Source organism: Macrosteles quadrilineatus, unplaced genomic scaffold (genome assembly GCF_028750875.1).
Source record: "Macrosteles quadrilineatus isolate MER2022 unplaced genomic scaffold, UCM_ALF_1.0 Scaffold_3__2_contigs__length_128488019, whole genome shotgun sequence".
NCBI classification, from domain to species: domain Eukaryota; kingdom Metazoa; phylum Arthropoda; class Insecta; order Hemiptera; family Cicadellidae; genus Macrosteles; species Macrosteles quadrilineatus.
Genome location: NW_026542596.1, coordinates 4,386,678 through 4,443,303, shown reverse-complemented (window position 1 = coordinate 4,443,303; position 56,626 = coordinate 4,386,678). Strand labels below are relative to the sequence as shown.

The 56,626-nt window shown below is 35.3% G+C and overlaps 2 protein-coding genes across 4 annotated transcripts; one reads left to right on the top strand and one right to left on the bottom strand.

The window, feature by feature from the left end:
• Positions 1–2,468: 2,468 nt before the first annotated feature.
• On the bottom strand, positions 2,469–44,400 carry LOC128988865 (uncharacterized). 3 transcript variants are annotated; one of them, XM_054410586.1, is made up of 2 exons: positions 43,897–44,400; positions 2,469–2,641 (listed from the first exon to the last, which is right to left on the bottom strand). In XM_054410586.1, the coding sequence occupies exons 1-2, from the start codon at positions 44,373–44,375 to the stop codon at positions 2,635–2,637; spliced, it is 486 nt and encodes a 161-aa protein (XP_054266561.1). In that variant the 5' UTR covers positions 44,376–44,400; the 3' UTR covers positions 2,469–2,634. The 3 variants fall into 3 exon arrangements, with proteins under 3 accessions (XP_054266561.1, XP_054266559.1, XP_054266560.1); XM_054410584.1 differs by lacking the exon at positions 43,897–44,400 and adding an exon at positions 12,918–13,545; XM_054410585.1 differs by lacking the exon at positions 43,897–44,400 and adding an exon at positions 5,420–6,062.
• Positions 44,401–49,521: 5,121 nt separating this feature from the next.
• LOC128988864 (collagen alpha-5(IV) chain-like) lies at positions 49,522–55,908 on the top strand. The gene is made up of 4 exons (XM_054410583.1): positions 49,522–49,838; positions 51,486–51,688; positions 53,103–53,136; positions 55,677–55,908. The coding sequence occupies exons 1-4, from the start codon at positions 49,559–49,561 to the stop codon at positions 55,853–55,855; spliced, it is 696 nt and encodes a 231-aa protein (XP_054266558.1). The 5' UTR covers positions 49,522–49,558; the 3' UTR covers positions 55,856–55,908.
• Positions 55,909–56,626: the final 718 nt, after the last annotated feature.

Sequence of the window (56,626 nt, the reverse complement as noted above, 5' to 3'; positions counted from 1 at the left end):
ACCATTAGATTAGCACTGTTATAATTGATTGTTATATGATTAAAATTAGTTTTTGATTGTTTTTTAATTTAAAGTTAGAATTAAATTCACATTTCACACAACTATGATAGAACTCTAGTTTTCCTGAACTCAGTGGTAGTAATATGTCAGTAAAGTTAAGTCAGCCCTTGCTAGCCATAGTATTAACAAGACATATTTTCAATCTGGTAAACCTTAAACTTTTAAAACAAATTATAAAACCTCAACATCTTAATGCGTGGGAATCTTATTTTTAGAAGAAAAAAAACAGACCAAAAATATTTGTTAAATAAGGAAGACGGCCCAATTATAAATTCGGAATTACTGAAAATAATTACATCAAGAACAACACTGTAATATATCCAAAATTCAAAAGATTAATTTTTCTAATATTATTTTTTATTTTTCCAATATCCTTTAAATCATCTGTTTTAACTTTGATAAAAATTAATTTATTAAGTAAATATTTACTTTTTGTACTAGTGTAAACACAGCCTGAAGATAGAAACCAAGTTTCTGAAAGCGCTAGTGAAAAAAAACAAATTATTATATATTGGCCTTGTTGAACATTTAAATTTAGATATACATTTCATCAGTGGTAGTATTTTTTTTCTTCAGTTTGTTACCGGGACATTACGGGACATTACAGGATATCCAGTGGATTTTGTAAATGTCTCGGGATGTCATGGGACATTCTGGGATATCCTATGGCATTCGTACATATCCCGGGACTTTACAGGATATCCTGAGGTTAACTTACAAATCCCGGGACATTACGGTATATTGTAGTATACCGTAATGAGTCCTGTGAAAAAGGAACGAAGTCCACCGTGAGTCCTGTGGATTTCGTACTTGTCCCGGGATTTTGCAGGATATCCTGAGGATAGCGTACATATCCCGAGACATTCTCAGGACATAGGGGACTACTATGGGATGTCCCTGGGATAAAGTGTGCTGTCTGGGTTTTACATTACCTGAGTCCCTTGTACACTTAACCACTTCTAACATTTACGACTGCCCACTCTGAAGGCTGCATTACTCACCTATACGAAGGAGAACATGTTCTACAAGAGTTGCTGAAGACGCCTTCAAAAACAAATAAGTCACAATACACACTCTCCAGTATCATTCGTAACATCTTCAAAATCATCATTGCACTTGGCCTGCGATGTGGAATGCTTTGAACTAGACAACCGATACCGACTCTAGAACTGACCTTATTATTTGCAAGACGGAGAGGCAATGTTCAAAGTTTTTACATGGAAGAAATTATTGATGATACACAAAATGAATTTTCAAATGTGAGCTCAACACTCCAATCCCATATTTATAGTACTATGAACTTATATATAGACGTTGGCCAACTAAAATGTTCTAAAAAGTTAATGCATGTTCTTAATTTTATTAATTATACTAAAGTGAAAATCTTTAATTTTTTATTTCTGTAATCAAGTTGTAATCTGTAATCAAACTTCTTGAACCTCTTAAATTATAAATTTCTTAACAAACAATTGTCTAATACATATCTACATAGTTTGTTTTTCATTTTAAGCCCCATCAGTTTGCCATATTTTTTGCTGAGCTGTTGCAGAACACACTCTTTGTTAGAAGGGAAGATAGACAGGTCTTATAATAATTCAGTGTTGCCACACACATGTATACTACGTATTTTGGTTTCTACTTGCTTAAGGTTTTTATTTTGTTTTACCGAATGTTGATAATTAATTGTATATTTTGTTTGCTGGTATTCAAATGTAAAACTGCATACTGATGGTTCAGAAACTGTCAAAGGTATTTTAGTATTTCTTCATAATACAATAATTTACTGTTCCCAGAGTCCTTTTTGTGACAATAGGACCTTTTTAGCAAAACCAGTGACCATTCCGAAGACGATGATTACGTAAACTTTAGTCATGAGAGACGGAAAGATCCTTTAGCTACAAAAATATTTATTCTGACATAGATCAATATCAACGACCCACACGTGTACCTTACAGGACACGACATTTTTACAAACAATGTGTAGTCCTATGTGTCATCTGAGGAATGATCTTAGAATACTAGTCCGTCGGTTTACAAGTAGTATTTGTGCAATTCACTCACAGGACTCATCAATTGCCAATACAAACAGTTGACTTCAGATTCCCATTTTAATGCATTATTGGTTTACAGTTACTTGTGCTTTTAAAGTAATCAATTTTATAAACTTCCAATGTTACCTCATTAAGATTATATTCTAATATACACTAACACGATTTATTTTACCACTTGTATGGTTTAAGACTGACAAAGTAGTTTTAATCATTTACTGACTCATTGTAAGAAAATACATAATATTTTATCTTATAAATGATTCATTTTATAACACTATCCATAGCAGTACTTGATGTCACATATTGAGAATCTAGAACAAATTTTGAGAAGAACGTTCTAGGTGAAATCAATAAACATTCAATGTACGTTGTTTTATATTTATGTTTAATAATTATAATTAACTGTTGTTATATTTTGTTGAAAGGTGAATGGAGCTATATGTAATATTAAATGACAGATTGGCAAGCTGTGCAGGCCTGGAGAGTTGTCGGAAGCTGGTCATGTTGACATGTCTCATCGTCCTCATTTCCTGAAACAGAGAATATTTGGTTAAAATTCACTTTCAGTACTTCAGTAACATTATAGACTCTTTAGTATTTTCCAAAGGAACGGTGACATCTGGAGCAGTTGCTCACAGATTGCAATGGTGTTTGCAGAAACAAAGACGACAACTGAGTCGTTTTCTCAGATACCTGTAAATTTGTGTTATAAAATTGAACTAAAACACACCCTAAACAGTGCAATCAAAGGTTAGTATGGCAACGGTGTCTTGACCAGCTCAACAGCTGAAGTGTGACGTGGACAAAACAGGACAAATAAAAAAAATGAATACCTTTGAATTTCCTGATAAAGAACTTTATTATTATGAATCAGGTGTTTTTTAAACATGCTTTTGTTGGTGTTTTCCCCGTAGGTAATGTTGAGGTAGGGAAGGAAGGTAGGGAAGGAAGGTAGGAAAGGAAGGTAGGGAAGGAAGGTAGGGAAGGAAGGTAGGGAAGGAAGGTAGGGAAGAAAGGTAGAGAAGGAAGGTAGGGAAGGAAGGTAGGAAAGGAAGGTAGGGAAGGAAGGTAGGAAAGGAAGGTAGGGAAGGAAGGTAGGGAAGGAAGGTAGGAAAGGAAGGTAGGGAAGGAAGGTAGGGAAGGAAGGTAGGAAAGGAAGGTAGGGAAGGAAGGTAGGGAAGGAAGGTAGGGAAGGAAGGTAGGGAAGGAAGGTAGGGAAAGAAGGTAGGGAAGGAAGGTAGGAAAGGAAGGTAGGGAAGGAAGGTAGGGAAGGAAGGTAGGGAAGGAAGGTAGGGAAGGAAGGTAGGGAAGGAAGGTAGGGAAGGAAGGTAGGGAAGGAAGGTAGGAAAGGAAGGTAGGAAAGGAAGGTAGGAAAGGAAGGTAGGAAAGGAAGGTAGGGAAGGAAGGTAGGGAAGGAAGGTAGGGAAGGAAGGTAGGAAAGGAAGGTAGGGAAGGAAGGTAGGAAAGGAAGGTAGGAAAGGAAGGTAGGGAAGGAAGGTAGGGAAGGAAGGTAGGAAAGGAAGGTAGTAGAAGTTTCGTGGAAATTCGCTTATCGTTGCATTTGGCACTTGTTAGTGCTGTAGGTAAAGAGGCCAAGAAGGCAAAGAATTTGTGCATAACATCTATATTTATGTGACTTCAAATGTATGGAAAGTAAATAAAAGAGACGTCTTATAACACTTAAAACATATATTTATGCTTATACTGTTACTCACAAGACGGTGAATATACAAACAAGGTGGTAAGTGGTGATCGATTTCGATTGGACACTCTAATCATTATCAGACCCAATAGGCGAATAACGTTCAAATGTATGTCGGAGTTTAAAAATAAGTACACATTTAAGCGTATATTTTCAAAATAAATCAGGTAGTCGTGGGAATATAGTGACTATAATGGTCAAGTTATTGTAAACAGGTATTGACACAGTATTTTAAAACACGCATCAGCGCCTCTTATACAACGTATTCGGTTGGTTTCACCATTTCACCGCTTATCTAAATATAAAAAAAAAACCCTAACCAAGTGGAAAAATTGAGTTATGAATTAAAAAGAAATTATGGATGTGTAATAATTGTATGCAGCATGTCTCTATCGAACCACAAACTATAACTGGGTTGGTTATTCACTTCCACGACCCTTCATATCGATGCACGGTTGTAACAACTAGTGCCTAAATTGCGAAACAAAATTGAATCACAGATTTTATTGACACTAAAAACTATGCAAATAAACCTAAATAAAAGCTAGCTTTTGGTTCTGAACTGTACAATATAGTCCCCGTGTTGTTTGTTAAAACGTTACACCAGGCCCCTTTTATTCACAGCGGGTACCCGCCGCGGGCGACCGCTGCATCAATGTGTCACCTGCGAACGACCGCTGTCACGTGGATAGTGTAACAGTGCTGCCAACTCTGTTTTTTTTTTATGTATACTCCTTCAATCTAACCACACAGTTATTTGGTTTACAGCTGAGAACTGTCATCGATTCACTTCAACGGCTGCTATTTAAGCCTGAAATCTAGCCTGAAATCCTCTGTAAAAGTTTCAAATAGTGCCAGAGTGGTGTTCAACCTAAATTTTATTTACTGTAAATAATTTCAGACAAAATCTTTCAGTATTTATGTCCGTAACATGACATGAAGTAACGATGAGAGGTTCAGCTATGTACACGACCTAACAACTATACATACTATAGACTATAGTAATATAGCCGAATGACTAGACCACTTGTAGTGAATGACACTGGTGACTTGGGTTGGCAGCAATGCAAGAGCGACGGTGGGCTCCCGCGTTGAATAAACGATCCCATATGACACAATGCATATACGAACCGCTACCCGCCGGCGGTTTCTAAGTGCAAGCGGGTGAATTTACAAACCTCCGCGGGTACCCGCAACTTCTGAGACCGCTCCTATTTGAATAAAAGCACCCATTTACGGCAATGCATTTATAAAACCGCGGCGTTATTTACAAAAATAGCATAAAACTAAGCTAACCACAGTTATTCTGAATTCTCGGAATTGTAGATTGTATAATTGTTATAAGAATATATAATAGGTGTTTCGCAACAAGTCTAACTAAAGCATATTAAATTGGTTTACATTAACTTAATTTTTTCATTAGAAAATTATTCGGCTGAAATGCCAAAGTTTTGTCGTAAGCCATATTCGTCGTTTGGCTAATTTATCATACTCAGACAATTGGCATGCAATCTACTCTAGTCAAGTCTGTGCAAGTCAGTTTTGAATAGGCCTATGTAAACAATTAATTATAAAAACAATGTACTGACAAATATATTTCACAAACCTTGCTATTTTTACGCAGATGCCACGAACTCTGTCGCGAGTTTCTCCAGGCTTACAGGTTTTGGAAGGAGCGTATATCATTCGCCTTGTATAGCCTAAGAAATCTATATTTGGTATTTTTGAGCTTATTCCATAATCGTCATATATTGATTCCTGTCCTTCGTTAGCTAGATTTTGAGAATCGGGAACACCCGTTGTTCCAGAGGATGAAGATGGTTCAGGAATATGTTTTTCGTTAGTACCAAAATAACTTGGTGTAGTTGGTGGTGAATCCTGAACACGAAACCCATTGACAACTGGCTCCTCTAGACCGTTTTTGTTCCAGACGCGTTCTTCTTGTTTGTAAGAAGGAAACATCGGTGCAATCGTCGTAGCTTCTGTTAGGGGAACTATGTTCCTTACATGTCTCACTAAATTAACCCCGTTACTTCCAGATATACACAACACTGCATTGCAAACAAACACGAAACTGTAACACTTCATTTTAACAAAAACTGTGGTAACAGGTAATAACCAATAACGTAACTATTATTAACTGGATTGACAGTTATTGACTGCCATAACCGCGACTAAATAACTTGTCTGGTTTTATTCGCAGTTAATATTTATTTTCAAAGAGGTTAAGTCAAAGATCAAGTTCCAACGATAATGCACAACCCAAGGAGAAACATTTTATACATATATTCTGTTGTTTATAGTTGGTTTAAATATTTATTAGGAGAGAACTCTGTCGTAGAAGAACGGGTTGGTTACAAAATCCATGTATTGTTCAAACTGTACTTTATAGTTTGTCACTAATAAATGAGGTACATACGATTCTTCATAATATTAAATTGACGCGATGATAATATAAACTGTATGCAGTAACGTATAAAACCTTTGTATGCAAATTTCAACATGGGCTTAAAACTACATCAGGCTTTTAGAAAACTACCCTTATATTTTTGGCTAAATTTTGTAATATTTTTGCTTTAAAAATTTCTTTAATTGCATTTCCGATTTTATTCGGAATCTAATTATCAAAATTAGGCCAAGGGGACACTCGCCTTTTGTGTACTTTTAGTACTTTTTTTTGAGTTGAGACTCGACATTTGAAATGCATGCATTGCTTCACTTTTGTCTCTCGTTTTTAATTAGTAGGCCTACTGTAAATAGTTTTTCGTGTTTAAATGTTTTGTAACTGTGTTTAAAACTGTGACGTGACATGATGAGTCAAAAAACTTCAAGTTTGTATATATGGATCTGATGATGGTATAACAAATACCGAAACGCGTAATCCTGTTGGATATTTAAGGACCACTAAAGGCAGTCTGCAGGTATTGTAACCTTCTTATTTTGAAATAAGTTTTAGTTTTTGAATGGACATGTTTTGTTGTTTGAGTTTATTAACGAACCACTAAAACAAATATTTCTCTTGTCATACAATCGTAAAAACTCTAAAATAATCTATTTTATCAGCGTATTGTAAATAATTTACATTCATGAATCAATATTGTAAAAATTAATACTTTTGTAAGACTTCTTTAAAGAATACTCATCCAACATACATTTTTTAAACACGATTAAAACTATACATAAATGAGGTAGAAGTTTGCATCACTAAACTCAAAATAGTGTGCGTTGTAAAATGACTTTAGCTACGATTCGGGGTTATCACCTGCCTAAACGTTATGATTGAAATACTAATCTCACTTCATTCTACACTTGTCTTTCACTCAGATCTTGGTTAAAATTCATACATTTGTGGTGTTCTCATCCAAAAATGTAATAGGGTAATATAGTTTCATAGATAAAACATACATGATACTACTTAACATTTTTGTTAGTGTAATTTCACACCATTAGGATGTGTAACAATGGCCTTTTAAATCAGTGGCAAATGGCATCTGGTTACAGAGTACTTGAAACCGATTCAGTCGGCACACAATAAGCAAAGTAATATATAATTGCCCAGTCAAGCAGTTTTGAGGAAGGTACATGGAATCGGCACTAATCTTTCGTCAAATAATGATATTTCATCATGATAACAGTTAAACTTTACTATTCAACACAGAAAGAAAATCTATAACTTTTCTCGATTACAATGTTCAGGGTTGTTATTGTGGTATCAATACGCGTACTATGTCCAATATAAAAAATCAAGTAAAAATGCTCACCCTTTTTTAAATGTTTTGTCCCGCAAGTCACTCTCGAGTCACCGGAACTTCTTCCTGCACTTCCCACTTCTGTCCTTCCCACTGCCCGCCCCACACCCCTTGGTCGGTGCTGATATGAACGCTCTCCCTCCGTCTTCTGGCACTGATTCTACAGGAGACGCCGTCGAAGACGTTGCTGAGTTATCCATTCTCATCCACTCTCTAGCATCACTTTCACCATCCTCCTCGAACTTGACCGTCGAAGTTGAAGTTCGAGACGATTTGAGGACATCTTCGATCACCTCGTCGTAGACCGGTAGCTCGGTTGTGGTTGTAGTGGTTGTTGTTCCCAGGATTATGTCCTTAACTCGCTGCAGAAGCTTGAGCCCGTCACTTCCACACAAGAGGGACACCACCAAAACCAACTGGAGACGAACGTGCATTTCTCTGTTGTAATAGTTAACACCACTCTGATAGTTGTCTCGCAATCTGGCCTACTTGGTCCGAGGTCACTTTTGTTTTCAGATGTAAAGTAGGGCGAGCGATAAGTCTTTTTTAAGCTTTAGATGAAACTTATTTGCACACGGCATTGTTGTGAAATGTCTAAAGGATTGTAGCCCCCTATAGATCCGTTTAGTAACGTATACAGGGCAATAGATTAGATTATTCTGTTAGAGGCTTTTCGACTTTTAACTGTAAATACCACTGCAAGGGGCCCTTAATCTCAAGAATCTGTTATATCTGTAATTATTGATGAGAAAATTTTGTTAAAACTCAATATTAAGTAATCATGGAGGTTACTATATTTTTAGTTCATCTTCACCATGTCATGTCAGCAATAGTGTGCTGATACAGTTTTCAATTTGTAATATATTTATTTGTGTAAGGATTATTTCTATGGAGGTGACCCACAACCCATTGCTTTCATCACCGTGTAAAAACATCATGATTTCGAAATTTGAATTTTAGATTTGTATAACGTGCGATGTAACATGTAAAGCCATATACTTAGAAATTGGTTATGTTACAATTTGTCTAATAAGTTTTAGAGTTGTATTTATTTAAACTTAACACTATTTATTAATTTAGCTTTATCATTAGAATCATTTTTGTCATGTTATGCCAGTGGCTATGTTTTAAAAGCAACGTTTCACTAAACGACAAACATCAAACTTGGATACGATGTTTTATTTTTAACCACTATACCTCAACTGACTGGAATTGTAATATTCTCAATCAGAGTACAATTATTGTCCTACAAACTCAAGATTTAGATACACTTTTTAATATACTTTGGAGATACTTCGGCGTACAGCGTGGGTAAATATTAAGGGAAATTTAAGTGCATTCTATCTTATATGGTAAAGTAAACATATATACTTTGCTAACCGTTCTGCAGGTATAAACAAAGCTCGAAATGTGCATTTTGAAAGTCAGAGCAAAATTCTAGAATCCTCCTAATTTTGATGTAGTTGACTTGTGTTTTTAAAGTGTAAAATTATCCAAACAAGAGAAGAAATAAGTACATTTTATCATGCTATTTATTCACTTAAATACCAGTATACTTGCCGGCAATATACTAATCTAGATTATTAATATCAAGCAAAATTCGGGCTTAAAGTTAACCACAAACTACAAGGAAGATTGCCTGGCGAAATCAATTTATACATTAGTCAAATCTCTTACCACCAAATTCTTGCTATAACAGGTTTCATATTAAGAATGCTTAGCAATTCCGATAGCATCAAAATCTCTGGGAGTCGGTGGTACTAGAAGTATTCTTCATTAAACGCGTTTGGAATTAAGTCGATATCGTTATTTTATATAAAACATTCCATCAACACAGCAATAATCTTCAAATGTTAAGAAATGTAAACAAAGTAAACAATGAAGAATGAAACAATGAATAAAAACAGCTACTCTGCTGTTCTATGAGATGAAGACTGAGATACATGTCAAGCAATGTCTCTGCATTCTCCGTCACTTCTCATCTGACCACTAGGACAGTCCCGGTCTGGGGCGTCCGCCACAACCTTGTCTTCGTCCTCCGTAGTTGCCTCTGAAGACGCGGGTGTCGTGGTCGTAGTTGTGACGTCACCAGTCGAGAGTTGCGTCATCACTTGACTATCAGATATAATTCCGGTGCTAGTCTCTGGTCTCTGAGTACTTTCGGTCAAAACACTTTCGTCACGGAAAAACTCGGAGTATTCCGGATATCCGGGAAACCTGAATTGATTTAAGAACCTCTGATTGAATTTCGGACCATACTTCAATTCATCGGCGATCGTGAACCTCCTCGGTAGTGGAGGGTATGCCTTTGGGCTCTGGAAGTGGCCGTGGCCGAAACTACCCGAGTGGTAACCGAAATGTCCTGAATGGTAACCGTAACCGGGGTAAAAGTATTGCGACACTGTGTCGGAAACTTGAAAAAGGAGCACTAACAGTAGAACTTTGCTCTTCATGGCACCCGCGAGAATGTCACTTTGCCGATTGGCGACGAAAGTAGGGTTTGATAATCGATAATTAGAACGGACAAGCCTTGGTCAACTTTCTGACGAGGTCGACCTGTCACAGAATACGGTAAAAGGGAATTAGTAGACCAGAGGTGGGAGAACAGCGCGGACATTAAACACTGATGTAAGTTAATCAGTCTTATATTTAATAAAACATAACTTGTACCCCCTAAAAAGTGTTGTAAAGGGTGAGGCAATGAGAACGCCACAATTTGTTTTAGCTGTCACATGTTAATTGTTGCAACAAAGAATGATCAGCTGGGCTTAAAACATCAATAAAACTATGCCATTTTAATAAATATTATGCCCGAGGCTATTAACACTGAGATTTTGATGTGCAAACCTATTTTTAAAATAGTGGTTCTTGTGCAAAAACCCAGAGATAGTTTGGACCACATTTCATCCTTGGTCAACATGGCACTGTTCCAGATTGGAAAACAATGGTGAACTGGGTAAAGTTATTTAGGATAAACGATTAAACCTTAAAAATAATCGGTGGGTACCGCAAAACTCTTTGTACACCAGCAAATGTTGAAAGAGTGCGAGTCGCAGTAACTCAAAGTCCAAAGGGATTTGCCAGGAAGCTTTGTTGTTGAAAGCTTTACGTTGGCTCCTTTTTTTGGAAGGGGGGGGGGGTTTCTAATAAGCTACTTGAAGTTCGAGGTTTTTCAAAGTCACCCCACAGATTTGCTTGAACCGAAACTAAGAATTGTCCAAAAACTAAAGTGATTCCTGAAGAAATGCTGGAGGAGTATTTGATGGAGTTTTCAAGTGCCTAATGTCAAGTAGGACAAGGAAGTCACTTGCAGGATTTCGTTCTCAAGAAATGGAAAAATGACTTTGTTAAGTTAAAATGGCAAAAGATAAGCTGTGTTTTGATGTGCTATTTATATCCATAGGGTGAATATTATTGAGTTTGTACTGCTTATAAATTGGGGCGCTTTCATTGCCCCACCCTGTATGTAATAAAACATAACTTGTAGGCCCTAAAACCTTTGTAGGTTGTTTGTTGTTTAGTGAGTCGGTGACTCAGTCGGTAGCGTAGCGGATTTCGGGCCCAAGGCAGCGATGTCGTGGGATTGGATCCTGGTCACTGCCACTAAAATTTATCAGTACAGTTCACCTTTGTACTGTACCGGCTCACTCCTTGCTTTGCTGTAAACGATCCACGCACGGGCGCTTGGTCTATGTGGACGGGCAAATGCAAGGTTAAGAGGCCGCAAACCTCTTAAAAATATTTCATTAAATAGTGTTACAGAATATAATACTCTTACGAATATACTGGACCGATGAAATGGATGTGTTGCATAAATGTGACCCTAACAAGCTATATAATAATTAGTTTTCTTCAATTACTCACTATTGTACTTTAAAAACTTAAATAAAATTAAAATTTACGTACACCATTATAACATGCATTTTGGATTCATGTGAGGACTCCCATTATTTCCCTATCAAAATGCTATTTCATTATTCATTCGCTGCTTTTATAGTTTCGCATACAACACTTTTATTAAAGGAACATTCAACTGGTCTTAGTGAGTTGTACTACTACTCAAGGGATCACAATCTATTTTACTCCCAAACTTATGTCACATTAAAAGGCGCTGAAAAAACATTACCTAAGAAAGACGAACCAAACTCTTCAATTTCAGTGAATATGTTAGGGGTTGGACCTGTACCTCTCGCAAATAAAGTCAGAGGCGCTTACCATTAAACAAGCAAGACCACACGTATTGATATGTTGAAGTAGGAACTAGGGTACCCTTGCCATTGTTTCTCATTTGCCCTTTCGGACAGTCCAGGACAGGAGCGTTAGCTAAGCCGTAAGATGTCGGAGATTACTTCATCGAGTCCAGATTCAACAAATGTAGGTGCATCAGTTGAAGCTGGTTCCTTTTTTGTTATGTTTGTCGCTTGTCCAATGCACACACACACCACTTTCAACACCAAAGCCGTCATTTTACCCTGCCTTCATCAAACTTCTGCGTAAACTTTGCGGGGAAACCCAGTTCCTCGACGTTCCTCCCCCCACTGTACTTGACCTTGCGTAGGTAAATTACATTTGTTTTACGAGAATGAGATATTCATTATTCTCCTAGATTGGTTAATTGATTAGCATGTATGTTATAAATATGTTCAAGCATCACTTGACTGAAACGTAGAATTGAAGGTCTTTGTTTAAGAGTTTGCTGATCTCAGTAAGTAATTGTCCTATACACTGCATCTGTTTGTTCATGTATTAATCTCTTATGTTACTTAACTCTATCTATCTAACTGAAAAACTGCATGCAATCACTCAAAACGTCTTTTTGTTTCAAGGGCTGTCCCCACATAAAAATTTAAAGGGGAAAGATAATCATTTTATCTAGTTATAAACATTCCAATATTAATATGGCAATACAGTTTAGTCAATCGGATTCGGCGAAACAAGTAACGGCAACGAAATAACTAAAAAGTAGGGAGTCAATTGGCGAATGGCAAATATTAAAGGTCACTGGATCGATTTAAACCAATACCGATTCCGAATTAAATTGCCATTTGTCATTAGGCCATAAATTGAATATCTTATTATTAAAGTTTGACATTAGATAGAAACAAAACCAGATGTGGTATCTTACACTTAGCTAACACTGAAAATAAAGACGGCATCGTTGAAACACTAATAAAATAAAGAGTTTGAGGCATTACAATATATTAAGAGGATTACTGATATAATTAAAACAAAGTTCTCTTATGTAAAAATCTGATTTCAATCGCCTTATTGGTTTAACCAGAAAATACAGACATTCAATAAGTAATGCAACAATAAGAACTGTATGGCTACTAAACGTATAATAGTAAGCAATACCTGTATATAAATCAATCCCTAGATTCTTCTGTTTTCTATTCGTCTTTTTTTGGTGGGTACGAATCCTCTTTAGCGGGATCTAAAGTTGCAAAAATCTCCTCTAATAGTTGATCAACTTCAGCATCACTGATAGTCGTTGCCTCTATTGAAGTAGGTTTTGTGACTGTTTTAGTTTGTTTGATTTTTTCTAAAGAATCATTTGCCTCTTGTTTATCCCAAGTTGGTTGGTAATCCTTTTCTCCGATCGCTTCTTCTTTCTCGCCAGTTTGACCATTCTCCTCCTGTGGCATTTCTTGGACTTTATCCGGCTTTGGCTTCACAAAATCCACTTCTGAATTCTCTTTGTTTCCTAGTAATGTCTGGATTCTCTTTTTGGTTTCATTCTTGATTTTCTCTCTGGTCTCCGCGAGGCCGGAGATGATTCCGCCCACGACTTTTTGTGCGGTTTGTTGGCCTTGAGTGAAGATTGCCAAAGGTCCCTTCGGTGGATTGTCACCCTGGGGAGACGACGTTGGGAGCAAACCAGCGAAGAAACCTTGTGGTATCGCTTGTACGATGCACGCACACCACAATAACACAACACTCAACGCCAAACACTTCATTTCGTCCCGCACTCTCCACACTTCTGTGCGGACGTTGCGGAAAGAACCAGTTTGGCGATCTTCCTCCCTCCACTGACCTTGACAAGGTCACACGATATGTTTGTTGCACGACATTGATTACCCTCTACAAATTCCACTTTGATTAGCTTATAGAAGGAGACATGATGTTTTCGCTTCCTGGTCTTTGAATAAATAAATCGTTTATATTTTCCGTATGTATTATGGCTGGTCGTTTTGTTACTCGCCTTCATAAGGTAAAAAGTGGATTCGTCGCGGTGAGATGTTTTCCATAATAAACACGTTACAGTTTGGATATAGCATCTTTGTTATTTTATTGTATATATAAGTAGAAGTTTGTTGTTGTTTCGAAATTATCAAGGGAATAAAGATTTGACTTTACCTAATGTAATAGCGTGTCTATAATAAAAACAGAAAATAAATTGTATATAAGCATATCTACGGATACATTGGGAAGACATGTGTCTTCAACCCAAAATGGTGATAAAACCCAAAACTACCTGCGGTGAATGGTCTAACCAGGATCGACTGGGACGGTGACTTCGTCCTGTAATCCAGCTACAAGGAGGTCACGAATTGTGGATATTTATAGGCATGCACTGTGGATGCGATACTCTCTGGTTATCGTGGATTAACGTCCGCACTAGTGAGCACTACGACCATCCGCAGTACCATCCTGATAATTAGACAATTTTTTTAATCACATGGAAAAAATGTGGTTCAGATTCCACCATAAACTGTAGATCCCTTAGTTGCCATTGGCTGTATGGGCTATTAATTAACAGCCGTGTCTAAGGAACATGTCGGCCTTAAACAAGACTACAAGATCACGGCACTCATACCACACATATGTCCATCCATACTTGGCTTAAAATACCTACATTGGTATGGTCACCATTTCATAAGAAAGTATTAAAGTATTAAAGTTGGTTGTCATTATTTAACACATATTTATTACTTTCATTTGCCTCGTCTTTGTTCATCTCCATCCAAAATACCTTGAAAGTTGATAAAATAAAGACAACGAAATATATACAGAAAATCAAAACAAATGGATACAATTCCAATAACATGTTTTATTTACAGCGTGGGGTAAAAAAATAGAGTTACTGTACATTATATACTTAGAAACATGGAAATTGTTTTTTATAGCTCATTTAAAACAGTTTTTTTTTTTTAATACAAAAAAGATTGCTGTAACAACATTTTATATCAAACTATCTTAACTATTTCCACGTGTTCTCCATGGTTTACACACCACGTTTGTAGTCTGATTTTGACCTCAGGCGATGTTTTTCTTAGCATTGCTGGGACGAGTTATACTTTCAATACAAAATAACCTCTCTAACTCTTATTTTAAGTTTCACAATGTCTTGAACCTACACTCTCTTCTTGACATAGCCTCAGAAAAACTTCCAAGTTTGTCATGTCTGGAGAATGTAGAGGCCAAAGAACTGGACCATCCCGTCCAATCCAACGACTAGGAAACTAGATTACTACTTACTTAACTTATGGCCAGTTTAATGTTAGATTATTAAAAATGCCATACACAGCTAACGTAGAAAGGCCGATTGTTGGCCAGCTGATAATAACACAATACAATTTATTGAGAAGAAAACAGAACTTACACTCACAGTTCACGTAATTTTTTACAGCCTTGTTATAACAATCTTTCATTAATACTAACATTTTTATACTCATTGTTTTGAAGTTACTGTATAAAACTGTTTTGAATTTCTATTTTATGAAACAATTTCCATGTTTCTAAGTTGCTTCGTTATTTGTTTATTTAATCTTAAAATGTGTCCAATAATTTATGATCACCCTGTATTTTATGTCTATTTTTTGACCACTGGACGAAATCTAGTCTATATTAGTATCTATATATTTTAATATTACCGCACTTTTTAATCAATTTGGGGCAGTTAAGTGTCATGTATACACTCAATGCCTGTGTATACTCAATGGGACTTATTCATTTCATAAATTAAAAACATAAAATCTAACAATGTAATATCAATTTTCTGTCTGTAAAAACTGGGTATTTAGACTTAAAACAAACACTTTCTAAAAAGATGCACGGTACGTTGTGTTATATACTTCGATGATGGTGCTACGTGCGGACTATAAAGTTAGTTACCGATTAAAATCGCATCTATTAATTTACCAAAGAGCATAATAAATTGCAATACCTGGTAAAAGGAAGTTAAAATTTCTCCCTGCATTTTCCCTCAGAATCTCTTTTATATCCCTCTTCACATTTTAAAGTGGGTGCGGTGAAAATTGACGTTATAGAACCTTGGACATTACAATCATCAGAGTTGCAGTCTGTTGAGGAATCAGTTGGATCTGGTTCTGAAGAGCCTTCATCATCTTGACATTCAACCACACACAGCAGCAAAAGAGGCAACAGAACAGTGACGAAAATGACTCCCTTCATAGCGAACACTGTATGAGAGAACTACCGTGAGGACGGAAGGGGCAAATAACCCAACAACAGGATGTAATGTAATTGTGGATGGCCTGATATGACATTAGGATAACATCCCAAAAATTTAATTTACTCATATCTAAAATATGACATTGTAGAATTAATTTCCATATTTGTATCTGTATCTGTTAATTCTTTAAGAGTGGTATAGCTATCTCTATTATGTTATGATTGGATTGGTTGTGATCAACACATACTAAATTATTCATGTCTTCTGGAATAATTTACATCGTGCTGTGCCTCGTGGTCGTCTAATTTTCTAGGCAGAGCATTTGTGGAAACAGATGTAGTTTAAGTTGGTTTTATTTACATTTTTTTGCTTACATTACGATAAAGTAAGTTACTTTATTTTTTCGATGGCTGCACATGTAATGACAAAAATAACTTTTTCCATTTAATTTCAAATAACAACACTGCACCTACCTGCTAACGAAATGAGAGTAATCAGATGTGTCTAGTTCAACGATCACTTAATGTGATCGATGGTCTAGTTACACTGCAGTTATCTGGAAAACTTAGAGGGGAACATCGATACCTTCTGCCTTCTCGCCCTAGACTTAAAATCATAGATTAGTTTGTTCCTCTAAGCCAGTCTCTAGCCAGTAAAAATGTTTCTAACATTCAATTTTTTTATTATTTAAAATTCAATTCCCGTATCGCCTATCTTGATGGATTCAAATAGTTCAAAGTATACCAAATAAACTTTAGGAGTAGTGGCGAACTAGCAAAGAGACATCACTTTAGGCACGTTTTCGCCATAAGAATAACATGGGGATCATTTTTTGGCCACCAAAACCAAAAATCCTGATCTTTGCCTAAATATCCCTATATAATTGTCAAACCTTATTCCTTACTTATTCCCCATAAATATATTTGATATTAAGCTAAAAAGCTATTTCTTATATTTATTGACCCTTACAAGTGTAAATTTAGAGTAGAGGCAATAGAAGAATATGACGTCACTTGGGGCGTTTTTCCCCATAAGAATAACATGGGGATCATTTTTTAGCCACTTTTTTCAAAAATCCTGATCTTTGCCTGTACACCCCCTATATAAATGTTCAATGCCATTGTACAACTTCATTACTATTTTAAATCCACATCTATTCACATGTATATTCTCAAAATCGAGCGAGGTTTGTATGCGAACTCGGGCGTGCTCCCGGCTCACGGCGTGGGCATGCTCCCGACTTATGGTCAGGCTTCTCGCTCCTGACCCATGGTCGGTCTTCTCGTCTCTAGTGGCAGCTCTTGATTAAGTCCTGGGTGGGTGACCTCCTGTTGAAGTAATTTCTAGTTAAATTGTTTAACAATTTTTAATTTCTAGTAAAAATATTTTTGAAATTTTAAAAAAATTTGAAATTTTCGAAAAGTCTATAAATAGAAGTGACATTCGGGTGATATTTCATTCTGGACCATGAGGCCCACCTGTCAACACTGCTCCGTGTCGCTCTCCACCAAAAGTAACCTGATTCGCCACTACAATTTGATACATCAAATCAAGGTAAAACTGTGCAAAGTTTGTAATTTAATCTGTGATAGTAACATAGCTCTAAAATCTCATATATTACAAAATCACAAGACTTGTAATTTCTGTAAAACGAATGTTGTTGGACATTTTAAAAGACACGCCAATTCTTGCATAAAATGTCCATACACAATGATTAAATTTGTTGGTGAATCGATTAGAACTGAACTTAAAAATACTCTTCAGTCTTGTCCTCTGCCAATAAAATGGACTTTAGTAAGGAGAATTAAATTTATAAAATATTCAATGGATCAAAATGGACAATTAGTTAATGAAAAAGAATGTATTGCAAATTTTAGAAGCCTTACTACCTTAACTATTGAGAAGAGAGATTTAAAGCCTCAAATTGAAAATGCATTTTTAAAGATTGATGCATCCATACACAAATATCAAGCCCAAGGCAGTGGATGGATTTATGACCATACTAAATATTGGCAGTTACATGTTTACAAGTATAAGCCCCTAACTCCAAAGTCATACATTCCCACACCAAAAACTATTCAATCGAAACATGCAGTGTTAAATATAAAAAATGCTGATAATAAATGCTTCCTTTGGTCGATATTAGCAGCTTTATATCCAAGGAACTCTAATGAAAATGCTAATAGAGTCTCCAGCTATGTACCCTACATAGGTCAGCTGAATATGACAAACATTAAGTATCCTGTGAAAATATCTGATATAGATAAATTTGAAACACAAAATAATATAAGTGTAAATGTATTTGGAGTTGAAGACCAGAAATGTGTATATCCATTAAGAACAACCAAACTGAATAGTAATACTCACATCGATTTATTATTATTACAAGAAGGTCGTAAATCACATTATTGTTTAATTCGTGATTTTGGTAAGTTAATGCTGCGGTCTACAAAATATGACCATAAGAAGCATTTTTGCAAGTTGTGTTTGCAACATTTTTACACTAATGATATATTAGAACGTCACACAACGTATTGTAAAAACTTTGATGCCCAACGAGTGGAAATGTCTAAACAAGATACATTACAATTTAAAAATTATAAATATCAACTTAAAGCCCCCTTTGTTATTTATGCAGATTTTGAGTGCTTTATAAACTCTAATATACATACTCCATCGGGATTTGCATTTGTCGTAGTAAAAGATTCAAAAATTATTTCTGAAGAGTTGTACAGTGGTACAAATGTTATGGATGTGTTTTTTGAAAGACTATTTCAGACTTACGATTATATTAAAAATCAAATGGCAATATATATTCCTCTTCAAATGACTCCAGAGCAAGAGGCGTCTTTCCAAAACTCGACACATTGTTATATTTGTGAAAAGCCCCTATATTTTGATAGGGTGAGAGATCATTGCCATTCATCTGGCCAATACCGTGGAGCTGCCCACAATGATTGCAATTTAAACTATAAAGTAACAAAGAAAATCCCAGTATTCTTCCATAACTTGAAAAATTATGACGGTCATTTAATAATGCAACACTTGGGAAAATATGCAAAGTTAGATCGTAAATTAAATTGCATAGCCAAGGATATGGAAAAGTACATTTCATTCTCTATTGATGATTTAGTATTTTTAGATTCCTATAACTTTTTGTCCCTTCCATTATACAAATTAGCTTCCAATTTAAATACATTTAGATTTATAGACAATCCACTACTACAACGTAAAGGTGTATATCCCTATGAATATATGACGGGACCAGATAAGTTCGCAGAGTCTCTACCCCCAAAAGAAGCATTTTACAGTACTCTAACTAAAGAACATATCTCTCCCAATGAATATGAACATGCTAAAAATGTCTGGACCCATTTTAATATAAATAATTTACAAGAATATCATGATTTATATCTTAAAACAGACGTATTGCTACTGGCTGATGTCTTTGAGACATTTAGAGACCTGTGTTTAAAAGATTATAAACTTGACCCCGTACATATGTATTCACTCCCTGGACTAACATGGGAGGCCTGTCTTAGAATGACCGGTATAAAATTACAATTATTTCAAGATATTGACATGCATTTGTTCATAGAAAGTGCAATCAGAGGAGGAGTCAGTATGATTTCCACACGTTATGCTAAAGCCAATAATAGATATATGGGCGAACACTATGACCCCAATCAAGAAAGTGTGTATTTAATATATTTAGATTGTAACTCGCTATACTCCACAGCAATGTGTGAGCCACTACCTGTGGATGGATTTCGTTGGACTAATGAGATAGACTACAAATACAATCAAAATGATGAGTTTGGATACATTTTAGAAGTTGATTTAAAATATGATAAAAGCTTACATGATTTACATAATGACTACCCATTAGCACCTGAGAAAATGAATGGCAAATTAATGCCGAATTTAAATGACAAAACTAAATATATTTTACATTATAAAGCATTACAAAAATATGAGGAATTGGGTTTGATTGTTACAAAATACCATAGAATTTTAAAATTTAGACAGTCTAAATGGCTTGCGCCCTATATTAATTTTAATATTGAAAAACGCAAATGTGCTAAAACTGATTTCGAAAAAGACTTTTATAAATTGTTAAATAATAGTCTCTTTGGTCGAACAATCATGAATCAACGCAAGTTTCGTGATATATATCTCAAGGATGAGTCACTATTAACAAAATATGTCACTAATCCAAGGTTTGACTGTAGCAAAAAGTTTGATAACAATTTACATGCTATACATTTAAATAAATTAGTTGTAAAGTTTAATAAACCAATATATTTGGGAATGACCATTTTGGATATTAGTAAAGTAATAATGTATGATTTCCACTATAATTATATGTCAAAATTTAAGAATAAAAGATTTCTAATGACAGATACAGATTCATTAATGTATGCTATAGTTACAGAGGACTTTTACAAGGAAATAGAATGTGACTTACACTATTTTGACACCTCTGGATATAGTAAAGACCATTTCTTATACTCTGATTAAAATAAAAAAGTCACTGGAAAGTTTAAAGATGAATTAGGTGGTCATATTATGTATGAATATTGTGGTTTAAGACCAAAGTTATATTCTTACATTCCTCTAAAATGGTTATATGAAGAAGACAAGCAAGCTTTAGAGGTGAAGAAAGCTAAAGGAGCTGATGGTGCCACTGTTAAACATCTCCTCAGACATCAACATTATTTGAACTGTCTTGCAACTGGGCAAGATTACTATGAGAATGTGACAAGAATTAAATCTACAAATCATCATCTTCAAACCTTGACCATGAACAAGAAAGTACTATCCTTTGACGATGACAAGAGGTTTATTCTTGAAGATGGCATTAATACTCTTGCGCTTGGTCATTATAAAATTGATCAAACATGAATTGTATGTGTAGATATATAATAAATACAAATGTTAAAAAACTCCAGTCTTTTATTTATTTACCCTTACCATCCTCTTGATAGAATTGGTCAAACATAAATCTATATTTACCATTATTCTTTGACCTTTCTTTGTCTATTACGAAAAAGCCATATTTAGTTTTATCCCAACATTGGTGGCAGAGATTTCTAAATTGGTTAAATGAAAAGTCATTACCAACATGATTGTTATATACATGTTTTAAATTTAAATCATCTTGTTTGAATAATATTAGGAAATTTACATTATCACGTAAATGTTTGTGTACTTTGCTGTAAGATTGACACAAGTAAAAACAGTTAATATTTTTATGTCGACCCATTGAGAAAAATTGTGTAATATTTTGACTATTTATGTCATCAAATACAACAACTGACTGTGATTTTACATCATTTGGTGTGATTTCACAGTCAGTAAACGTGTGTAATTTCACTTCATCACACAAACTAAATATTTCAATTATTTTTTTATATTTTTCTTGTTCTAATGATTTAGATATTAAATATAAGTTTGTAAATTTTAATCCTTCCTTTCTTACAATTAAGTTATAAATTACAACCGTCTTCCCACTTCCACTTGGACCGCAAATAACACATCGAATATTGGTAGGAAATAGACCCAACTTCTTTGGTATATTTTCCTTAGTATGTACTATTTTAAATTTATGTTTTTGTTGAATAAAAGACATTTTTTATATAATAAAAATGGTAAAAAATGATAATAAGAAAACATGTAAAAAGGGCAAAGGTTTATTCCTAAAGCCTTACAGAGGTCGAGGGTTATTGAATACTCTTATAAATAACCTTCCATTTCCACTTCACATACCATCATATCGGTACTGTGGACCTGGAACGAATATACGTGAGAATCTAGCTAAAAATGTACCTCCAAAAAATAAACTAGACTCTTATTGTAAAGAGCATGACATATTCTACATGAATAATCCTGATACCGCTGCTCGGAACAAAGCAGACATGAGATTAGCAGACTTAGCTTGGACTAGAGTAACGGCCAATGATGCAAATCTTGCTGAAAGAGCAGCTGCTTATGCCGTGACAAATTTGATGAAGGCAAAAGCAAAAATGGGAATGGGATTAAAATTTAATAAAAAAGATGGACAACTACCAGCTGTTAGAGGCCGCAAAATACGTGCCTCACTTCAGGGGGGTGTACCTAAAAAACGAGCTAAAAAATCTAACACCAAGAGTAAAAGAGTGCGGAATAGTTAATTTAGACAGTTCATCTGGCACACATTGGACAGCTTATCGTAAAAATAAGGATATTGTAATTTATTTTGATCCATTTGGAATCCAACCTCCAAAAGAAGTAATTAAATATTTTGAGGGATATAAAATATTCTATACAACCGATCAAATACAAGATTTAAATAGTTCTATTTGTGGAATTTTATGTTTATCATTCATAAAAAATATTTCTTTATAAAAATGGATTCATTTACCATAACATTTTCGGGTACAGAGCCAGAGCTAAAGTCAGTATTCTTTCCTCCCATAGAATTAAATGATGATTATGTAATTGGATTGGTAGATTTTCAAAGTTATAATTCTATATTTAATGTTAAAAAACCACTAAATACTTTAACATATTACAAAGTAGAGAAAATGACATTACCAAAAGGAGAGATCTCTGTCGATGATTTAAACCAGTTATTAAATGGTAAACTTAAAGTTATAATAGATAAAAATGGAGAAGCATTAATTAATACTAAATCTAAACTTTTATTCAAAGGGCTTATTCCAAAATTAAATCAACTTAAAGGCAACAAATTAACCATTAGAGAAGGTGATGATGTTTTCTATTATGACCACAATGCTCCAGTTACAATAGAAATTTCTGAAGGAACATATGAGGTGGTTGAGCTAGCAAAGGAAATTCAAAAGCAAATCCCAGACTTTTTCCTTACAGCTAATAATAAAACTATGAAAGCGACATTACTTTCTAACCACGTGTTTGATTTTACAAAACCATGTTTAGGGTCTGTTTTATTGGGATTTAAAGGTGTTTCTACTCCTGGTGTTCAGTTTGAATCTACAAATAAAATAAACATTAATAATGTAAATGTGATTAGAGTAAAATGTAATATTGCAAACGGGTCCTATTTAAACGGAAACAAATCACACACCATACATAGCTTTTATCCAGAAGCTCCTCCTGGCTACAAAATTATCGAAGTTCCAAGAAATATTATATATTTTCCTGTAAATAAGAGAAGTTTAGATGTTGTCAGTATTACATTTGCCGATCAACACGACAAGGCAATTGACTTTAACGGAGAAGAAACTACAATTACTTGTCATATAAAAAAGATATGAGAATTTATAAGAATTTATCTATAAGTGTACAAAATGCTAGGTTCCTAAAATCAATAGGACTAAAGTTAAAATTTTCTATTAATAAAAATGGAAGATTTTCTAGACGTTACAGGGAAATCCCAATTCGACGATAGTGTGGTTAAAATTACAAATCACTCCTATGTTCCCCACAATACTTTAGCAATAAATAATTCTGATGAAATTCGAATATGTATTAATAATCAAGATTTGCTAACTCTCCCATGTAGGAGTTATCTGTATATTAAGGGAGAAATTGAAAATCATGATAAAGGTAATTTTATAAATAATGCATTTGCGTTCTTATTTGATGAAATTAGATACGAAGTTGCAGGTAAAGAAATAGACATTGTAAGAAACCCAGGAATTTCTAGTCTTATGAAAATATTGAGCTCTTACAATAAAACTACTAAATTGTCAAATGTGGCATTTGATTCTGACACAAATTTAAAAGATTTCCATAAAGGTGGTAAGTTTAGTACATGTTTGCCATTAGAGCTGTTAATGGGTGTATTTGAGGATTTTAATAAGGTATTAGTAAATGTCAAACAAGAATTGGTGTTGAAAAGATCCAAAAATGATTTGAATTGTATATTAACAACTGCTAGTGCTCCAGCCAGTGGCACTGCTGATATGATTCCCAAAATTACACTTAACTCAATTCAATGGGTGATGCCACATGTGACACCATCAGATGGGGAGAAGTTACAATTACAAAAGATGTTATTGCAAAATAAAAATTTGCAAATTGCATTTAGAAGTTTAGAGTTGCATGAACTTCCATCATATCCCAATACTACAAGACATACATGGTCAGTAAAGACATCTTCAAGTTTGGAGAAGCCTAGGTATATTATATTTGGTTTTCAAACAGCAAGGGATAATAGTGCACGAAAAAGAACTGATGAATTTGATCACTGTAAGTTAAAAAATCTCAAAGTATTTCTAAACTCTGAATATTATCCTTATAGTGATTTAAATCTCGATTTTGAAAATGGAGATGTCTCTAAAGCTTATGAGATGTTTATGAGGTTTAGAGAGACTTACTACAATACTATCCCAGATCCTATGATTAGTAGGGCTGAGTTTATGAAGAAATATCCACTAATTGTAATAGATTGTTCTAGACAGAACGAAACAGTGAAGGAAGGAATTGTTGATATTAAATTAGAGATTGAAACTGCAGAAAATGTACCAGCAAATACATCTGCATATTGTTTGATAATACATGATAAAGTGTTTGAGTACAATCCTTTGTCAAATGAGATAAATAAAATTTAAATAAAAGATGAAAAACATTCAACAAGAATTGGTTGACTCTGCAAATCAAATACGAGAGAAATATAGAGCTTTAAAACGTGGCAAATTTCTAGAGGCTGAAGAGAGGTTCCAAACATTCCAACCTTTAATAGAGCCATTACAAGAATTAAAAAAAATCGCCAAAACAGAGAGGCCTCGAATGGAGATACTCCCAATGACTCCATCTAGAATATCAATGATACCAAGATTACAACAATCCACCCCACATAAATTAGATTTTGGTCTTTTAGCATCAGACTATTTAGGAAATTACCTCAGTAAAAGTAGTATGACAGACACTACATATGGTATTAGACGAGAAGCAAATAAATTTTTTATTGGAAATAAGGAAGTTGATATTGCCAATGATGATGTTACAGTTGCAAATAAAACTTACAAGGGGACAAAAGGCTTGTGGCAGTTGTTAACTTTAAAAGAACCTGAGGATTATACTCCGGCTGATTTGCAAAATTATAAAGAAATTTTGGAAGCTACAAATGGGCATTTAAAGAGTTACAAAGATGGTGCACCAATTTCAAGTAATAGACATACTAAATATCTTAATATAATTAAACCTCTATTTAAATCTGTTGGTGAAGGTTTGAGACAAGTGACTGGTAATAAAATAGACTATATTTATTGGGATGATCCTAATGAGCTTGTAGATAGGTTAAGACTTCTTTGGCTAAGTCGCCAAGCCGGTAACTCAGGAGTGGATAATGAAATAGATTCCATTATTGAGGAATTGAGAGAAAGTGGTATTATTTATTAAATAAAAATATGTTTATAGATAAATTTTATCGTTTATATAATCCATATAATAAGCCTGCAGAACCCAGGGCTAGTCATGAACCTACTTTAAATTTACAAGACGATAGTTGGAATGGTTTAAACCGTAAAATTGGTAATGTTAAAGATGGGGAGATTGTAGATGATGTATCAACTTTGGGACAGACATTAACTAGAAAAGGTGATGTCTTTTTACAAGGTAAAACTAAATATGAGTTTTTAGAATCTAAGAATAAAAATTGGAATGCTAAAAAACAGAAAATTACTAATGTGAAAAAAGGTGAAAGTTTAGATGATGTGCCCACTTTACAACAGACTTTAATACGTAAAGACGGTGGTACATTTGTACAAGACAGTAATAATTATGAATTTTTAGAATCAGAGAATGGTGTTTGGAATGCTAAGAAACGGAAAATTACTAATGTGGAAAAGGGTGAGAGTTTAAATGATGTGCCCACTTTACAACAGACTTTAATACGAAAAGAAGATGGTAAATTTGTACAAGACGATAATAATTATGAATTTTTAGAATCTGAGAATGGTGTTTGGAATGCTAAGAAACAGAAACTTAGCAATTTGATGGAAGGTACAGATAGTAAAGATGCTGTGAATGTTTCACAACTTCCAAAAATGGAAGCAGGCTATTGGGATTTTAATAATAAAAGGTTAGTACGTGTAAAACCCGCCGTTGATGACACTGACTGTGTTACAAAAGAACAGACTATAACTTTTGATAAAAAAGAAAAATGTTGGGATGCCAAAAAACAATTTATAAGGAATCTGCCAAAGGGGGAATATTTAGATGATATTTGTTTAATGTCACAAGCTATGTATTATGATGGATCAAAATTTGTATATGCAGGAAGAAAATTTAATTTGATGGAATACAATCCTGATTTATTAGTTGCCGACCCTACATCTTTGAGTGGATTTAAGTATATAGATAATAGACCTTATATACCAGAAAACTATGTATTTAAAAGAATGGAAGATAATCTATTGATTGGGGCTAATGGTAATATATTTACAGTACAAGGAAAGAGTGATGTTATAAAAAATGAATGAAATTGCATACGAACTTCATAAGCCTGCAAGAAAGAATTTCATTAGAAGATCTTTTAAAGTATTAGGTATAAACGAAACCTTACAAATAGATTTAATTGATATGCAAAACTATGCTAGAGAAAATTCTGGCAATAAATATATTTTAACTTTAATAGATACATTTTCTAAAAAAGCTTATGCTGCTCTGCTAAAGAATAAGACAGGGTTGGTGGTTACAGAAGCCATTAAAACCATTCTACCAAAGGGGGTTAAAAACATTGAATCTGACAATGGAAAAGAATTTTTTAATCAATATTTTAGCAAACTAATGAAAAACTTAAATATTAATCACTATCACACATTTTCTACAACTAAGGCTGCAATTGTGGAGAGGTTTCAGAGAACTTTAAAGAATTGGTTATATAGGGAATTTAGTGCTCAGGGGAGTTATAAATGGTTGGATTTACTTCCAAAGTTAATTCGAAAATATAATAATAAGGTGCATAGATCTATAGGAATGAAGCCTAACCAAGTGAATATTAAGAATAGTAAATATGTGCATGAGAGGTTGACTTCTAAAGTAGTGCAAGTTAAGAAGCCAAGATATAAGGTGGGTGATAGCGTGAGAATTTCCAAGTATAAACATGTTTTTAGTAAAGGTTATACCCCAAATTGGACAGGTGAGCTATTTACAATAGCAGAAGTTAAGAATACAAAGCCTGTGACTTATATCTTGAAAGATGAAAATGGCAATATAATCAGGGGAGGCTTCTATACAGAGGAGTTGTTAAAGACCAAATATAAAGACATGTATTTAATAGAAAAGGTAATTAGAAGGAAGGGTGATTTATTGTATGTCAAATGGCTTGGGTTCCCAAGTAGTCAGAATTCATGGATTTCCACTAAGGATGTCCAAGAGAGCGCGCCGTGAGCTGGAAGCACGTGCAAACCTCGCACTGTCAAGTTGATGATTTTGAGAATATACTTGTGAATGCATGTGGATTTGAAATAGTAATGAAGTTATACAATGGTATTGAACATTTATATTGGGGTGTACAGGCGAAGATCAGGATTTTTGGATTTGGTGGCTAAAAAATGATCCCCATGTTATTCTTATGGGGAAAAACGCCCCAAGTGACGTCATATTCTTCTATTGCCTCTACTCTAAATTTACACTTGTAAGGGTCAATAAATATAAGAAATAGCTTTTTAGCTTAATATCAAATATATTTATGGGGAATAAGTAAGGAATAAGGTTTGACAATTATATAGGGATATTTAGGCAAAGATCAGGATTTTTGGTTTTGGTGGCCAAAAAATGATCCCCATGTTATTCTTATGGGGAAAACGTGCCTAAAGTGATGTCTCTTTGCTAGTTCGCCACTACTTTTAGGCGACAAGAATGCATTAAAATACCCCCACTGCAGTACACCTGACGAATAAGCGAATTTCAATTTGCCTGAATTGATTTACAATGAATCTATAAAGTTAAAATTTATTTTTAACGAGGACCTAGGTTAGCTGCTACAGGGAAACTAATTAAAGTGTGTTTTTTTTTATATATCAATAGCTTAGTATGAAATGATTAAATCCGCTAAGTTTGATCAACATATATCTATAAACAAGCCAACTATAACATTTTTACAATATTCTCCTAAGAATTCCCTACAATACTCTCCTATAATAATGACATGGGTGGGAGTTGGAAATGGACATGGATTTTTTTTAAATTTTCTCCTTAACCACACTTGTACAAAAACACCTTGATATAAAAATTATTTGTTTTTTTAAGCTCTTTAAAAGGTCTGGAGAGAATTTTATAAATTTTGTTTTTAAGGGTCAAAATTGGAAAACCCCATTTTTACCCCATAAAACCCCCCTTTAAACCCCGTTCCAATGGTCCGATCATGCTGGTTCGCGAACTCATTCAAGTTTATCCCGCCTTACACCTTCAAACGCAATTTTATCAAAATCGGACGAAAATTTTATCGTCTGGATGGACACACACATATACATATTCATATATAAAAATGAGAACGAATAGTGTTTTTGGCCTCTGGGGACACCAAAATGAAAAAGTAAATCGGTCGCAGGCCTAGGTCTTACCGTGAGACCTACGGTAATAGCTTCTTTCCTATAAGGAAATTTGCTAAAACTACAATTCATAACATAATTTAATACCTATTCTTGATTATATATTTAATATAAGTCGGACTTTAAAAGTGAGAAAATGTGCGGTTCATACACGCGACTCAGGTCTTTTGTAATGTGAAGTACCTCTACTGACTATCAACGCATAGATTGAAACAGTCATTTCGTCTCCAGTACACCAAAGATAAATTATATAACTGTATAAACATTTGGATACACAAAAATAAACCATTACTTTACGAACGCTATTTATTCTTGTAACTAACACTTTGTAACTCGTTGAGAACTCCTAGACTTCTCTGGAAAATATAGATATCAGGAAATACGTGTGTCAAAATCCTTTCGGCCTGTTGACCTCTCTACACTCCCTGTCGGCGAAGTCGTACTCAAACCCCGGAGGACATTGTATCGGAGGAGAGTTAGCTACAAACCTCTGGGAGAAAGATCTTTTCGGCCTGTTGACCTCTCTACACTCCCTTTCGGTGAAGTCGTACTCAAACCCCGGAGGACATTGTATCGGAGGAGAGTTAGCTACAAACCTCTGGGAGAAAGATCTTTTCGGCCTGTTGACCTCTCTACACTCCCTTTCGGTGAAGTCGTACTCAAACCCCGGAGGACATTGTATCGGAGGAGAGTTAGCTACAAACCTCTGGGAGAAAGATCTTTTCGGCCTGTTGACCTCTCTACACTCCCTTTCGGTGAAGTCGTACTCAAACCCCGGAGGACACTGTATCGGAGGAGAGTTAGCTACAAACCTCTTGGAGTCCCGAGCAGGAGCGCTGTTTGGGACACTCAAATTCTCTTCATAGTCCTGAGCAAAAACGCACACAGCTACGAGGAGCACAAGTGAAACAATAACTGACTTCATCGTACAAGTCGATGTGAAAGTCAAAGACAGAATGAGAGCTTCATTGTTGACTTTCTATTTAAAGCGTTCAACAAGAATGCTCAACGATTATAATATTGATTTAGATGTTTTGTTATAATTCTTTTGGAACCAACACAAAGCGGTAATTTACTTATTGTAAATAATTGTATAAGCAGACAATGCTTTGTCAAACTAAATTAGGCGTTTTACTACAAACTGAGGCACACAGTAGGAGTTTTATAGTCCGTGAAATCATTCTTAAGCAGTCAATTAAGTTTTTCTTAAAGAAGAATGACATGGAATAAATTATAACTTGGTGCTCACTAAATTCTCGAGCGCAAAAACTATTTGCATTATGATTTAAAACGAACTCATACTTTATCGTGCGTATCAAATGGTTGTTTTCCTTTTAAATCGGAAACAAAGCTAATAATATCTTAACGGGGATTAAAAACACTCCAAAAATGCAAAACATGATATACCTAGATTTAGGCCTAAGTAGTTTTTAGCGAATTATTTTAAACATGAAGAAGCTGTAAAGAAACGTGAGGTTTGACGGTACCTACTTTTAATCAACGGGCTGAAGGATTAGTTAAAAGACGTTACCGTTAGCAGAAGTCATGGTCACATCATATTTAATTTAAATTCTACACTGAAAATAGTATTAAATAGTAAAAAACAAAATTAAAATAATTAAAATAAAATAATTAATTAAAATTAAAATTATTTTTTTAGTTAAAATAGTATTAAATAGTAGTTAAATAGTATTTTTTATAAAATAAACTGGTTGTCATATTGCTCAACTTTTTTTTAGAAACCCATTTTATTAAAGACTAAATCCTTTAAATTTTGTATTCAAAGGAAAATATTTGTGTTTTGCCAAAGCTGTAATAAAATAAGTATAGGTCTACCTATCTTACTTTACAAAAGAAAAAGTCTACCTTAAAGCATTTGGGAATAAGTCAGACACAGTTAACTAATATACTTATTGAATTACAAAAACAAAACTTTTAATAACTTTATGAAATAACCATAAAAACTATTATGAGAAAAATTAAGGTGATGCGATTCTTCTATTACGACAAAAAAGCTACTCAATACCCACTAACTAAAAAGTTCATATGTAACGTAAAAAAGAAAGGGGTGTATTTATTATTATGTTTACTAAATTCTCCATTATAAACACTTTATAAAGCATGTATTGGTAAGTATTATTGTAGGTTTCGTCTAGGAGGCACTGACGACGCCCAATGTTGACTCTTGTCATGGTAAAAAAATTCGTTACTTGTATTTATTTGCACCCAGCTTTTATAGTAATTTATATTTCACTATTGTATATATAAATAATACTAACCATACAATATTGTATTGTGTAAGAGTAAGTGCTATAAACTGTAAAAAATTTACCAAATACAGACAAACCGATTTACACACGAGTTACTAAACTAAATTAAATCAGAAAATTTCATAGATACGCAATGGCTAGCCTACTATGAGCGGTTTTCCAAGTTCCATTCAATTACCATTTTGTCATAAATCTTTGGATACACAACTTCAAGGATTCCTAACTATTAATATATGGAGAGTAGGGTCGTTTTTTCATAAGAAAGTATTAAAGTAATGAAGATAAGAGAGTATGATTAAAATTTACTACCCTCAACCATGCCTCAACTAACTGTAACCATAGACTAAAAAGTAACTTTAATACCGTAAATTCGCGTGGACAATTCACTTCCTAGAACGCTAAACTCTAGCCCGGAACCGTTTCACATAACTTAGGGCTAGACCTAGGCTTAGAGGGTCGTGGCATTATCACATAGATGAAAACACAGAGAAGAATCTGTTGAGTTTGGGAGAATACGAACCAGAGATCTCGGTGACAGAAGTATTGTGCTCCACAACTATACCAACTTGTTCACTCTCCCAGGGACTACATTGATAAGATGACAAGTAAACAAGACAACAATTTTGGATGAAATGCTGGTGTCCCGTCTCGAACTACCAATGCATGGTTTATAATACCAAAATATTACCACTAGCCTATTATTTTATGTGACTAAGATAAGTTTATATCCTCATGTATTAAGCCGAAGGAGAAGATTTATTAAATTAAAATGTGTTTTGGATAGATAACATTTTGACCAAATAAAACTCTCAAGACTAGTGATCCTCAGATACTCTTACTCTAATACAAGCAAATTCTGTTTGTCTGTCTGTCTCTAATATATCTCTGGAAATCCAGCGAAAAGATTGTTATTACATTTTGGAATTAGGGACCTGTAGCCTTAAAACGTGATTGTTGTTGGCAGCCACTACCTCAAGAAAATCCGTGTTTTTCAATACAACTCATTTGAAAATAAAAAAATTGCATTTGCCTTACGGGTTGCCAAGTAATTATGTTGGTTGAACAAAATAACAAGTAAAGAGTAAATAAAACAGAAAGCAAGGCCCCACTAGAAAAACAGGCCATGCTGCAACGCGGGCAGTCGTCACAGTGGTGGGTAGTTGTACTAAACTCTCACTGTTAAAATCTGACAAACAGCCAGCTTATTTACCTAAAACATATGGGATATGGCAGTGAATCTATCAACAACTATCCACTATTGTGACGTCACGGATCCTGCAGCATGGCCTGTTTTTCCAGTGGGGCCTTAATAAAATACAGAACAAAGTGATAAACAATAGTTGTATGCTATTGAGCAAAGATGACATGGAAGGTAACTGGATTTAAGGGGAAATAGAGCAAGTGTTGATGAGTGTTTCGCGTTGGTGACGTTTGAGTGCACTGGCGTCAACTCAACGTTTGGTTAGATTTTACAATCATTGTTATGTGACACTCTTTTTACATAATGTTTACAGCTGTATTCAGTTGAAAAAGCATAGATAAAAAGGAATATGTTTTATCTATGATAAAATTATCATAAAGTTAGTTGTAAAACATTAATCTTTATAGTAAACAATATACGCTTGAATTGGACTCTTGTGCCTTCAGCTAAACCATCATGCAAGAGTATTTTAGAAAGTATGCCCATGTTGAAGTTTTCCCTTTATATTGCTTTTACAATAGAAATAAACTATACCGAGCTATGGCTCGGTCCCCCGGCACTATTAAATACCTAGTATGTATAGTTTTCAAATATTTGTTTAATTAAGAGCCAGTTAAAATTACAAATGTGTATTAATATGTACCTGTAATGTTCTACACCGCCTTTCTACACTCGCCATTACTACGTCGTTGGAATCCCTTCTTGCATCCTCGCGTAGGAAATACTGGCAGTTTATAACTGGCTCCTGACAGATAGGAAGTGTCGTAACGAGTTGTGAGATCAGACGATACTGTATATTCTGATGCGCATATTAATAAAAGAGCGAACAAAACTGAAACTATGTTCATCTTGATCTGAGGATGACGACCGACAGAGTAGTGTAGCGCTCACTCTGTGATGCAGATTGTAAAAACTGGACGCCAAGGTTAGCAGGGGGCTAAAGATGAAGTTGTGCCTGTGTGTGTTTGTGTGCGTGTGTGTATGGAGCTACAATTGTGGTCAAGTTTTAATGAAACTTTGTTGTTGGATTTTTAATTATGTTTACCTATAATCCCCAAAAAATGTTAGGAAAATCTTATTTAAATTGAAAAGGTATATTAATATTTTTAATTTGTAGTATTTGCTTTATATCACAATTTTCAACTATATTGATCAAAAGCTAAATGTGTTTACATCAATAATTACTTCTCGCAATAGAACGGCACCGGGCACATGCGGTTTTAGTGACAGTCAAATACATTGTGATGTTGCTCGGGGCCCAGTCTCCAGCGAGAATTGAATGCGATTGGACTGATATGAAACTGTTACACCAGGGCGCGTATGTTAATATTAAGTTCGACGACCTCTTCGGAGTGATTCCATGTTCCTTTTATCCTGCGCCTGAAGATGACCACTTTGTCGGGTTGAAACCGGTCGCCAACCAACGGTGACATTGATCACTTGACCGATTAAAGGTATTTTAACCTCTAGTAATAATTAAAATTGTGATCAGGAGGCAAAAAACAACAAAAAATGAAATAAGTATCTTAAGCTGCGTCTAGGGGCACTCTCATATTGTTATTAGTAACGAATAAAGTTATCTTGCTTGGATAAATTACTGTTCCTGTTATTTCCTATACTTCTACATTTGCGGCTAGTCTCAAATTTGAATCCTTCCTCGCACTTCAGAACAGGCGCTACCACTAAATGGTCATATAAGATTAAGTCGAGACCTAACGAAGTGAAGTTAATACAGTACAACCTTGATAACAAGACTCTCTTGGGGATTGTTAACTAAGACTTGTTATCAAGGTTGACTTCTTATCGAGGTTTGTAATAACATGTGATTAGGGGTAAAATAATTTTAAGGGGATTTGAAAATGACACTTGTTATCAAGGGTACCTTGTTATCGAGGGTCTCCTTATCAAGGTTCCACTGTACATTCTACATCTATGGGGTCAAACAGGGATAAAGTGACGTTCCCGACATTGTTGTGACGTCATCGAAGTCTATAGATTCTGACGAGGAAGATCAAACAAAACTACAACTAAGTTCATCTTGGACTGAGGTTGATGGCTGTTGGGGAAGTGGTAGTCCACTGTATGGTTAGTACCTGTATAATCAAAGAATACAATTAGTTGACGATGTGGTTATCTTCAAGGTATTGTTGGCTTATAGTCTCCTTGCTTATTTATTTTTTATTTTTTTTTTCCTAGGACGCTAGGCACGAGCCTGGGATTGTTTTTCACATTACTTCAGGCTAGACCTAGGGGTTGCGGCATTATCACTTAGATAAAATCCATTGGTGACTTGGCGGGGATCGAACCCGGGACCTCAGGGACTGAAGTCCCGCGCTCTAACCACTACACCAGCTCGCTTCCCTCTCCTTGCTTATTAGCACTTCTTTGTATTATAAGAAGGACGTTTCGGTTGTTTTGCTTCAATCATAATTTATGAAAACCGCAATCAGTGGCAATAACACAAAATATAGCAAAGTTATAGTTTAGACCTTTCGAAATTCACGAATTCTCACTCATATGTCAATGGTTACAGCAAGCACTTCATTTTGAAAATGTTCATAACTCTGGTTAAAATATGTCACGTGAACATAGCTATTTTTAAGCACACGATGAGCATCAACAAACGAGAAAACCTTACTTGTTATCGTATCCAGGTATGAAACGCTCATTAATTCGATTATCAATTGGTATAGTAAATGCTCATGAACAAGAGAGTTTATAATTGGCGTGACGTGATTTATTATAGAAAGGTTATAATTTTATGAATACATAAAAGATGAGATTTAAACCATATATTAATCCTCATTATATTCTTAACACTGGCATTATGTGTCAAACATGGTAAAACTCGAAGAGTAAGTGGGGCGTTATATATATACATATATATCTAAATTAACAGGAAATATGAACCCAACATGTCTCAATTAATAGTTTGGTAAAATTCATAACTCATAAGTGTGGAAATAGGAATTTGTTCAATGTTCATCATGACGATGTATTCAGATTTTTTAAGAATATGAGAATGAAACGAAATAAATATTGTGGCAGATTAATGAGTTGCATTTCAGATGCCTTCATTACTTTTATACGTACGATCATTTCCGGAGGGAAGAAGGGTCAAGAATATCTTGTCACCTACCATTTAGTCCTCCGGCGTATCTTTCAATTTGTTCCAAAATCTGATTTTGTCTCTAAATTTTCAAAAACCATTATGAATACAACGACTCTTTTCTACAGACAGGGGTATTACTTCTTTGTGGAAGGTATTTCGCTAACACTCATTCAAAAAGCTTTTTAGGAAAATGTTTATATCTTTAAAAAGGTTTAAAATATTGTAAACCTCTGTACATAGTTAAAATTTTCTAGTTTGTAATATGTTTGGCGAAATAAATGATATTTTCATTTGATTTGATTGCATATTCTTAACTGTTTAGTTCGTTATTGAAAATATTGCTGTTCTCTGAGACATTGTAGAAACTTTCAGATCAAAGATCAATAGAGATTAGTTATTATTTATACATTATGTTCAGTTTATTGGTAGGTATATTAAAAAAGATCAAATCTGTGATAAGATTGTGCTTATAACTGTTATTTACTGTGAATTGTGTTGTGTTATTTTTATGGGTCCAAGGCATAATTAATTTTACATTCGGTAAACCCTATATTGATTCGCAAGAATATTTTCGTTTAAATTGGCTAAAGTAAGTTGAATATATAAGTTGAGTATATCACTCATTCTTGTCCCAAAAGAGAGAGGGATTTTTTATGCTAATAACAAATTACAAACGTTATCTTAAACTACAATAAATATCTTCATTAATCCGAAAGAATTTAATTGCAGGTATCTCATCTGTCATCATTAGTAACAATGTATATAGCATAGTTTAGAAGGGGTTAAATTGTTTATTTTATTTGTTTAAAGAAAAGTACCATTCGCCAGAAGTTTTCTTGAAGATAGATTTTTATACATTACGCATGATTTCGCAAACTTGGAAACACGTGTAAAACTTTTAGTGTAATCATTGTATAATTCATTCCAATAAAGGACTTCGTTGTTCTTGAAGTCATCAGGACCGAAGTCACGGTGAAAGTAGACGTAGTGTCCGTGGCTGAGCTCCTGGAGAGGTAGGTGAGGTTTCCATGGCCACAGTTTCAAGCGAAATAGTGGAAGTATCCGTAGGTGAACGTCCAGGGAAAATATATGAAATTTCAAGGGACGTATGTGAAGAGTCCGGGGATGAAGTTCCGGGGAAAGTAGGTCAAGTATCCAAATATGATGTAAGAGAGGAGGTTGGTGTTTTAGGGGCAGTAGGTGATGTCACCGGTTGTGAAGTACTGACATAAGTGGGTGTAGTATCCGAGGACGTAGCACTAGAAGAAGTAGTTGATGACCCTGCGGCTGAAGTACTAGGATATGTAGTTGAAGTTTCTGTGGGTGAAGAATCCAGAGAAGTGAATGTAGTACTTAGGGACATATCACGAGAAGAATTAGATAAAGTTTCTAGAGGTAAAGTCCTAGGAGAAGTAGTTGGAGTTTCGGGAGGTAAAGTTTCCAAAGAAATGGGTGTAGTATCCGCGGGAAAAGTATCAGAAGAAGAAGCTGTTGGACTCTGGGTATGAAGTACCAGGAGAAGTAGTTGAAATTTCAGGAAGTGAAGTACTCAGAGAAATAGGTGTAGTATCCGGGGACGCAGCACCAGAAGAAGTAGTTGAAATTTCTGGGGGTAAAGAACTGGAGAGTTTCGTATATCAAGTTCCTGTACTTAACGACACTTTGTTCAACCTATCATCAACTAAATGAGCTCCACCCGAAATGTGTGGAATCACTGGTTCCCTAAATTATTCAGCCTTTTCAATGAACATATTGCCCGGAGGTTTAACCATCGGGGTTGTTACATTCAAATCCAGAATTAATCCCACTTTGCAAAAGCACACAGAGATCGATAGAAGGAAAAAGATAACCATTATGCTGCCAAGACCAAGAAACACAGAGTAGTATTAAGATGGGAGGAGGAAATTGGTGGAGTTTCAAAGGCAAACCATTTTGATCTGCCGCCAAGAACTATCCGCAGTACTATACTGATAATAAGACCAATTCGTCAATACCGAGGCAAAAATGTGGTTCAGATGTTTTACCTTAAACTGTAGGTCCCTTAGTTGTCATTAGCTGTATGAGCTATTAATTAACAGCTGTGTCTAAGAAATATGTCGGCCTTAGTCACTATCATGACTACAAGATCATGCCACTCATCCTACCCTTATCTCCATTCATGCTTGGCTTAAAATACCTACTTTGTATGGTCGCCATTTCAATTAAAAGTAAGTAAAAAACAACAGGCGCTACTGCTCAAGGTGATATAAGATACAGTTTAGAGCTAACAAAATGAAGTCTTTTGGTGTCAAACAAAGAAAAGGTATCTTCAGTCGACAACCCTAATTGTGACGTCGTTGATACCGAGAGATTCTGACGTGCAACAAATTGTGGTTTAAGTAATATGTATTTGTTGGTATTATGAAACCATTGGTATTATGAGTTCATATCTTACAAAATGACTCTAATTTAACGACCTTATGTTTGGTTTTTAGTATAAATAACATAAATAATGTTTTCCAGTTTTCCTACCACTGCATGGGAATGATCACATATGGATCATTCCCGCTCACTTTATCAGCTGATTTCTTCACAGTTGTCGTTTCTACACCAATCAAAGCCGTGGATTCGATACGTTAGTTAATAACTGGTAAGTGAATAACATAATATTAAAAAAGCAAATTTAAAATTTATATTTAAAATTTAAATCTGTGTGTTATTATTAGTGTTAGTTAATGTGGTAGGAAAATCCTGTGTGTATTACGAGCGCAAACAGTCATTGCCGCTCTTGAAATGCCATCTTTTCTACAGTTCTCGAGTGCCAATAACGCACTTTGCGCTCTTAATACACAAGCACCTAGTCTGTTTAACCTATACTTAAAAAAAATAAATTAAATAATCTTTTATGTCTGCCATCAACTATCACAGGATGACTTATTAAGTGGTGGAACTATGTATGATTCACTAAAAATATTAGCACTTTTTATTAGGGACTCATTTCAACCATGTACTATTATTTACTATTCTATTACTAATATATACTATCTACTATAATATGAACCATGTAAAAACAAAATTATAAGAGCAGATTTTATAGACGGATTGTCTACTTAAGTACAATGGTCTCAATATCTAACCGTAAGAGCAGCCACTCTGTTTTTGCAAGATCCACCTTCATACGTAAAATGTACGTTAATATTAGCTATTTTATTTTATATTAGTTAAGCCGGGTTTTCCTAGGCGCGGAATCGGCGAGCAGAGAGAGGAACGCGGAGAGCGGACTCCACTTGTCTTAGGCAAATTAATGTTCCTGTTTTCCTAGAAGCGGAGCGGAATGCCATGTTAATTTCAATTCCGCTCTCTGCGTTCCTCTCTCCGCTCTCCGCTTCCGCGCCTAGGACAACCCAGCTTTAGGAGCAAGCTAGAAACATAGCTCGCGAGTTATAAGTACCACTTATTTATGTAAACAAAATTTCATTCCCTTCTGCACTACAATAATTATCTTATCACACTTAATGGTTAAGGTCATCAACTCGACTTAGTGTCTGTAGACGAATCACTTATTCAAAGTTCATATTGACCAAAATTTAATAACTATTTGGAAGTCTGGACAAAATTTGTTGCTTCATTTTGGGTTAACACATAGTATGAAGTGAAGAAACAAACCATTAAAATCTGTTTTATTCTCATTGGACATTGAATAGTGATCATACTGACTCTAACCCTTTTTTAATGCTAAGCATCCTTTTTCGAACATCTTATCTACACATTCTAGTATAATATCCCACTTAACTTCCTCGTTAACACACTTATCTTTGTTGTATACTCGTATATAGGTCTTGCCTACTAAGTCCGTTCTAACTTTTCTCGAACCGTTTCCGCTGGGGACGAAGCTGTTCAAAGCGCCAGTAAAGGTGTAGAAACCCTCATCCACATCTTCATCTTCGGGATCAACAGCACGAACCATCACAACCACTAACAGAGTGAACGAAACACAAAACAAAACTGACCTCATTGTGTTTGTATAATTAAACTATACTCGATGTTCGTTGTAATTTATACCCTTCTTATCATTATTTAAAAAGCTGTATTATGATTTACTACCAATTTACGATACAATGGTTACTCAAAGAAATTGAACAATTAATTATAGTTCGGTAAATAATAAATCTTTGTTGTACATAACAGTATTTAAAATTTTACTATGTGATAACTCTTCATTAATTTTATATACAGAACTACGATTATTCACCGTCAGCTGAAAAGTTTCCAGATATGTGAAATTAATTGCGTAGGCCTATGTCAATTTGTTTTGGTTGAGTGAGTTTTTTTGGTTTTTTTTTGTTGAGTGGAAGTTATTTCACAATACGCAAATAAACATAAATAATCAAAACTTTTGCTTCCTACTATATTAATGTGACCTGGCAATATATTAAATTAAATTACAGTTTTAATTTGAACATATTATATTTATATAAATCGAAATTGTGGACGTCTTCGGGGTGTAGTGTGAGGAACTAGAAGTAACCTACATAAATAATCATGTACAGTACTGTATAGTGGCCGGGTTCATGTTCTAGTTTTAGTAATACATCTCATGTTGGCGACCCCAAAACAAACTCAATTTAATATATAAACACGTGATTATTTTACCTTTATTCTGTCCAGCGATTCATTTTTCACCTCATAGGTGGATGACGATGCCTCTATATAATTGTCAAGGATTACAATTTTCTCTTATATTGAGGTAGCTAAAGCATTAAACAAGCACACAACAATCATAAGAGTACGTTTATAAACACGAATGTAAATTAAAAATTAGACAAATACTGCGGCTACACGTATGCATGCTTGCTTGAAATATCCAGACTGCAGTTTGGTTGGAAGGAGCGTTGACTACTGGGTAGAATTAAGGTGAAATACCGTTATTTGTTTGTTAAAGGATTCTAGTCTATAGACCTACCAGCAAATAAATCTGTAAAGTTTAAAAATAACTGTAAGGTAAAATAGATACTTAATGGTAATATTTTGAGTTTGCGATTTTTCACCGTTCATAGTTAGCTGTGTATACACATCACTGCCATGTGTTGGTACGTTACAAACTACTGCGTATCGTTGTTGTTAACTAACCATATGATGACTCTTGGACACAAGTGTTTAATGAATACTATTACACCAATTGAGGAAATGCGCCGTTCTTTACTACTGAAGGATAAAATCTTTGCTTGCACAACTGTCTTGCTAAACCGTGTCTGACAAATGTTTTGCAATACTTGCATAATGTGACACTGACGTGCCTTGCTAGCTAAGTGAATGTCAATTTCTTTGACTGTTATGAAGTGTCAGGTCATCTGTATCAGTGTCTAGCGTCTCTTCAGAAGTTGGTTTAATGTAATGGTTTCGATTAGTTATAGAAGTGGTCAAGCTTCCTCCGTTGACAATCAACACCGCAAATAACACAAACACTCCCACGTACAGCACAAACCTTGATGGCGTACACCCTATACAGTATAACCCACGTACAGCACACACCTTGATGGCGTACACCCTATACAGTATACACATCATGCCGACTAGAGATATGAAACGCTCCCACGTACAGCACAAACCTTGATGGCGTACACCCTATATACAGTATACACATCATGCCGACTAGAGATATGAAACGTGACCACGTACAGCACACACCTTGATGGCGTACACCCTATACAGTATACACATCATGCCGACTAGAGATATGAAACGTGACCACGTACAGCACACACCTTGATGGCGTACACCCTATACAGTATACACATCATGCCGACTAGAGATATGAAACGTGACCACGTACAGCACAAACCTTGATGGCGTACACCCTATACAGTATACACATCATGCCGACTAGAGATATGAAACGTGACCACGTACAGTACAAACCTTGATGGCGTACACCCTATACAGTATAACCCACGTACAGCACAAACCTTGATGGCGTACACCCTATACAGTATACACATCATGCCGACTAGAGATATGAAACGTGACCACGTACAGCACAAACCTTGATGGCGTACACCCTATACAGTATACACATCATGCCAACTAGAGATATGAAACGCTCCCACGTACAGCACAAACCTTGATGGCGTACACCCTATACAGTATACACATCATGCCGACTAGAGATATGAAACGTGACCACGTACAGCACTAACCTTGATGGCGTACACCCTATACAGTATACACATCATGCAGACTAGAGATATGAAACGCTCCCACGTACAGCACACACCTTGATGGCGTACACCCTATACAGTATACACATCATGCCAACTAGAGATATGAAACGCTCCCACGTACAGCACAAACCTTGATGGCGTACACCCTATACAGTATACACATCATGCCGACTAGAGATATGAAACGTGACCACGTACAGCACAAACCTTGATGGCGTACACCCTATACAGTATACACATCATGCAGACTAGAGATATGAAACGCTCCCACGTACAGCACACACCTTGATGGCGTACACCCTATACTGTATACACATCATGCCGACTAGAGATATGAAACGTGACCACGTACAGCACTAACCTTGATGGCGTACACCCTATACAGTATACACATCATGCCAACTAGAGATATGAAACGCTCCCACGTACAGCACAAACCTTGATGGCGTACACCCTATATACAGTATACACATCATGCCGACTAGAGATATGAAACGTGACCAGGTAAGATCATGGATTAAATGCCGGTTTACCGAGTATTTATGAAAAATATCTTACAAATCTCCTCGTGTTCAGGCTGTTACAAGCGACACTTATTTATTTACAGTTTAAAATTTAAATAATTTCCTCTTTCATCCAGCCGGATTACTTGGCTCACTTGCCAATGCACGAAGAACTAGCACGTGGCATACGAATCTTATAAGCTAAATCTCAAACACTGAGATTTTTTACTTCATATTTCAAATTCCAGAGTAAAATTAGGTTGTTCAAATCTATCCTACACCAGTAAACCCTACAAAATATACCCTATTGATATGTATATATTGATATCATTCACAACATGTAGGTACAACATGTTAACTCAATGCTGGAAATTCAAATAAATTTACCTCCTTTTAGACGCTGTCCCGGCATGTCCCGTTTTTCCGCCCTTGGCCTGGCGCACAACCGCGGACAGGAGCGTTGGCGAGGATCACGTTGGGAGCGATTCCAACAGGATCTACTTTTATTTTCTGCGGACAAGAGGGGCAGTCTGCATCTGACGTCACTGTTTCAAACGTTGTGTTGTCGGGGTAATCGACTTCTTCCTCAGTGGTGTAAACAGTCGTGTTTGCTGTAGTCGCTCTGACAGGGTAAACTGTCGTATTGCCGGAACATTTCACCAAACCAACACACGCGAGTAAGATGGACAGCGAACACTTCACGGCCATGGCAAAACTGGTCAAGATGACTTCTACAAGCCGGCTCCGCAAATACTCATATAAACGAGCAATTTGGCTTCCCTCCCAAGCCTCAAGGCCGTTTGTTGATTTAAATCCTCATCATGCAACTCGAGGAGTATTACAAGTTTGACATGATGAACGTTCTAATTATCATGCAACTCAGATCTAAAATAGAGTTCTTCCTATATTTTTCTATATTGTGATGACGAAATGAGACTAACATTATCACAGAAAAGTCTATACAGATTTAAATTTAACAATGTTTACTATCGTTGAACGAAACCCATATTGCAATTGACTGTAATACATTATTTAATTCGTAATTGTCGATATTACCGTTCGATTTTGGTATTCTAAAAGATTACGAATAAAAGGAGATTTAATTATTTTGTATATTTAAAATTGTTCAATATAAAAAAAGGATAAAATGTATGATTACACGTTGTAGCTATAAATTATTCAGGAATTTTACGGTTTTTTACAACTTTGGAAAAACATAATATATAGGTTTGCAAGATAAGTATGGTTTTAACATGGTATGTTTATGGAGTAATTCTATATTGTTTTGAAAAGTGTAGAATTACTTTACTTGTGTCTTTTCCAAAACAACAAACGATTAATTGTGAACACTTTAAGATATAGCAAAAGTACTTAATATTTTGCCATGACCAATTACAATTGTTTTATATCCTCAGTAAACTAAAAGCATTAGTAGTAAGTATTTTAGCTGGAGTATAGTAGAGGGTTCTAGAACTTTAGTATCTGTAGCAGGAAGTTAGGTAAATGGTTATATTGCATATTTAAAATTTTATATAGTAGATGGTGTCACCCACGAGGAAATATACTGCTGTCTCCTACTTTTTAGGAAAAAGACTGATTAATTATTAGATTTCTTTAGCAATCGACTTAAGAAACTAGGCTATTTTTTTTTTTTTTTTTTTTTTTGTAGTCTCCAAAAGTTTAACCGAAACACGCTTTTAATCTACAAAATCTTACTGCAACGCCTCTTTGAAATGCTAAGAGAATCTAGCAAGATAATCAATGCGGTCACTTGAAAATTGACTTTCATATTTACTCTGCGTAATTTATTTTCAAACTTGTTGAATATGGTTCATTTTAATTCATATTTATTTGATTCAACAAATTGTTAATCTTGCAAATTTTTAAGCCGAAAGTAAGGGAGCGAGTTGGTCTATTTAATGATAGAGAGCGGAACTTTGGTCCCGGAGGCCCCGTGTTGAAATCTCACCAATCACCAATGTGTTTTATCGAAGTGATATTGACGCCACCTCTATGCCTAGCCTAGTTATATGAAATCATGTGAACTTCGTGTGAAATAATCCCGGGCTAAGCCTATTAAATATTCCACCAGTAAGCTTGTATTGACTTACCTAAAGAGTTCTCTGCATCTGCCTTTACTGTCTCGCCGGCCAGAGTCACATTCTCTGACAGGAGCGTCGGCCACTGTCCGACCTCCGTCGTCTCCCACTGGCACGGGCGCCTTCTTGTCTGGTGTTGATGTCCCAGGGGAAGCAGAAGAAGAAGAGCTGGATGTATCCGTGGGCGAAGCTTCTGAAGACGATTCAACTTCCGTATTCGTCGAAGTTTCTGTACTCGGAGACTCTTCTTTCAGCCTATCAGCCACTGAATCACCCTGACTCTGAGTCTGAATGTCATTCGTTTCTACTTTACTGTTTCCACTGAAAATGCTTGTGATCACTTTCCCCCCGAATTGTTCAGCATTGTTAACGAGCTTCCCGAATATATTGTCCGGGGGTTTTACCGTAGAGGTTGTTCCTGTCACACCCGATATGAATCCCGCTTTGCAAGAGCACACAGAGATCAACAGAATGTAAAAGGTGGGTGTCATGATGCTGAGTGTACGAACTCGAGAGTGATAGCGAACAGTAGGAGGATATTCGTGGAGCTTCCAAGGTCAACCTCTCGGTAAATCAAGAGGCAATCTTGTGGAAACCGCATTGATTATACAGCTGGATCTGTTTGGAATTAAAAAACCTACTTCCTGTGTTTTGTACATAGTGTGAAACTTCAGCACACGTGAAAAAAACTACCTTTCAGTGTATTAGTCTAAAGGTAATATAATAAAAGTTTGTACTAAGTTTCGTCTCAAGCCCATCTTTATATTTTTCATGTAGAGGCACATGTCTTAGTGAACCCTTTAAATGATAATAACTAATATTGTAATAATAAATCTGTATTGTTAAATAATAACAATAGTTCATATTAACATAATTTATTAGATAGTTTAGGTAGGTTCTTAGACGCAATGTATAAAAACGCCGGATCATATCTCATCATATTATTATTATGACCATACAAGTGCTTACAAATTGATTCTTAGACATAACTGTTTGTTAAAATAATCATGAAATGCGATTGATATATGTTTGTTTCAAGTATGTACCTATTTACAAAACATATCAGTGGTTCTAATAATTACAATCACGGTGTTACATGTTTAGGTGTAATGCCTTTAACACCTCAGTCCAGAAAACCGTCGATTTTTAACACACCCAACATAAAAATACAGTATATACTTTTGATATGATTCGCATTTCCTTTAATCCCATTATTTTAAACCATCAACGAAGCCGAGTAGTGTAACAAACTATTTCATATGAATGAATGATTTATTCCGTTAAATTTGCTACATATTATAAATGTTTACAACTTTTTACTATAACTATTAAGATATATAATCAAGAAAACAGAAAGAAAAATTTAACAAAGCTTTGACCTTAATGTTAACTATTTACTAGCAAGGGAGGCTAAATATCATTGACATTCTTGAGTGGTATTGTAAATTAATATCCGTCAGTATTTATTCTGTACGACTACTCATATAAATTTCAATATTGACAGTTTTACAGTATTAAGTTTTTCGTGTTTTGTTTTCTGTTCGTGTTATATGTGTTCTCAATGTCAATGACGCATCTAGCCAAATCGGATAGTTAACCTTATTGATGTCTTTGTTATACCTGACGATGGACTTATCCTACAGTCCGAAACTATAGTAGTGTACTACTAAAATAAGGATCACTTGACGAAGCCAGGATTTTATCTATGTGATAATGTCGCGATTATCTAGGACTAGTATGAAGTAATGTGTAAAACAGTCGTAGAATATAGCGTCCTATGATGTGAAGGTGAAACATAAAAAAGGTAACAAATATATCGATATAGTTTGTACCGATTTTATAACCAATTAACTATAATTAACATTAAAGCTCCCATATTTAACAAATATACTTCTACTATACTTATCATTCTTGATGCGTGAAAAATCACACCTAATTAAAACCAAATCGTCTCTATGTGTTTAAAGGTTGTTTTTAAATAATTACGAGGTTTCTCGTTTCATTTACCACTCACCTGACCACCTCTCTACATTTGCCCGCCTGGTCTCTCTTAGCACCTCCATCACATCCTCTGGCAGGTGCTTCCACCACAACTCTCCTGTCCTCATCATCTACCGGTACATGAGGCTTCTTGGTAGTAGAGGATTCTAGACCTGTAGTAGGCCTATCTGTGGAATACTCGTCAACGGAAACTTCTGGTGTTCCACTTCCCCCGGTCGGATTGTTATTTTCCTTATCATGTTTTAACACCCCTGTTATAGCACTCCCTACCTGAACTGCATGACTGAAGGTGTTGTACGGTTCAAATACATCTGGTGATTTAGGCTGAACTGTTGTTGAACCAGGAAAGAGTCCGAACCCGATTAGTCCTGAGTCACCACTTTTTAAGACGAATAGGAAGAATAACACACTATGTTTGGACCACATGATCTTCACGAAGCGACTCGCAACACAGGTTGCTTCTGGTAGAGAAGGAGAGCAGGTGTTATTAATGTTCAGGATCAGGATGAGCAACTTCAAAACAACGGTACCAATGGACTACTTCAGTGGGGAAATCAGGCGGAACCAGTTTTATGTTCTGATCGTGATACCACAGAACGTTTCGTTTTAAGTGTGCATTAAGGTGACACAGTACTCCCTATCCCGCCCATGTTAAAATGCCAGTTTTTAGGTACACATAACTTTAACAAATATTAACCTATCAATTTGAAATTTTTGTACCAAGTTTAATACATTATTACCAACAATAATATGAAGCAAAAAAAGGTTTTGAGCAAAATTAAACTGTAAGTATGATTTTAAAAATGTTATAAAATATTTTAATTTTTTAACATAAAATATTTTTTTATTTAAAAGGTTTTTGGTTGTCATGGAAACTGATTCGTATTATTGTTCCTTATCATATGAGGAACACACACACCAATTTTTATTGAAATTGGATTATAAGTGAGGAAGAAAAGTGTACCTGACTAAAAACCACTTGACTTTCGGAAAACGACAAAAGTACCCCCTGTCACAGGTAGTAGTAGGACCCTTGGGCATGCTAAAGTAAGAGTGTATAAAAGTCGCTGTACAGCTTAAAATAATTTTTTTCTTCCATAATATTTGGTATGTACGTGTTCAGGAAAGTGTGTTCTACAAAACTAAATAATAAAAAATGTTTAACAAATTTTAATATTCGACGGCGTACTTTCTGCGTCTTGATTAGTAGTAGGACCTTGGACATGCTAAATTAGGCTGCAATAGTTTATAGAAGTAGCAGAAAATTTTTAAAATAATTTTTTCTTCCTTAATTTTTATTATCTACGTGTTCAGAAAAGTCTGTTCTACAAAAATAAATAATAAAAAAAATTAAAAAAATATATATTTGAGTACTGTGTTACCTTAATAACGGTTTTGTAAAAAGATATTGGAATCGATAGGTAATCGATATTTTAAGCGAAATTTAACCAAGCTATAGTATTTCTCAGTAAATTTAAAATCGCTGTCATTGGAATAGGTAAATAAATTGAATAACGGCAACTCCAGCCACACTTTTCGACCTATGCTTTTTGGCGTTAACATTACAATATATGCTGTATTTTTGTGTTAAGCATGTTTAAAATATACATGCTACACCTCAATAGATCTCTTTTGAATACACTTAGTAGTAGAAATAGTAGAATGGTGGTTCCATGTTTGGTGGTCGAATTCAACTATGTTTTAGTTACAAAGAGAGCGAGACAGTCATATTCCTTACCTACAAGAGGTTTAATGAAGGAGACTTTATCAACACTTTGTCTCCCACATAACTGTACAGAGAGAAATCACAAGTAATCAACCTGAGTCAACAGAGGACATCGCAGCTTTGTGTCAGCTACACGGCAGATCCAACATGCAGCCCATTCATCCCATTCTCTTCCAACATTCAATTTTGCATGATTTTCACCAAGATATTCCCTTACCTACATTGCTGTGTTAATAGCTTGTATGAGATAACATGTTTAGCTCGTTCTGCATACCTTAACCGTCTCTTGTGAAATCTAAAGCTCAAATCCCATTTCCTAGTCCAACTTCTTCTAAGTACAACAGTTACACTTGACTTGAGTATACCACCAGTGACCATAGAATGTATGGTAGCTGGTTACCACAGACCTTTCAGTGTCATTTCTTTAATTCAAATAACCTATAGTGCGGAACTTCCTATCACAAACGTAGACGAGCCTCTTATTAGTAGGGTCTTTGTAAAAACGCGTACTATATTAACGTTGAACAACAATAACTGACTAACTGTTTTCTAACTCAATCGAACAACAATATTTCTCTAAAATTGAAAGAGCTATTTCCATCATAAATGTTCAACTTTGCCCCTTAACACTTGGTTTAAATTGGGCGTGAACTTCAGCGGTTTTAAATAAACCTTAAGGCATTTTACTACCCAACAATATCAGCTACGCCGACATAAGGTATGTAACTAGTAGTTTATATGTTTATAAAGTAGTTTCTTTATTTTACTATCACGCTGTACATTTGCTCATACGTACTGTAATTCATAGGGAAGATATATTTCTAAATGACACAACTGCTATTCGTAATTTACGTAATGATATCCATAAGAATGCTTTATGAGCTGTCGACTTTTCGTTTGTTGAACTGACCACGACGTAGAAACACAGTTAGTGTCCTTAGATTTAAAGTTTACATTACAACGGACACTGTTTAAAAAAAGACCACATCAAAATGTAATGTTACAAAAACAAGCTTAACTCAAATATATACGAACTGATTATTTACAAATAGTCTTATTTATACCAACTAGTTTCAATCAATACCACTGGCAAACCAAAATTAATCTAGTTTATCTAGGCCTATATGGCCCGGTTTCCCCAAAATGGTGTAAACTACGTTTATAATAAATTAGTTTATTTTTAAACTCCGTTTAAAATGTGTGTTCGGTTACCCCAACATTTTACTGGCTTCGTTTAAGATAAACGGCAATTCGAGCGGTTGGCAATCCTGAATGTGTATTTGTAAGGAATCTTCGGTGGGCTTTGGGCTAGTGCTTCCTACAACCACCACAACGCAACGCTACATCTCAGTAGAGCAGACAGCAAAGTGTGAATGCAGCTAAAATAACATCACTGTTATCAAGTTATTATAAGTTGTTGTCAAATTCAGATTCATTCCATTTATTGAAATGGTCAATTCTGTCCCTTATTTTAGTAGGCCCTCTCTAAGCTAACCCTAAACCAAGCCTATTTTCGTCCAAATGAATTTGTAGTTGCTTCAATTATTATTGTTTTAACACCTACTTTTTGTTTTGATTTGAGGTTATGTTACTGTTGTAACTTACTAATTTGAACTCAGTTTATTTTATCCCCAGTAGTTAAACCAAGTCGAGAGGTGGTTTAGTTTGAACTTAGATTAATGCCTAGTTTAAATTTGGGGAAACACAAATCAAAGTTAAACTAAGTTTAAATCGCCGTTTAACTTAAAACTAAGTTCAAATGAGTTGGGGAAACCGGGCCTTAGTGTTTTAATGTTATTTGTGTGGTAAGCCTTGTTCCTACTAAAACCCTTACTAATCTTAAACCAAAAACAAACTTTGACCACAGAAAAACAGTCGATAACGTCAGGGTTATCAGAAGCATTGTTGTACATAAACACACAATCAACAAAGTTAGAAGTCATAGCCATGCTAGTGGGACTGGTGGTTTTACTGGTAGTCTACAGTGTGACTGGGAATATATGCCAGAGAGGGTTTCAAGGCCCCCCAGGTTTACCCGGGATACCTGGGAGGCCGGGAGAGAAAGGTGACAAGGGAGATCCAGGTCTTCCAGGTCTACCGTCGGAAGTGAAACCAAATCCAGAATTAGCTGAGAAGGGAGAGCCCGGCCCCCCAGGACTACCAGCCTACAGGGAAGCGGCGAGAGCGAAAAGGTCCTTGGGGCAGCATCATCAAGATAATGTTCAAGGTATGATTGTAATCTACAAATTTTAACAAGTTGTACAAGTTACAAGTTAACAAGTTAACAAGTTGTGGAAGTTAGTATTAGAAAGTTTATGTGTAGCAAAAGTTTTGTGAAAATTAAAATATAATATATTAGTGTAAATCTTTCTCTGCAGTAAACCATAAAATGACGAGAGGGAATGGTTCACTAAATAAAAATGTAATTTTTTTATTAGATGAGGTTTATGTTTTATGATTATTTCCTCGTATGATTTTTTTTCCTTTGCATGTTTTCCTTTTACATGTTTCCTTTACGAGTTAAAGTTACAAGACTAGCATAGTTTGGACTATTTTGCATGCCTGTGTATTAGGCCTTAAAATTTAGATATTTTCCAAATGCAAGGAAAAATGTACTTTTTACAAATTTAAGAGATTTAATGTTCAAATTTAATGTTTACAAAGTACACTTTTACAACCATTGTTTTCCATTACCACTACAATCTTCAAAGATTTTTATTTAGAGGCAGACACTTCAGTACTTATACTTTCTTTTATCGTAGACTTTGGATGCTAGAACCACGAGGGGTCTAGGAATCTAAAGTCTTATAGATCTATGTTTCATGCTCAGTTATCCTACTTTTGAGAGCACTGAGTGGTTGGTGTGCATCTATCTCTACACTAGATTTAAACAAAAAATGTCTCCTCTGCGTCCTCTCGTTGCAAAGCATGGCTAATTATGATATCATTGAGTTTGAAAAGATTAATTTTGAATGTGGTTTTGTGGGAAGAATGACGGAGGAGTTATTACTCTATGTTATTAAAGTGTGTGATTATTCTCTTATTTACTAAACCCATAGAATAAAATATTTATTCTATTGTAAAAAAGATTATTCTCCTTCTATCACTTTTCAGCCCTGGCATTGTGACCCTATCGCGATGCCGCAAGTTTATCTAACAGCAATATGTATATTGATTTGATTGTGTAGTCTGTTATAATATAGTTTTGAGTCTAGGGTTAGTCTTTCATTGAATTCAGATCTACCATTAATTCAGTATATTTGCTTGCTTAGTTTTTGTTTGAAAAAATGTAATATATTCCCTTTGGCATGCAATTGTAGGTTATGCGGGAATCGGCCGTTGGTACACCAGGATGCTAACTAATTGATAAGTCAATTTGTATACTGCATGGTATGGACACATATCGTAAGCGAATCTGACGTTTGTGTGTCCATTTGTATATCAAAACATACAACAAACACGCTGCCGTTTATCGTTTTGGATTTTTTATTATTCTTTGTGTTACTGTACGATGTATTTTTACACTATTTTATTTAGGGTGTCTTTTAAATTGTTTTAAGGAAACTGTCCGAAACCTAATATTGTCACTACGGTATTCAATGTCAACCTGTTATTGGAAAGCAAAATCAGTTGATAATTCAATGGCAAAACTGGCACCTGGGTCCATGACTTTGCTTGGAAACCTCTAGGCACTATAACCACATTACTACCCTGATTATTTATTATGTTATCATACAAAATAAAACCTATTATAATTTTCCCCTATCTTATTAGTAATTCTTGGCACATTTGTATGAATTTAGAAGTTCGTATAGTTGGATTATTAACTATGGTTTCTTTCAAAATAATAATTAAGGTTTTTTAATGGTGCCAGGTCCCAAGTCCAGAACAGTTCGTGGCGTGTCTCAGGGACTCCCAGGAGAACCGGGATATCCAGGAATGATCGGAATGCCTGGAATGCCTGGACGACCGGGAGAAAGGGGGGATCCAGGACTCCCCGCACCACCACTTGTAGTTAAGGGTCAAAAGGGGGAGAAAGGTCCCAAAGGGGAATGTTTAGAAGGACCTCCACCAAAGGTAATACTTCAGTCAACTTATGATATTTTTGTTGTTGTTCTTAAAATAAGAAAAATGGTCGGCATTTTATACATAAATAAGATCATACGACGGAAAATGTCGTTTTTTAAGTTTTATGTTTATTCATTGTATTACAATAACGCGTGATCGATTATACAAGACGATTAAGTTGGAATACAAACTACTAACCAATTGTAATTAATATTTAACATAAAATATATTGTATGATTGGCTTTGAGGATTGTTTATAAAAGCGTATTTTGCTATACATCATTATTGTGATTAATGCTAGATTATCCAAAAAAGATTAATACTTTTAGCTTTTCAATTTTTACTTGTAACAAGAGTAGTGTTAATCTTTTATCCTCGCCTTTTGATCCCCGCCAAGTCACCAAAGGATTTTATCTAAGTGATAATGCCGCAACCCCTAGGTCTAGCCTGAAGTAATGTGAAAAACAATCCCAGGCTCGTGCCTAGAGTCCTAGGACAAAAAAAAAATCTTTTATCCTAAAAACAGTAACCTCAAATACACGATTTTTTTATCCGTTCATTTTATAGGTATGAGTAAATCTTTGCGTTTATTTATTTTATCACTACCACAGACATACATGGAACATTTTTAAAGGACACTTTATGCATCATAAAATGTTTGGTTAAGATGAATCTTAAGTTGGGTACCGATCTTAATCGAATTAAATCTATCAATTATTAACGTTAGGCTACATTTTTATTAAAATATCAATTTCTTTTATATTTTTAAACATAATTGCTGGGTAACATTCAGCTGAAAGTATAAATGCCTGCAATATTATCATTTTACATTTTGACACAAACAATAAAGCTGGTAGAATACATTAACTTACTAATATTATAAATGTGAAAGTGTGTGTGTTTGTTTGTTTGTTTGAAGTTCAATCAAGCAATAACTACTGGACGCATTTGGCTGAAATTTGGCATGATAATAGCTAACATTCCCGACTAACATATCTATTCTTATCTCAAAATTCCTTTCGGACTCCGCCCCAGATTAAAAAAGAATTACTTATGGGTTGTAAGATATTTAGCCATAAAAAAACTGTCGCCATTTTTAAATGGTACAACGTAGAAACTTGATACTTAATACTACTCACTTGATACTACTTGAAACTTGATACTACTCAATTCAGTAACGCATCTTGTTATTCCACGTACACATACCAAGTTTAAAGTAATACCTCAGGAGGTTCGGAAGATTTGATTAATTACGTAAAAAACAAAAACAGACCCACGGACAGAAAACTTTTGGACGTATTATGTTTGTGTTAAATTTTTGTTCTTATTTTTACCTCTACAATCATTTAATACATATTTTACCACAATTTCCGGACACCGTGTATATATTTCAGTATTGTAATACAAATCTTTGTTGTTTCAGCCTGTATCTGTGCCTGTGAATAGACCCAAAAGAGGTAAATATTAGATCCATTAGGCAATATTAATACAGTACATGTTAAGGCCCAATTCACACCGAACGGACGTCGGGCGGAGACGTGGCACGGACGAGGCACAGACGTGGCAGTGACGTGGCGTGTTCAATGCACACCGAAGGGACGGTGAAGGGACGGTACAGTGGCGAGACAACCTGTATGTAGACTAGACGCTTTGGTTTTTGCGTATTTCTATTAATGTCAATGGTGTTAGTTAATTTCTGTCAACTTAATTAGTACAAACAAGGGAATTGTTCTACTTCCTCACAACATTTGATATTAAATTCAATGTCGTCTCACATATTGAAGAAACAACTCACAATCTACACACAAAAACAACTCTACACAACAAGGTTGGTAAGTACAAGCACACTATACACAAGAAGTTTGGTAAGTATAGTACAATATTTGCAGTCCGAACAACGGGCGCGCTACGGACATGCCACTTCCGATACGCCACGAGGGACGCCGAAGCGACGTGGCGGTGGCGGGAGGGCGGCCGCCCGCGCCACGTCACTTGTGTGTGCATTGACCAATTTGTTTACATGGGGAGGCGAGGAACGGACATATGTCCTCGCCACGTCCGTGCCACGTCTCCGCCCGACGTCCGTTCGGTGTGAATTGGGCCTTAAATGGTCGGAATAGTCTAGTTTTCATCCGAATACTTTTTAAGGACGTTCTAACGGTTGGAGATTTTGGTGAGCAAGCTGGTTTGATAGTAGGGCCCAAGGTCGTGAGCTCATATCCCCTCATTCACCAACAACGGATTTCATCAAAGCGATAATGCCACAACTTTAGGTCGTAACGTTAGACTTATGTAAAAACTTAGCCTAGTTTGTTCAAAATACTTTGAAATTAATAAATAAATTCGTTTAACACTTATTAATTAATAAAAATGCTTTGTCGTCATATTGCAGCAAAAACAGCCGTTTTTGATTCATGTGTTGCAGGTTTAAAGTGGCATTTTTAATAATTATTAAAAACTATATTCGTATATTCTTTTCCTACAGTTACCTAACAAGGTACATGTTCTCTCACTGATTTAAAAAGCAAAGTGGCCAATCCGCTCATTAGTGAGACAATGTTAAAATTGTCTCACTCTAATTACTTTGTCTCACTCACTCCAGATTTGCAACGTGAAGGCACGAAATAGTGAGCGCGTAACATGCAGCCAAGGTTGTATGCGCGTGAAATACGTTGGCAGCACTGGCTGTAAATCAGCTGGTCAGCTGTTGTACTGTTGTATCATTAAATGTAATATTAAAAGTTCACTTCTGTGTAAAAATATGTCACGTTTCTTAAACAATTTATTTGTCTTACTAGCTGTGTGCCCGTTCTACGCACGGGGATCTTATAGTAGTCAGTTGAAACCTTCTTAGATTAAGATTAAGAGCAGCAATTAGTTTGCATATTTGCAGATATGCTGGCAAAACTATTATATATAAACCTTCGCAAATACAGTATCTGACAGTTCCATTCCTTACTCGCCTACGGCTCGTGAGTAGGTATTTCTTGCTCCCTTTGCTCACTAGTTGCACAAATAACTATATTTTTAGTCACTTTCTCAAGGTTGGATTTTGTCGGATTATGTATATATTGTAAAGCAAACTGAGTCGAATACCACTTCAATCGCTTGTAAAGCAATTTTGAACCAGTCAATGATAATTTTACGAGACTCTACCTGAATACAGTACAAAGGAAAACGTTTGGCAAAGACAATTGAACAATGAATACACAGAATGTATCATAGGACTTTTTGGAAACTACCACAACTGATCAAATAGTATAGTTATTTGTGTAACTAGTGTGCAAAGTGCCACTATGCTGCACATGAGAGAAATGTATACGCACGAGCCACAGGCGAGTGTCGAAAGCTTCTTGAGTGCAGCAAAGGCCATTTGCGCTCGTGTCTCTCGTGTTAATCGTAGAATTAACAAATCATTCAAATACTAAGAACACGTTTTTAGATTAGGTTATATCCAAGCGTTGAATGAAATGGGAACTACTGCACCAGCTGATCGTAGTCGTAGTAGTGTGTTGCCAACTTATTTACAAGCGTACACGTATTACGCGCCTAATAAAAGCACACTGTTTTCTGTTGTTTGGTCCCAACTTCTATTAATCTTAATCCCTCCTGAAATCAGTTAAAAGATAAGAGAATGCAGGCAATTTTCATGGATACGTATATTTAGGAAGAAACCGGCTTCAGAATGGTCAACCGTGCTTCCATATATGGTCATCAAAAACCATATATGGCTTTATAAAAACATATATAGAATTTTGATGTGATAAGGGGTACCAGAGGCTTAATGTTTATACTATCTACCAGTCAACTAAGATCTAACTAAATAGGGAAAAGTCTTTGCTCATCCAAAACCCGGTGTTAACAATATTTGTAAAACTATACAAATATCAAAATAACAATCTTAAATGTTCATATTACCCCAGTGTTGCTGAAAGTTAAATCTCTGTAGTCAAAAGTATTTACACAGATGCTTTTTACTACGTTGTTTTATTTTCAGATATAAACTTCTGTATACCTGGATTGCCAGGACCTGCAGGATTACCAGGATTTCCTGGACTTCACAGAGTTAAAGGAGAAAAAGGAGAAAGAGGATTTGATGGATCCCCTGGACATGTTACCTACATCAAGGGAGAGCCGGGCGACCCTGGAGAGCCGGGTACTTGTGACGCACGATGAGATTATCAATGTACTTTCTCTCACTCGAATATTATAAACTTGAATTTTTACTAGTTTGCTTTTCCCTGTAGATGACCCCGGATCATCCTTGTCTCTAACAAGTGGTAATAGACATATTGAACACATTACAACAGGCACTTAAAACTAATGAAATGTGTTAATTGAACTCAACTTGATTTGCGATTGAATAGTATGCCACGACTGTGTATTGATGAAGTAATATCACATTTTTGTTTATTACAAATGGCTATTTCATAAGGGGAAATATTACAAATTTATTATTTATCGGGATTTTCAAAGCAGTTTTTTCTTATTTAACACAAGCTTTTATGTAAAATAAAATAAAATGATAAAAAAGTAGAAAAAAACTAAAATTAAAGTATTTTCACATGAACCATTTTAGTGGGCAGAAAAGCTCTAATTTTGTATATAATGAACAGTCAGTCAGATATAAAAACTATCGCTAAAATACTAATGTTAGAAGTGTCAAATCGAGCTACGTTTATAACGTATATAGCTTTAAAGGCCCCGGGTACGATACGAGCAGCGAGCGACAAGCGGTAAGCGGCGCCGCTCTGACATCGGGTCTTATTTAGTTGCGTGTAAATTTGTTGACAGTGGTCACGATACGTCTGAGCGGCGAGCGGCGTTAAGCGGCACCGCTCAGCGCCGCTCATGGTTCAAAGTCAAAACCGATTTTCGCGAAAACGCCGCTCTCCGCTCAGGTGAGTCATGCTTCAGTTCGGCTAAAATGGCAGGGAAACAGCAGCA

What these genes read in the sequence shown, in the direction of transcription:
- LOC128988865 (XM_054410584.1), bottom strand. Translation starts at nt 13,519, where the DNA reads ATGAAGTGTTTGGCGTTGAGTGTTGTGTTATTGTGGTGTGCGTGCATC.
- LOC128988864 (XM_054410583.1), top strand. Translation starts at nt 49,559, where the DNA reads ATGCTAGTGGGACTGGTGGTTTTACTGGTAGTCTACAGTGTGACTGGG. An exon ending in TCATCAAGATAATGTTCAAG is followed by an intron (nt 49,839 to 51,485) that starts GTATGATTGTAA and finishes TAATGGTGCCAG; the next exon opens with GTCCCAAGTCCAGAACAGTT. An exon ending in TAGAAGGACCTCCACCAAAG is followed by an intron (nt 51,689 to 53,102) that starts GTAATACTTCAG and finishes TTGTTGTTTCAG; the next exon opens with CCTGTATCTGTGCCTGTGAA.